Source organism: Diabrotica undecimpunctata, chromosome 6 (assembly GCF_040954645.1).
Source record: "Diabrotica undecimpunctata isolate CICGRU chromosome 6, icDiaUnde3, whole genome shotgun sequence".
NCBI lineage: Eukaryota > Metazoa > Arthropoda > Insecta > Coleoptera > Chrysomelidae > Diabrotica > Diabrotica undecimpunctata.
Genome location: NC_092808.1, coordinates 76986861 through 77058949, shown reverse-complemented (window position 1 = coordinate 77058949; position 72089 = coordinate 76986861). Strand labels below are relative to the sequence as shown.

At 33.4% G+C, this 72089-nt stretch overlaps 1 protein-coding gene across 3 annotated transcripts; it reads left to right on the top strand.

Moving 5' to 3' along the window:
* The first annotated feature begins 15742 nt into the window (after window positions 1-15742).
* On the top strand, window positions 15743-57643 carry LOC140442691 (uncharacterized). 3 transcript variants are annotated; one of them, XM_072533680.1, is made up of 4 exons: window positions 15743-15969; window positions 21940-22238; window positions 49918-50036; window positions 56873-56886. In XM_072533680.1, exons 1-3 carry the CDS (start codon window positions 15919-15921, stop codon window positions 49985-49987), a joined length of 420 nt encoding a protein of 139 aa, XP_072389781.1. In that variant the 5' UTR covers window positions 15743-15918; the 3' UTR covers window positions 49988-50036; window positions 56873-56886. The 3 variants fall into 3 exon arrangements, with proteins under 3 accessions (XP_072389781.1, XP_072389780.1, XP_072389782.1); XM_072533679.1 differs by lacking the exons at window positions 49918-50036; window positions 56873-56886 and adding an exon at window positions 57181-57643; XM_072533681.1 differs by lacking the exon at window positions 49918-50036 and having other exon boundaries at window positions 56873-57029.
* Window positions 57644-72089: the final 14446 nt, after the last annotated feature.

The following is a 72089-nucleotide window of genomic DNA, read 5'->3' as shown; positions in this document are numbered from 1 at the left end:
TTACGAAAATAATATAAAACTACTATTTTATATTTAATTAAGTTTTAACACTACCCAACAACACATGGACTTGTCAAGGTTAATGATAACCAGCAGACAAAAAAGGTTGGTGATCAAAAAAAACTATCAGTAAAAACTAGATAAAAAAAATAAGTATAAAAAAGTAAGTAAGATAGAAAATAGATATTTTTACTGAAATTTAATAAATTTACTACTCAAAATAGGAAGAAAAATGTTAAAGATACTAATAGCAAGAAAATATAAAAGTATTGTTTCAACTAAATACAAGAATGTATGCATTACTCAGAGTATATTACGTTAGTGCGCCAATTTGTAACGTTAGGCACCAATTTGTAACGTTCCAACGAACATTCATTGGGTGCCAATTTGTAATCCTTCGAGGCTCAATTTGTAACATCCCAACGTTGAGCTGCTGTTGTCAACTTGTAACCGCAAACCTTAGTTTGCTGCTACAATCCGACTAACATCACTAACAACGTTGGAGTGACAAATCGTTTCCCGTTGGGACCAATTTTTAACGTCATAACCCCTAATGTATCAATTGCAAAATTGCTACATTAGACGTTATACGAAACACTCCCTGGCTAGCTCACTCAGGACGTGAATATGGCCTACTCTGGAGCAACACACGCAAACAAGTAAAAAGAAGAAACAATACACAGTTAAATTAACATATGTTTATTAAAATATTAAACAAAAAGGGCAGAAAAATACATGTTTAAATATTATATTGAATTTAAATAAAAATTATTTGATTTCTTGCTACAGTGTTACATTACAGTAAGGAAAAATGCTTGTCACCAAATCCTAGGTTTTATCCTGGTCTTTTCTGCTATGGTTGTTAGCAAGCCATGTTGTTAGTTGTGGATTTTCTTGCCCTGGAGTCAACTCTCCTATTGGAATGATAGTGCCATTCTCAGGCCGGTTGGTCTTCTGGATGTTAATATAAATTGACCCGCACCTGAGAAATGTATCCCGGAGGTTGACTAAAATGAAGAAAAACACACCTTGCTTCAAAAAATGGTGAAACCAAAATGAGAGACCTTGCTTGGGGGATGAATAGGTGACTAATCAAATTTAACAAAATTTTATCATTATTCACCCAAGCAAGTCGAGAAACAATTCTTATTTATGTAGCAAATAAGTAAAAGTAAGGATATATAATCTTTTAAAGCAAATGGTAATTAATTTTTACTACTTAATTATTCTAATATTAATTACAAAGCGGATTCGGTAAAAATGACAAGATATATTTATTGAAAAGCTAGATAATTTAGAATTTAGAAACATTTCTATATAGAAATGGTAGTTTGTCAAAAGTTAATTATTATTAAAATCAAAAGATATTATTAAGGATTTAAGTTCAATATTTAAAACTGTAAAAATATTCGTAAAACTTTTACATACTATGTTTATTAAAGAAACTATATATTTCTTATCGCTAATTTTTTATTATAAGAAATAAAAAAAATCACAAGAAATATCCACAAAAATATGTACCTACTTACATACGATAATCATAAATAATGAGAATTTTCAAAGTTAAAATTATAAAAGATTTTTATACAACAGGTAGAATCAGGAAACCGATAAAATATATATTAAACTCTTACCTCCTAATTCAGGAGACGACACAACAATTGGTTATTATACTTTTACAAAAGTCATGAAGAAAATCGACCTTTTTAGAAATAAAAGCCATTATATCGACTTTTGTATCGAACGGGAAGGGGGAAATGTCAACAAAAAGGAGTCTTTGTCACTAGCATTAAACTAAACAGAGAATAAAGATGGCACCTCTCGTTCCAAAGTAACAGAAATAGAGAAGAAAATAAAATTCATTCTTTAGAAACTTAAGTAAAAGATAAAAATGATGATTATTAAGAAAATAGGAAAGGTAGATACTGAAATATATATATATAAAGAAGATAGATTTGGACGCCTACTGGTTTTCATACCAAATACCAGTAAAAATTAAAAGAGAATAATGAATCAATTAAGTAACGACATAATTCTGATACAATCTATATCTGAGAAAATATATAGAAAAATAAGAGATACAATGGAGGATATAGAAGAATTTGAATTATGACAGAAGATATGGAAATTGGAGAATAGAATTAACGAAATATATTAACATAAGAAAGAAAGCAGGCAATGTAGCAGTTATAACGCTACATATGTTGTAAATTATATCCACTAAGAGAATAGTATTGCTTCGTCTGCATAGCAGATTATTTTAAGTTGTTTTTCTCCCATTTGGTATTCTTTTTTAGTTCTTGCTTTTTCTAATATTTCATCCATAATGAGGTTGAAAAATAGAGGACTCAGGGAATCTTCCTGTCTTATCCCATTGCCAGCTTCAATAGGTCGGTTAGTTCTTGTTCTACTTTTACTTTTATTGTGTTGTTTTGGTAGATGTTAAATCATCTCGTATATACTTTTTTGTTTTATACATATTTTATATAGATAGATTATTTTTGTCAATTATTACGCTAATCAGACAGTGTCTTAGAAAAATACTTTTCCCATATTTTAAATAATTATTCAGTTAATTACCCATACCACAGTATATTGCTTTATTATTTTTAAGCAATATACTGTGTCCGTACCCATAACCCAATATTTGTATTTAATTTATTGATTTATTGACCATCATCAAAAACAACTATTAGTAATTCACATAAAAAATATATTACGCGGAAGATTAGCACAACTTATAAGTTTCAGAAATCCATTATCGTAACTTAAAATCAAGCATCTTCTTAATTCTCATTTTGGGCACACTAGACACCTATCTTCTTTGATACAAGATTTACAGAGAGTCAAACAGCTCCTGAATGAATCGGCTCTTACATTCCTTAATCATGTCCAATTGAATCAATGGCGCTCAATACCTTATTGATAGGCTTTGATCCAAAGATCGCTCATATTATCCATGCTTGTAATTCAAAAGAACTTCTTGAAGCTTAGGTCTGCATCAGACAAGAGTTACAATTATCCTATTTTAAAATACAGAAAACCAATTGACCCATTACTCCAAAAACCCAAATAAAACTGTAGCGACAAGCTAATTACGAATAGGTAATTAAATTTTTGTATTCAAAAATTAAATACAACAATCTCACATTAAAATTTACATTTTCGCAATTGGTTATACACATAAGAAATAGAAATGAAATAAAAATTGAAATGTGTTCCTCAATATATATGTATTTATTTAAGTACTATAGATATGCTGGACACATTTTGCGTACGTTTCATTTATGGGAAACGAAATATAATATAGCGATCAGCCCGATAATAAAAGTTTTTATCTTCTGGCTTTTAAAAACAAAGAACGTGTGTTCTGTTTTTAGTTTTAGTAATTATTGAGATACAAGTTGCATTGGTCCGCGTTACATGCAATCCCTTCGAGAATTAATTACGCTTTACGATAATAAATATTATTAACACTTTTTTCTACGTTTTATTCGATTCTATTATTTTTTATTTTTGTTTCCGTGGTAAATAAGTTTATCACAGATGCATACAGACAACCACGGAACATTGGTGACTCCGTGAACGTTTAAAAATAATAGTGTTGATAATATACTTTGGCTGGTTAAAACAGTGAAGCTGAATCAGTGAAAATGCAATATAGTGCCAATAATAGTGCTACAGGAGTGGATCGCGTATCAGTGAAAATCACACCGTTCTGGGCCATCGATCCCGAAATATGGTTCCTGTAAGTAGAAAACCAATTTCCACTAGCAAACATTACAAGTGACGCAACAAAATTCAATTATATAGTTGCTAATCTAGAAACGACATACATATCCGAAGTGAGAGACATCATTGTATCACCAATAGCTACAGACAGATATGTAAATTTAACAACATAATTAATTAAGAGATTCAGTGCATCACAACAACAAAAAATTAAAAGACTACTCGAGCATGAAGAATAAGGCGATCGAAGACCTTCTCAATTCTTACGACATTTACAGTCTTTAGCAGGCACAACGGTACCAGATAATATGATAAGATCTCTGTGATTAGGTAGACTGCCATCCTCTACACAGACTATTTTAGCTACCCAATCAAACGCTGATTTAGCCAGAGTTGCCGAGCTAGCAGATACAGTTTTCGAAGTCGTAGCTCCTAGAACACAAATTTCGGAAGCGGCCACTGCTCTTAAAAGCACCATCCGAAAATTAACAGCCGAATTAGCTAAAATGAAAATTCAGCTAGCTAACATCGCAACTGCTCAACCACAAACTAATACATACCGTTGTAACCGCAGCACCTCAAGACGAAGACCATACTATAGAAACAGAAGCCACAGCAGGAAACATAATAGTGACATATGTTGGTATCACTACCGTTTTGGTAAGAGTGCTCAAAAGAGCACACCTCCATGCAAGCACCAGGTAAACACCACGGGCAATCAGTAAGTGCGGCATCCGATTTAAGCCCAAAGTCTCGCCGCCTTTTCGTAAAAGACTTTGAAACTAAAAAACAATTTTTAATCGACACCGGGGCAGATTTGTACGTGTTTCCCAGAAAATATGTACGGGGCGCGCGCGAAAAGACTACATATGAACTATACGCGTCCAACGACAGTGTGATAGCAACATATGGTTATGTTAACTTGACATTAAATATCGGATTAAGGCGTGCTTAATAGACAGTTCTACAACTCTTCGAACGAAGGGACCCGTTAAAGATTGTTTCGATAGCAGCGTAAAGACAATCGCGGAAGTATTGCAATACCATATGCTGTTAGCTCAGTTTACGAAAATCACGCGACCCGCCGGTATTCTGAAAGACATTCAACATCAAACCAAGCACCATATCGATACAACACCAGATCCACCCGTTTTTTCTAAGCCTCAACGATTAGCACCTGACAAATTGCAATGGGCTAAAACAGAATTCGAAAATCTTCTGCGACTAGGCATCATAAGACCATCAAAAAGTAACTGATCTACACCACTACATATGGTCATGAAGAAAGATGAGGAATGGAGACCCTGTGGAGATTATCTACGTCTAAACTTAAGCACTATTCAAGATCGATATCCAATTCCACACATCGAAAACTTTGGTCAGTCGCTAGCTGGTAAGATCATTTTCTCTACAATAGATTTAGTTAGAGCATACAACCAGATACCAGTAGCCACCAAAGATATACCAAAAACTTCCGTTACCAGACCATTTGGATTGTACGAATATGTATATACGCCTTTTGGTTTATGAAACGCAGGACAGACCTTTCAATGTTTTATAGATGAAATTTTACGTGGTCTTGATTTCGCCTACGCCTACATCGACGACATTGTCATTGCATCAGAATCCGAAGAGTAGCATATATCGCATTTAGAAGAAATTTTCAAAAGACTTAAGCAGTTTGGCGTTGTGAGTCATCCAGCAAAGTGTCAGTTCGGCAAAAACGAGACTACATTTTTGGCATATAGAGTATCAGCAGCAGGACTCAAACCTTCCGTAAGAAAAATTAGCAGCTGTACAAAATTTCAGTCATCATAAAACAGTGAAAGACCTGCGTAGATTTCTAGGTATGTTGAACTTCTACCGAAGGTTCATACATAATGCAGCTGAGCTTCAAGCACCACTACATGATGCTCTAAAAGACAATGTCAAAGGAAAAGTACCAATTGAATGGACACCACAGCGGATCCAAGCCTTTGAGGACTGCAAAAGTAGTTTAGCTAACGCTACTTTACTGAGCCACCCTGTAAACGATGTTTATATCTTCATCACTTGTAATGCTTCCGATTTTTATGCTGGAGCTTTATTAGAACAAAAAATAGATACAGGTATGAAACCTTTAGCTTTCTTTTCCAAAAAATTCTCACCTTGTGAAAAGAAATATAGTGCATAGAGAATTATTGGCTATATATTTAGCTATAAAACATTTTAGACATATGATCGAAGGCAAAGACGTAACCGTATAGACTGATCACATACCAATCATTTTCGCCTTTACACAGGAGCTAGACAAATGCAGTCCAAGACAATTTCGATATTTAGATTTTATAGGACAGTTTTGCACCAAGAGTCAGCACATCTCTGGATGCTTTCAAGTCGATAGCATCAAGAAAGATATTGACATCATGGACTTAGCTCTCGCACAAGAAACAAATCCAGAACTAAAAACGTACTTAAGAGAGAAAACATCGTTGCAATTAAAGAAAATACAGTTTCCGGAACAAAACGTTAGTTTGTACTGTGACGTACCAACAACTAAAGCCAGACCATTTGTACCGAAACCACTCTGAATGGCAATTTTTAGCACCATCATAATCTAGCACATCATGGAATCAACAGTTCTGTGAAGATGATCATTCAGCGATATGTTTGGCCTTCAATCAAGTCAGATGTGAGAAAATGGACTCGAGCGTGTCTACAGTGCCAAAAATTAAAAATATCGTGCCACATTGTTTCACCGACTGGAAGTTTCCTACCACCTTCCAGCAGATTCGAATATGTTCACATAGACATTATAGTGATGCCGATTTCTGAAGGAAACAGACACTGTTTAACATGTGTCGACCGTTTCACGCATTGTCCGGAAGCTTTCCTAATGCCCAATCAAGAAGCAGATAGCTCGTTTTGGAACTCCCAAGCGTATCACAACGGATCAAGGTCGACAATTTGAATCACATCTCTTTAAATTAATCTGCAAATTAGCTGGAACTACCCAGTTAAAAACAATTGCCTATTACCCAAAAGCAAATGGCATGGTGGAAAGATTTCATCGACAATTAAAAGCAGCAATTCGATATCATGAATAGATTCGATGGACCGAAATCCTACCTTTAGTGTTACTGGGCATACGAGCAGCGTGGAGAGAAGATTTAGGTACTTCAGCCGCCGAACTCGTTTATGGAGAACCATTGTGTTTGCCTGGTGAGTTATTCTTTTCGTCGCAAACAAACACCGACGGCAGTTCTCACATTTATTTAAAGACACTTCGAAACCATTTCGAAAATCTCCGTTCTAAGCAACCATCGCAACATGGGTCCAGAAGCACTTTTATTTTCAAAGAGATGAAAACCACCACTCACGTGTTTGTCCGCCCTGACACAATTAAAAACGGTTTAGACAACCCATATCACGGACCTTTTCCAGTAGTTAAACGAGGGAACAAAACATTTGTCGTTCGTGTAAACGGAAAAGAAGTAACAATTTCCATCGATAGATTGAAACCTGCGTATGAGGTCAACGTAAATAAAGAACCAGAGAAAATCACAGTATCCAGAGAAACAAACACCTACAACAAGTTTGAGAACAGCAGACCTAAGAGACAAATGAGATTTACGGGAAGTTATCAAGCAAGTATGTGTTAAATCATTTTTTTCAGTTAAATTATTTTTTTCAGTGTAACATTTTTTTCAGCGTAATTTTTTTTTCTCGTGTAAACATTGTCATTTCTGATATACTTATTCAATTTCCATTTTAACTATGTATGTATTATCCATATTTCTCGAAGGGGGGTGATGTAGCGGCAAGCTAATTACAAATAATTAAATTTTTGTATTCAAAAATTAAATAAAACAATCTCATATTAAAATTTACATTTTCGCAATTGGTTATACACATAAGAGATAGAAATGAAATAAAAATTGAAATGTGGTTCTCAATATATTTATTTAAGTACTACCGATAAGCTGAACATTTTAATTATACATTTTGAGTACGTTGCATTTATGGGAAACGAAATAGATAACGACCAGCCCGATAATAAAAGTTTTTATCTTCCGGCTTTTAAAAACAAAGAACGTGAGTTCTGTGTTGAGCTATTAGTTTTAGCAATCATTGAGACACAAGTTGCATCGGTCCGCATTACATACAATCCCTTCGAGAATTAATTACGCTTTACGATAATAAATATTATTATAACTTTTTTCTACGTTTTATTCGATTCTTTTGTTTTTTATTTTTATTTCCGTGGTAAATAAGTTTATCAAACACGCGCATCCACACAACCACGAAGCAAAACAATCGACCTATCAGAAAACCAGTCTTTCAACCACCTATCCACTCAATCAATGAATGTCGTTCTCGGCAAAATTCCCAAAATAACTCGCAGCGTTTCAACAACTCCCATAATTTTAACAATTCTTGAACTTTTAATAGCCATCAAAACTTCAATAACGCTCAAAACAATGGCTTTGAGAGATCAGCTTTTAGTCCAAATAATAATTACCAAAACAATAGACGAAATGAGCAACAAAGGCCTCAATTCACACCAAATCAAAATAACCCACAAGTACGCGCTTCTGTAATCCATAAGAATCCTAATTTTTTAAACGATAAGCACAGAGCTCATATCGTTAACTGTGAGGCTGACTATGTTAATGACTATAACAGCTCCAAATGAAAGCTACCAATACAAAGATTTCTCTGATAATAATTATTCACCTCCTGATTATTACCATTCATTCGATCAATCAACCGATTTAATTGATAGCCAAGACTATTAGGATTTTCTCACAGTCCCGAAATAGAACCAGCCACCAGACAATGCCAGTTCAATGAACAAATCTTTGTCTCAAATAGAGAATCAGATTCAAACTCTGAATTTGGACGATATGAAACCATCTCTGAACTTTCCAGAACAGAATTTTCTATGAGTCCTCTTTTTGCTGTGGACTCTAAAAACCTGTATTATATAAAAAACGCATCAAATACGTTTAAATTACTTATCGACACCGATGCTGGTATCTCTGTCTTTAAAAAAATACCGCGAAAAATTCTAAACCACATTTTTCCGAAAAAATTACCATACAGGATATTACAGACCAAAAGATTTTTGTCACTAAATCAACTTTGGCCTCGTTTCAAGTGGGAAACCCCCATAAGGTGTTTATCCATAATTTAGATATCGATTTCGATGAAATCTTAAGGTCGGTACACATATACGAGCCAAACGGTATGCATACGGTATGCGAACGCTATATTCGTTAATGTGTAGGGCAGAAAAACCGCTTGCGTACTGTTTCATCGTGACTCGTCGCGAACCAAATTGTTGCGGTTTATTCCACGACTTCAAAGGAAGCTCGTCTTTCAGTTTGGACGGCGCTTACTAGACGCAACGAACATTTTTATTGTCTCATCAAATCGACATTGTGTGAATGACGTGTTCCTTCCTAGAGAGACGTGAGAAAACAGTAAACTGATTATTGTACATACTTTTATTTTTGTGAAACAAGCAAAAACAGAAACATAAATCAGTACCGAAATTATAAATAAAATGAATCATTTCGCACATGTGTGTTCGTTGTTGGTTTGTCGCTTTCCATGGATCGAGATAAGTATGCGATCAGTACGATGTAGAATATTTTTCAAGGATCTGTACGCGACGGTACGTATACCGTTTGGCTCGCATATGTGTACCCACCTTTAAGGTCGGTACACATATACGAGCCAAACGGTATGCATGCGGTATGCGAACGCTATATTCGGTAATGTGTACGGCAGAAAAAACCGCTTGCGTACTGTTTCATCGTGACTCGTCGCGAACCAAATTGTTGCGGTTTATTTCACGACTTCAAAGGAAGCTCGTCTTTCAGTTTGGACGGCGCTTACTAGATGCAGTGAACATTTTTATTGTGTCATCAAATCGACATTGTGTGAATGACGTGTTCCTTCCCAGAGAGACGTGAGAAAACAGTAAACTGATTATTGTACATATTTTTATTTTTGTTAAACAAGCAAAAACAGGAACATAAATCAGTACCCAAATTATAAATAAAATGAATCATTTCGCACATGTGTTTTCGTTGTTGGTTTGTCGCTTTCCATGGATCGAGATAAGTATGCGATCAGTACGATGTAGAATATTTTTCAAGGATCTGTACGCGTACGGTACGTATACCGTTTGGCTCGCATATGTGTACCCACCTATAGACCTAGATTTTTTAGAACATTACGAATGTACAATAGACCTTAAAAACAGATAACTAATCACAAACTTTAAAACAATACCTATCTGCAAAGTAGAAACTAATTCGCGTAACCAAAACTCTCTAATCAAATTAAAATAGATCCCAGATTCAAGCAAATATTCAATTTAACATGTCAACTGTCGAATATAGATGCAATTTTGCACAAAAAAAGATAAAATCCATATCTTTAAAGCGTTAATACACGTAAATGAAAAAGGAGAATTTTTGACATCCATGGCGTTGTAGTTAATGCAAACGCAATCCCCAAAATTATCAATTTTTCCGATATCGTAATTGAACCCTATTCGAACTATTCTATCCTAAATTTGCAGTCAAAAGATAACTTGGTAAATTTTTGTTTTAATAAAATTGACCGAACCAATAAAATCAAATCTCGACTTCGAACAGAATATCTTACCGAGGAAGAACAAGAACTAGTTCTAGTTTCTAGAACTAGAACAAATATTTGCTTAAATTATGAAGACATATTTTACTTAGAGGGAGACAACCTCACTTTCATCAGTGAGATCAAACATCAAATTGAGACCAATAACGCCAAACTCATTTTTACGAAGTCATACAGATATCCTCAGGTCGATAAAGAGGAAGTAAAATCTCAATTTAATAAGATGGTAAACCAAGGCGTCATCCGGAACTCTACTTCTTCTTGGTCATCTCCTGTTTGAATCGTTCCCAAAAAATGGACTCTTCTTGAGAACAAAAAATGGCGAGTAGAAATTGACTACCACAAGCTCAATTAAGGTAGCATTGACCATAAATACCCTCTTCCTAATATCTCCGATCTCTTAGACCAGCTTGGAAAGTGTTAATATTGTACAACTCTCGATCTTGCCTACGGGTTTCATCAGATCAAGATCGATCCCAAAGACATTCCTAAAACAGCCTTCTCTGTCGACAATGGATGAAGACGTGAAACGGACACTATGAATTTACTCGTATGTGATCGATATCATTATGTATATTACAAACGTCTTACTGAAGTCTCCAAACGTCTTCGAAAGGCTAATCTTAAAATCCAGCCTGATAAATGTGAATTTCTCAGGAAGGAGGTGGCGTATCTCGGACATCTCATTACCCAAGATGGTGTCAAGCCTCTAACCCTTCAAAAGATTGTATCCAAAGATTTCCTCAACCGAGAACACCAAAAGACATAAAATCTTTCCTAGGTCTAGTCGGTTACCATCGTCGTTTTATTCCAAATTTTGCCAAACTCTCCAAACTTCTCACTAGACTACTCCAAAAAGACGTTGCTTTTATTTTGATCCAGATCGCAGGCAAGCTTTACAAGATTTAAAAAACGCTTTAATTTCTGACCCGATTCTGACTCACCCAAACTTTGAGGAACAATTTCTCCATCACAGATGCAAGTGCATTCGCCATCGACGCTATATTATCTCAAAGCCCCATTGGAAAAGGTCTACCTATAGCCTATGCTTCACGTACCCTGTGTAATGCTAAAACACAATATTCGACCATTAAGCAAGAGCTCCTTGCCATCGTATGGGCTGTAAAACATTTCCGACCATATCTGTTCGGTAGAAAATTCACTCGAGTAACTGACGACCGTCCACTTACCTGGTTAATTTCCATAAAAGACCCTGAAAGCAGACTAGCTAGATGGCACCTCAATCTTGAGGAGTGCAATTATAAAATCATTCATAAATCGGGAAAAACCAACAAAAATGCAGACATTACACCTCTTCCAACTCTACTTTTAACCGAGACATCTCCCTCCCAACCTTATTGAGATTGACAGGGGGATGCTCCAGTGATTTCGGTGACTCCGCTATCCTGCTTCTCTTGTCCCTTACCTGGGACTAGCCCGAACTATTTCTTGAGTCGTCTAAATCGAATGGCTCTGGAGAACTTTCTGACCCAGAACTCGGCCTAATCTCTCCTTTCATCTTCTTCACTCTGACCCATACCATGCCAACGGAAGTTTTGCAGGTCTCATCCGCAGCACCCCTACCGCATACATGCTTGGATCGGGGGACTGTGCGCCGTTTTGCCAAGATGCCATTTTTCCCGAGGGCTCCGTTCCAGACCATCTAACGCTAGACCCTTCATCCCATAGATACGGGTCGCATAACACCTGAAGACACTTTTTCATGAGGTTTACTCCTTCCAGTGGTAGTCGCATGCATGCATGCCGGTAAGAATGAGTGCAACTAAATAACCGACACAGCCGCTTTTCCCATGACGGTATATATCAGAGCAGCTGGAATTGGCTGCTCTTGTCTGGGGTAGATGACCTTGGGTGGAAACAGGGCGTACCAACTCCGGTCCGCAGCCACACTTACCTCCTTCATCCTCACACGGGGATGTATTGCTTGCTTGGAGTCAGTGTTTAGTCTTGAGTCGACAGAAGAACTCCTTTTTCGTTTCTTTTTTATATTAGAGGGGCTAGAGGAACTAGAAACTGTTTTTTTGGGAAGAAATATGGTTTATTCTGTTGCAGAGTTTATATATTCTAGATAATACAGATAAGCATGGCCTCTTCTGTGAAAGTTGAGAAGTTGAACATAGTTTATCTGACTTTTCAGATATTGTATTATTTTCGCAATTTTCTTGGAAGAATGAAAGATAAGGTAAATTTGTTTGGGGGGGGGGGGGACACGTTTCAGAATAAGAGGGAAATTGTGTATTCTATTGCTGTGGCGTTGATTCTGTAGGAAGAGTTAGCTCATAAAAAAGAGTATAATTTTAAGATGATAAGTTGTCAGATGAAGTATTGAGACAATTAGAAACAACATGTCCTGATTGTTTGCACAAGAAACGTTCCATCTTGTTTATAGACAGAAATATTCTATTATTATTGCCTTTAAAAAATTAACAAGAAGGTGTGAAGCTCGAAATTATTAGAGGAAGGATACTTGGAATGACTGATTTAAGGAAGGGCACGGGAGAGGGTATTTGAAACCAACACTCCTTACTGCATTTTCGGCCAGTTCATGGGGAATGTAAGGAAAATGTTCAAAATTATTATTTTTTTTTGTGGAAAGACAAGTTTTCCAATTAGTAGAGTAAGGGGTTCAATTTAAACAGTGTGGTTAGGGTGTAGATTTTGCAGCGGTTACGTATGATCGAGGTGTAGTTGCTAGAATGTTGTTTGTAGCACTTTAAAGGGTCATGATTAAACCATAAACTGTAGGAGTATGGTTTACATTTGTAGTGTTCATGTAAATACAGAGAGAAACTTCGTTTTATATCTCTTATTTAACTGGTTTTGCTATCAGAATTGTATTAAAAGCCATTGAATTGGATAGCTAGCAAGAACCAGCAGACTGGTAAAACCAATATCTGGTATGCAATTTGTATAAACTAAAAATAATTTTTATGATTATAATAATAATATAATTAAATCAACACGTACAAAATTTGTTCAGAAATCACTTTTCGAACTTACACTAATAAATCTAAATTAAGCACTAATTACTACGATAAGGCAACCTGGATTTTAATTGTACTTGACAACACTTATGCTTTCTACATGATGGTTGTCCTACCGATTATATTAGGATTGTTCGTATGGTTCGTACTTTTTTAGCAAATAATTGTCGTATGCGATGAATCGAAAAAGACGCTCCAGTAGCTTTAACAGCAAGGTCTCCTGATTTTAATCCTTGCTATTTTTATGTGTGGAGATACCTTAAATCAATGGTTTGTTCACAACCACTAGAAACGCGAGATAAGCATTGAAAAAGAATTTAGGATGCCTGCGACGTATTTAGAAACAATAGAAAAATATGTGCAAGAATTTGGTAATCTTTACGTAAGCGAACAAAATTATCATTTGTCATTTTGGTGTAATTTTTTATGGTTAAAGTGAATGTTTCATTTACAATTCTGAGAAAATATACCTGGTCAAACATATGGCAAAATGTATATTTGGGGCAAGAGTACTAATAGGAATAGGATTAAAGTACTGCAAAAAACAAGTAAGAATCAACCAAGAGCCATAACAGGTTTCCTTATTGGCCATGCGCCAGTCAAGGGACCCCTGCATATAATGGCCATGTTGCATGGAGACTTAAGCTGCAGACTCTGTAGCACACTTAATCTAAAATGGTTAACCATATCTTGCATAATTCGAGGCATCAGATCGCAAAGTGATTCCAAAAACATATAATACCTACCCACTAGACTTATTCAAGCTAATACAGGGTTCCAAAATCCTGGAGTGAATCATAAAGAAATGGAATATGTAGGTATAATAAGTCAACTGACTGCAATACCACTGGTTTATAAAAAACCATGGTACCATGGATAGAAGATGGTAAAACCATGGTATAGAAGACCATGAAACCATGGGTGGGTGGGTGAGTAAAAAAAAACATTTAAAATTTTACCTAATAAAAATTTTATTTCTATCAAGTCAAGTTAAAATTGGGAAATAGTCTTTGTTTAACAGCTTGACATCAATACAATTGATATTTTGTTTATTTTCAATGGTAATTTTTTTATACAAAAATTTAAATTTGATAAATTTTAAAATGATGAAGTTTTGAATGACAAAATAGTTGTGAATAAAAATCTAAAATACTCTTAAACGAGCAGCTTATGACTACAGGTAAAAAACCGTATTAAGGCCAAACCATTGAATACATTTCACTCACACTCTAACTTAAAAGACTACCGTTTTGAAAATATCTGAATTAAAAAAATGTCAAACCGTCATCTTTAAATAGATATAGCTTACTAGTCCTGTTTATCATGGACAGTTGATTTACGTCAAATTGACTTAAAATGAAATCCAGAATTAGTAGCTTTCTTTTGTGAAAAGCGTTTGTGGACACCCTATATTGTCCAGGCGAAGAGTTCTTCAGAGCTCAGGACTAGTTATATCAGATCTTATTCCTTTTTTATTTCCTTATTACTGGTATGTCATCTTTATCATTGTATGTGCTGAATAAATTAAGGGTGACGTCCAACTAAATTGTTTTGCTCTTTCACAATATCTTATTTCGCTCTATTTTTTATCCACGTTTTATATTTTTCAGAAACCACTACCACTCTCGCCGCCAAAACTGAGAGCCGTTCACAGGTGGTTTCCTTCAGTTCATAATTCTAGCTAAAACATTCTAACACCCTCATAACACCCTGATAACTTAGAAAACAACACTAACAAAATACACAACACAGCTGACGCAGTCGTTGCTCTGTCACACTAACGAAAACATTTAAGTAAATGTCATCATCGTGTTATAGCGCGTATTCTTGGTTACCTAAGTCGAAGAATAATGTGTACTCGAGAGTACCGTCACGAATTTATTGATAAATATGAAATATTATACTTAGCCACTTATTTTAAATTATGTGGGACCTTAGAGTTCCGTCGGGAAACAAAGGGTTAAAAGACGCTCAGATCGTGATAGGTTACACAAAATGGCGAGCAATACGTCCAGCTCATAACAACTATCAGCCACGGAGGAATTGTAGATTTAAAATGTTTTTTAAATATTTCCTTATAATATAATATTATAACAAGTATAATGTAATATTAATTTATCTTCTCTGAATGGATTAAATAGGTATCCACTGTCATCATAATTTTTAACAATGCCACTATTAGCACCAAATAATATAATTCATAATAACTAATAAAAATATTCAGCAATTGCAAGGCGTCTAGTAAGTAGGTACATCGTTAAAAATATCTAATTACATAAATATCGTTAGGAAATTCCGAAATGTGTTTATTACTTCCACAGCTCACTGAAGCCAGTTGTAAACTATAATGATGTAAACTATAGTGAAGTTATCGGTTAATCATGATTGTATAAATAAATAGCGGATATATTCACGTTCACGCATTTTAAAAAAGTTTGTGGAATGGTAATAAGGGTGGCAGTCATCCAAAAAATTAAATAATTCTTTCTGAGTAATATCCAAAGAGTAGAAATTTATCTCAAAATCTACGAATATGAAAGAAATCTTAGTGATTGTTGTTTTACTTGTTTTATTTACCATAGCGGTGAGTTTTGCATGTTTGTTTATTTATAACCTTGAAACTTGTAGGTGAATTCTGACAACAAATCTGCTAATATTGTAATACATTGTTTTGTTTTATAAATTACACAGTGGCACCCTACTTATTTAAATAATTTATAGTTCTTCGATTATTAAAATGTTTACAAAAATTTGGTATTTATTATACATATGAGGTACTCTAAAAAACAATATTTTCACTTTTCTAGTTTATATTATTAGGTACATTTATTATAGCTTAACTCATTATTTTTCAAACGTTATTGTTTTACCTTTACCCACATACATAACTGATCAGATTTGATGAAAAATTGAAGGATGTTAGAAGATCATTGCATTAATACCTATTGTTATCGACTGACAACTTTACCACGGTATTCTGATATATATATATATATATATATATATATATATATATATATATATATATATATATATATATATATATATATATATATATATATATATATATATAAATATATAACTGTTTTGGATGGGTTGGAGTCAATAATAGGGCTATTGGTTAACTATTTTTTTAATCTCGAGCTTTCAATTGTGTTTACAATTATTATCAAGAGCTAAAAAAGACAAAATACATACAAGGTTGAACTAAAAAGAAAAAACAATTTTTGTTAACTTACCAAATAAAAATTAGTTTGGTAAGTAAAAAATCACTGCTTACATGTTCAAAATATTTTATATAAAAATGTTTTGATCTAACAAATGTTTCTCCGAAAATTTCTATAATTTTGAAAACATTTTTTTTAATATAAAAATAATTGAATTTATAAATAAGTTCAAATAGCAACCAATTACAAATAGCCTCAATGTCATAAATGCCAACATAAAATTTTTATTTTTGACAATTATATTGCCAAAAGTAAAACTTCGTTTAAACATTCTTTTTTGTTTAGTAACAAAAAGAAGAAGATTTATTCACCCTTGACAGATGTCTGAAAGAATGTGATAGATATATGGAGAATTGAATATGACATTTTACAATTTTTATATATAAATCATAAAGAAAGAATATAATTATATATTTTACTTAAATTTTGAATCTCAGATCTTTTGTTTAAACTCTTATCATTTTTGCTAATACAAACCATTTCCAAAAAAGTCCTTTTAAATTTATCACTTTCACTACATAAAATTTTAATGTTATCAAAATCCATAATATGGTCTTTATCGATTACATGTTCTGCCAAAGCACAAGATGGTTTTTTAATTCTGCAATCACTTTTGTGAGAAATAATGCGATTTGAAAGATTTCTTCCGGTCTCACCAACATATTCAGCCTCACACTGAGTACAACTAATGCTGTATACTAAATTCGTTTTTTCAAATTTGTCTATAGGATATTTAGTTTTAGAATATAAAGATGAAATAGTTTTGATGTTCTTTGTTGCTATTTTTATATTGTCAATAACCTTTAGTGTTTGTATTAATTTAGGTGTTAATGATGGTATAAAAGGTAGTGAATGATAATAGATGTTCTGATTGTTAGATACAATGTTTTGAGATTGAGCAAAAAATGGTGTTAAATTATTTATATTACCAATATTAGAAAAAAGCATCCTATGTAGCATATCTGGAGGATAAGAGTTTTCAATTAGAATATTTTTTAATAACTGAAGATCTTCCTGTAGATAATCTGGATGAGAAAGTTTTAAAACACGTTCTTTTAATCCTGTTATAAGGTTCATTTTCATCTTATTTGGATGGTGAGAGTAATAGCTTATAAATCTATTACTACATATGGGTTTTCTGAACCATTTGGTTTTCAACATATTGTCTGTATTTCTTACAATTCTCATGTCAAGGAATGGTAGAGAATTATCTACCTCTTCCTCAACTGTGAATTGTATATGCTGATTATGACTGTTGAAAATGTTGACTGTTTCATGAATTTTGTGTTTAGGAAGTGCCAAAACTAAATCATCTACATATCTCTTAATAAAAGGAATGAAAAAAGTGCAATTACTGATACAATCACTGATAACATCATCCATGACATAGCTACTTAGAATGGGTGAAAGACTAGATCCCATAGGACTACCAAAAATTTGTTTATAAAATACACCATTAAATATAAAAATATTAGAATCAAAAACAAAGTTGATAAGTGTTTTGAAATGTAATAAGTCAATATTAGTGTGTTGTGAAATCTCATTCCAATGTTTTTCAACACTACTTATGATTAAATCTAAAGGCAAATTAGTAAAAAGAGATGTTACATCAAAACTAACTAAAACATAATTTTGTGGTAATTGGAAATTATTAATGAAAGAACTAAAATCAAATGAATCTTTAATGTAAAAATTGTTGTTTAAATTATAAGCATTAGTTAAGATGTCAGTGAGGAGCTGTGCTATTGGTCCATTAGGAGGGCATAAAGATGAAACAATTGGTCTCATAGATAAAGTTGGTTTATGTATTTTTGGCAGAGCATAGAACCGTGGAGCAATAGAATTATAAATTTTGAGTTCTTTTGCTTTTTTATTTATAGTGATTGTATCAGTAATTGCACTTTTTTCATTCCTTTTATTAAGAGATATGTAGATGATTTAGTTTTGGCACTTCCTAAACACAAAATTCATGAAACAGTCAACATTTTCAACAGTCATAATCAGCATATACAATTCACAGTTGAGGAAGAGGTAGATAATTCTCTACCATTCCTTGACATGAGAATTGTAAGAAATACAGACAATATGTTGAAAACCAAATGGTTCAGAAAACCCATATGTAGTAATAGATTTATAAGCTATTACTCTCACCATCCAAATAAGATGAAAATGAACCTTATAACAGGATTAAAAGAACGTGTTTTAAAACTTTCTCATCCAGATTATCTACAGGAAGATCTTCAGTTATTAAAAAATATTCTAATTGAAAACTCTTATCCTCCAGATATGCTACATAGGATGCTTTTTTCTAATATTGGTAATATAAATAATTTAACACCATTTTTTGCTCAATCTCAAAACATTGTATCTAACAATCAGAACATCTATTATCATTCACTACCTTTTATACCATCATTAACACCTAAATTAATACAAACACTAAAGGTTATTGACAATATAAAAATAGCAACAAAGAACATCAAAACTATTTCATCTTTATATTCTAAAACTAAATATCCTATAGACAAATTTGAAAAAACGAATTTAGTATACAGCATTAGTTGTACTCAGTGTGAGGCTGAATATGTTGGTGAGACCGGAAGAAATCTTTCAAATCGCATTATTTCTCACAAAAGTGATTGCAGAATTAAAAAACCATCTTGTGCTTTGGCAGAACATGTAATCGATAAAGACCATATTATGGATTTTGATAACATTAAAATTTTATGTAGTGAAAGTAATAAATTTAAAAGGACTTTTTTGGAAATGGTTTGTATTAGCAAAAATGATAAGAGTTTAAACAAAAGATCTGAGATTCAAAATTTAAGTAAAATATATAATTATATTCTTTCTTTATGATTTATATATAAAAATTGTAAAATGTCATATTCAATTCTCCATATATCTATCACATTCTTTCAGACATCTGTCAAGGGTGAATAAATCTTCTTCTTTTTGTTACTAAACAAAAAAGAATGTTTAAACGAAGTTTTACTTTTGGCAATATAATTGTCAAAAATAAAAATTTTATGTTGGCATTTATGACATTGAGGCTATTTGTAATTGGTTGCTATTTGAACTTATTTATAAATTCAATTATTTTTATATTAAAAAAAATGTTTTCAAAATTATAGAAATTTTCGGAGAAACATTTGTTAGATCAAAACATTTTTATATAAAATATTTTGAACATGTAAGCAGTGATTTTTTACTTACCAAACTAATTTTTATTTGGTAAGTTAACAAAAATTGTTTTTTCTTTTTAGTTCAACCTTGTATGTATTTTGTCTTTTTTAGCTCTTGATAATAATTGTAAACACAATTGAAAGCTCGAGATTAAAAAAATAGTTAACCAATAGCCCTATTATTGACTCCAACCCATCCAAAACAGTTATATATTTGTTCCAAACGAGTCACAAGTACTTCTTTTTTCTTATATATATATATATATATATAGATATATATATATATATATATATATATATATATATATATACATACATATATATATATATATATATATATATATATATATATACAATGTGAGTGAGATTAAAATCTCACTGAAATGAGGATATCGGTCAAGGAGAAATAAAAAATGAAAAAACTATTTCAATTTTTTAATAGAAAACGTTTCGTACAGTATTTCTGCACTTGTTCAGTTCTAATGATTGCAAAGTCATATATAGATGTCAAACAATGTCAAATGCATATGTTGAGGTGTTACAAAATACATTTAATAAAAACAATAAAAGCTACAGTTAAAAAAATACATTCAGAGTTTTTTAAAATTTATACAAACATTAAAAAGTCACAAAAATGTCACAATGTGTTAACAAGAACAGTATAATATAATACAATAATTCTATTCTATCGCTGATATACAATTATCGAAACATGAAGCGAGGAGAAAAAGTAACTTGTTTTAATCGAGCTTAGTGAAACAATTTGAAAAAAAAAATATTTTTATTGAAAAAAACATGGAAAATTAACTTTATTGTTAGAGACACCAAAGTAATTAAAAAAAGAGCCTATTTTGAAGATAGGGATCTACTACTCCGAAGAGCAAAACAAAAAATAATATGGCTTGGGAAACAGTCTTTGTGCGAAAAATCAACTAGATAACAAAGATATGTTTACAGGACAGAATAGAAAAGTCAATTTATTTATAAATCTAATTAAAAAGAAGGTTGGATATAAAAAGTATCAATAACCATTGTTGAGGAACCATGTGGTTCCTTTTGGAAAGGATTTTACATCGAATATGATGTATGAAAATTGCTAAAGTTCATTTTCTAAAACTTCTAAAACATCCATCGTCCCTAAATAAGAGAACCGACATCGACAACTTGAGCCAGATATATCACTCTCTCATCATACAAAACAAATAAATAAATAAAAAAAAACCCTTACAAGACAGTAACTTCATTCCTATTCTTCTTTTCATTTTTTTTGTATGTTTGTTTTTTAAAGAAAAAGAAAAAAATAAATCCTTTTTTAAAAAAGCTGTGTTTCCGTTCCGCTCGCCAATTCCCTCAAGAATCGTACCTCTTCCCTGCATTCCAACGAAACACATATATATATATATATATATATATATATATATATATATATATATATATATATATATATATATATATATATATATATATATATATATTTCGGTGACCTATTCCTTTTGGCTGGATTTTCCATTTTAATTGCATCTATTCTATTAATCGAATACCTAAGTGTATTAATATTTTTTTATAGTAGGGGAGCAGATTATTTTTTAAATTTGAGGGTCTGTAATCGAGTTTGGAGGTAGTATTCTTCCACTAGCGATACTGTAGAATAAATATTTTTCTCTTCATTCTAGCACTAAGACGGTTGTATTCTGTTTTAAAGTTTGGGGCTCTGTTGGTCTTATATTGACGTAAAAGCCGTTTTTTGTATTTAATTTTGACAAGGAGGTATTGAGGGAGTACCAGAGAGATGTAGATTAGTTGTTTAGTTTCGATAAAGCTTGTGATAAGCTCACGTAGAAGACCTTTAGTTTGAATGACACTAGTGTCGATATTTTCTATTGTATCGAGATCTCCTAACTTAGGGAGATGTTCGGAGGTGTAGTTTTTGTATCGGTTTTAATCTGAGTGACGATAATCTCTTATTGTTTTGGGTGAGTTTGGAGTTTAAGAAAATAATATATTTAAGTTGGCCAAAATTATAAGGTGGTCGCATAAATGCGAAGTTTTATCATTTGAATTGGCCATCAGTCAAATATTCTTCATTTAACAGATAAACATGTTTTTGTTTACCTAAGTAACTTAAGCAACTGTTTATTTTAGAAAAGCATCAGAGACGAAAATGGTTGCATAGATAATATATGTTACAAAGATGACACTTATCCCCATAAGGAAATAGAACTCAGGTGGAAAAGCGACTCGAATAAATTAGCCAAAACCTTCGGGGACCTCGAAAATGCATCATGTAAAAGTGACTTGGACCAAATAGCCTCTTGCAAACTTTGTCCGACTAGTATAAGGTCGAAGATGCAGATTTTAAGTATTATTGAAGATAACAATAATAAGCTTTATATTACTCGTACTTTAAAATACAATCCAGAAATTAGAGTCGAAGTTTGTGGGTAAGTTTAAACTTTCTTATATAGTTTGACTTACATTCAATACGTTATTGGTTTTTAACATTTTATTTTTAATAAATTTATAATCATTATAGATTAATTAATAATAACATTAGTATTAATAATTATTAATATGTATATATATATATACATATATCTATATATTTATGTATATATATATATATATATATATATATATATATATAAACATATATATATATATATATATATATATATATATATATATATATATATATATATATATATATATATATACACAGTAATTAGGCAGCACCGGTTCGGGGCCAAAATCGGTCATTTTCCCATGTAAATCTCCATAAGAAAATCTAAGGTCCATTCTGCTCATTTTTGGCTCATTTCGTGGTGGGGTAAAACGACTTATCGGATCGTGACTAATGAGGTATTGTTGGAACCGTACGCGCAACGGGTTTCGTGTAGCTATGGGTAACACTGTTTTGGCTACGGGGTGGTGGCGGTTGGGCGAGAGGGGCCGGGCGAGGGGTACGGGGGGGACGGGGGTACTCGAGGTGTCGTTGATACATGAAAATAGCGTTAATTCTTCTTCTTTCGTGAAAAATCGTCCAAACGTGAACATAGCGTGAATTCTTTTTCTTTTCGTATCGTTCAAACTTGAAAATAGCGTCAATTTTTTTAAAGTGTAACAGGAGTTGTTGGAAAAAGGGGGCGTTGGCTCGGCGGATCGCGACGTATGAGGTGTCAAACGAACTGGAAGGGGACGGGGAACACGTAGAGAGAAAAAACAAAGATGACGGCATAGTCAAAACGACACTATAACGTATCGCCGGGTCTATTGGTCCGATTGCAACGTATGAGGCGTCAAACGAAAGGTAAGAGAATAATGAATACGTCAAGATGAAAACAAGAAACAAAATCAATGCCAAAACGACACTATATCGTATCTCCGGGTCTATTGATCCGATTGCAACGTATCAGGCGTCAAATAAAAGAGGAGGGGGTAATGAATACATGAAGATGAAAAACAAGCAACAAAATCAATGCCAAAACGGCACTATAACGTATCTCAGGGTCTATTAGCCCGATTACTACGTATGAGGTATCAAATAAATATAACGTACAGCAGCGGCTATCGCCAGAAATGAAAAGAATAGGAATGTACAACATCGTGACGTGCGAGGTATCGTTGGAAAGGGGAGGAGGTAACGAATACGTTAAAGCAAAAAAAAAAACAAAGATGGCGTCATTGCCAAAAGGATACTAAGCTTAATGTCTAAATGAATCAACGTTCAACAATGTGCAAGGTATCGATAGAAAGGGAAGGAGGTAACAAATACGTTGAAGCAAAAAAAAAACAAAGATGGCGGCATTGCCAAAAGGACACTAAGCTTGTAGCGTCTAAACGGCTCAACGTATAACAATGTGTAAGGTATCGATGAAAAGGGGAGGGGCAAACGAATACGTTGACATGGAAATAAAAATGACGTCATTGTCAAAAGGACACTAAGCTTGTAAAGCCTAAACAGCTCAACGTACAACAACGTGCAAGGTATCGATGGAATTGGGAGGTGGTAACGAATATGTTAAGACAAAAAATCAAACGCAAAGACTGTTGTAAAAACAACATTTTATATTAATTTCAGTTTATTTTTCGTTTCCACAAATGTTGAATTTTATCTTATGTGACAGACTGTATTTGACAGACTGTCAAAAGTGTGGTGAAAAAGTGCATTTAGTTTTCTCTATAGTCGCGCGCCCCTAAAACGCCGGTATAAAAATGAACAATTTATTAAAGCGAACTCTTTATTTAGTAATAGTGCCTTTGTAAATATTTTCTCGTTATTAAATGTGTAGTATCGATTAATTACGCTTATTTTTCTCTAAGTACAAACCCCTATAAAACCAAACACATACTGAACCATCGCCGTGAAGTCTGCTTATCTATATCGAAGGAAACTCTTGTACAGTCCATGGTCCTAAAATATTTGGTACTGTACACGCACGGGGAAAGGAATTTAATAAGCTTTCTCCCGAACAATTGTTGGAGATCAATCAAAGTTCCAACATTATTTTTGGTCCTTCGAGCCGGATTTTGTGTTTGGTGATCGCGTTGTTTGTACTTTACTTTTAGGTTTGCATATTTATATAAATGTGATTAAAAGACCCTCGAAAAGACTAATGTGTCGCGATAAACTCTAAAACAAAAGGACAGAAGTGAATTTTATCTGGTGTTTGTGCCTGTTGCTGTAAACTACTGGACAAATTGGGTGAGATTTTTCCATATTATAATTTCGCTTATGCACAAAGTGAACCGCTTTTCAAAAAGACTATCTCTTTAAAAAATTTATTAGTAGACATTTGTAGACATTTACCGCGTGTGCGAAAAATTTAATTGAAAAGTAAACTCTCAGTGTAATTTAAGACATTTATCGCGTTTTAATAAACTATAAACTCTCTCGCCGTGTGCTACACATGTTATTATATGATATAAACATTATTGACTCTATTCTCGTTGTGTGCTCTACAGGTTATTATAATATAAACATTATTGACTCTATTTTCGCTGTGTGATACAGATATTAGTATATAATATAAACATTAATTTCTCTAAAGAATTCGGTGTTTGCACGGCCTTAGGCATTTGTTTTTGGAGTAGTACCTTTTGTTAAAGTCAAAATGGAAGATCTCAAGAAGAAGAGAAAACCACTGAAGGCCAAGATTACCAGAATAGCGAACTGGTTACTAGAAAACGCAGATGCAGAAACTGACGGTCTCCAGTTTCAACTCAGACACACCGAATTGAAAACATGTTATCTGAAATATGAAGACGTGATAGATCAGATTGAAGAAATCGATGAAACCGATTCTGAAACAGAAGACAGGGTACTGATGGAGGAAAAATACTTTTCTACACTAGCTGGACTGCAGCATAAGATGGAAGCTTTAAAGTTACCCTCCCACTCGCTCATCTCAAACGATACTCCACCAACTGTAGCCACTGCTAAGGTTAGGTTGCCGGAAATTACGATGCAGGTATTCTCAGGAAACTTCGCCGATTGGAACGCGTTTTATCAGCTATTTGAAACGCTAATAATCAATAATGTAGAGCTAAACAATGTGCAAAAATTTATATATCTGAAATCTTTCTTAAAAAATGAACCTTTACATTTGATAAAAAATATAGAAGTTGTATAAGAAAATTTCCGGATCGCTTTGGACACGCTTAAGAATAGATACGAAAATAAATCGCGTGTGATTAGTTTACACATCCAAAAATTGTTAAAGGCTTCATCTTTAGCTAAAAGTAACGCAAAATCATTACGAGAATTTTTAACTCTTTGTAAACAAACTTTACTTGCTCTTAAAAATATGTCTGTACCTATCGAACATTGGGATTTACTATTGATCGAAGTATTTTTACAAAAATTAGATTTCGCGACGCATAGGTCATTTGAGTATGAAATAGATTCAAAGGCTTTACCTACTCTCTCACAGTTTTTTAGTTTTCTCGAGAAAAAATGTGATATACAAGAAAAATTAAACGTTTCTGATAATGATAAAAAATTTAATAAACCTCAATTAAAAACATCTTTGTTTTCATCAGTTAATTTACAAACAAACTCGTTTTCGGATACTAATTGTATATGTTGTAAAAGTAATTCTCATAAAATTTATCAGTGTAATGATTTTAAATGTCTCTCTTTACAGGAAAGATTTAATTTTGTAAAAGGTAAGAAACTTTGTTGGAATTGTTTGGGTAATAAACATTTTTCTCAAGATTGCAACTCTTCACGCTCATGTAGTATATGTAAGAAAAGACATCACTCGCTCTTGCATAGTACCTCTGAAAATGTCTCTTCCTCTAGGAATACGAATAGGCAATATTTCTCTATTGATCGCAACGCTCAAGCTCCCAAACATTCTCAAGGCTCTTCCAGTCGTGTTGCTTACACATCTACTCCGCCCTCTTATAATGCTCATGCCCAAAACGAAGCTTCTACCAGTTCGTTCAAACCTCCTTTAGAAGTACAAAATACTGCAGATTCTCATACAGCCACTTCTCTCTCTGCTTTATCAGTTAAAACTGATGTATTGTTGGCTACCGCTTTAGTGACAGTGTATTCTAAAGATGGCAGACCTATCACCCCTTATTTTAAACAGTTACAGATATCAACCATATCCGAAAACACCTCAATGTCAAATCAAATTATTAACATAGAATTTTTTCCCTATAATGTGAAGGATAGAAGTTTCAAAACTTCTTTTGCTGTACTTGACAGTATAACCTGTAGGCTTCCTAAAGCTACCCTAGATAGAAGCAAAATAAATGTTCCACCTAATCTCACTCTCGCAGATCCCTCGTACTCTGTTCCCGGTAAAATTGATTTGCTTCTAGCTGGCGACATCTATAGCGAATTATTGACTGATGGATTCATTCGTTTAGGAAAGAATCTTCCCATTCTTCAGAATACCCACTTAGGTTATGTTATTTTTGGTACTATTCCCCCTCATGTCGTTCATCGGAGTTCAAACTTGGCTATTTCTCAGTCAAATGTTTCTCTCTTTGTTCAGTCCGAATCCGAAGAGAATAATTTAGATAAATTGATACAACAATTTTTCGAAATTGAAGAAGTTCCCCACGTTAGTAAATTAACCCCCGATGAGGAATTGGCTGAACAAATATTTAATAAAACCACTCGTATTTTACCTTCGGGTCGTTTTCAAGTAAACCTACCACCTGTCTGCGAAAATGCGCATAAAAAATTAGGTGAATCTTTTAAAGTAGCTTTAAAGAGATTTATTAATTTAGAAAATAGGCCCTTAAAAAATGAAAATACATACGCTCAATATAAGTCGTTCATTAGTGAATATCTTTTTCTCGAACATGCTAGAATAGTCCCTCTCTCTCTTACTAATGAAAATTTAGAAAATAAATATTTTCTCCCGCATCACTGTGTAGTAAAGGAAGAATTCTTAACAAAAAAACTTAGGGTTGTTTTCGATGGTTCAATGAAAAGCTCTAGTAGTTACTCGTTAAATGATATCCTACTCAAAGGTCCCACTCTTCAACCGGAACTTTTTGATATTTTGCTACGCTTTCGATTATATTCCTTTGTTTTCACAACTGATATACAAAAGATGTACAGACAGGTTAAAATCAATCCTGATCAAACCTTTCTGTTAAACATACTTTGGCGTGACTCCCCGGAAAAAGATATTGAGTGCCTGGAATTGCAAACAGTTACATATGGAACTAAAAGCGCCAGTTTTCAGAGTACTCGCTGTTTAATGGAACTGGCAAATACTCATCAAACTGAATATCCCCTGGCCAGTGACGCTCTTCAAAATAATTGTTATATTGATGACATTCTCTACGGTGCTAATGATGAGCAAACTCTCCTCAAAGCTCACAAGGAATTAACTAGTTTACTTGGAACAGCATGTATTTCTCTACATAAATGGTGTTCTAACTCGGACTCGTTTCTAAAAAACATTTCTTCTCTTTCTTCAAACTCTTCTTATGTCATAGCTCCAGATAATTGCTCTAATAAGGTTTTAGGTTTATGCTAGAATCCTGTTCTTGACACGTTTTCAATCTCTCTTCCAGATTTCACCCTAAAGAACTCATACACTAAGAGAGAAGTACTGTCAATGATTGCCCAAATATTTGATCCTCAAAGTCTTATTAATCCCTTTACAGTTGTCGCTAAGCTTATAATGCAAAAGATTTGGATTTCCAAAATCAGTTGGAACGATACCATTGACGCAGATACGTTACATGAATGGCTAAGTTTTATTAGCAGTCTCTCTCATTTTAAGGACTTAAGTATACCTAGATGTCTCTTTTTAAGTCAAGAAATCACTGGTGTTGAGATTCACTCATTCTCAGATGCAAGTTTAAAGGCTTATGGAGCTTGTATCTACTTACGTGTGACCTATAAATCAGAACATTTGTCTTGTTCCCTTCTAGCATCTAAGAGTCGCGTTGCTCCGTTAAAACCCTTGACCCTTCCAAGATTGGAACTCATGGGTGCTCTATTGTGTAGTAAACTCACAGCAAAGATTGCTAATATTGTTAAAGAAAAGTTATCTCAATTAGACTCTATAAATATGTGGTCGGATTCAGAAATTGTTCTCGCTTGGCTTCGTTCACATCCTTCTCGTTGGACCCAATTTGTAGCAAATAGGGTTGCACAAATTTTAGATAATTCTCCTAATGCTCACTGGAGGCACGTACGATCCAAAGAGAATCCTGCCGACATACTCTCCCGAGAAATGCTACCCTCTGAATTAATAAATTCGTCCTTATGGTTTCATGGTCCTCTATTTTTAAATCAACTTCGGTTGGATTTATTGAAATACAGCCCAAAGGGGTATACTTCCAAGTTGCCTGAAGAAAGGAAAATCATTCTCCATGCTCGAAATGATCAAATAGATTTCTTCACCTCACTTTCGGATAGGTTCTCCAATTTTTCAAAGTTTGTAAGAACTTTAGCCTATATGTTTAGATTTGCTAATAATGCTAAACCGCTTTCTCGCAAGTTAACTAATACCCTTGAAGTCAGCGAACTTCAAAACGCTGAACTTAAGATTATTAATATGCTTCAGTATTCCAACTTCTCGAGTGAGATTTCTGAGCTTAAGAAAAGTAAAACTCTATCTAATAAGTGTCTTTTACCCCTAAATCCCTTTTTGGATGAGAATGAAATGCTCCGGGTGGGAGGTCGCCTCAGAAACTCAGACGTTACCTTTGATCAAAGATACCCTCTTCTCCTCCCCTCAAAAAATCGTGTAGTTCGTCTCATCCTCCACAGAGAACATGTCAGACTCTGTCACTCAGGTCCTCAAAATACTTTGTCACAAATTCGTCTCAAATATTGGCCTTTAAATGGACTACGAGAAGTCAAGAAGGTCACTCACCAATGTAAGGTTTGTTTTAAGTTTCGTGCCAAACCCGCTACCCAGATCATGGCAGATCTACCAAAAGAACGTTTAAACTCCTCTCGAGTGTTCGCTCACGTCGGATTAGATTTTGGCGGCCCCTTTCAGATAAAGTCTTCCAACCTTCGTAAGGCTCCTTTATTAAAATCGTATATTGCTCTTTTCGTTTGCTTGTCGACTCGAGCTGTTCATATTGAAGTCGTTTCCGGCCTCTCTACGGAGACGTTTCTTCTCGCTCTAAAACGCTTTATTAGCCGTAGAGGCCTCCCTCAAACAATATTCAGTGACAACGCCACGAACTTTCTTGGTGCTCGCAACCAGCTGTTTGAACTCTATAAGTTTTTCAAGGAAAAGGAAAGCTCTCGTTCTATTAAGGAATTTTTGGCCTCATCTCATATTCGCTGGAAAACTATAGTTCCTCGAGCCCCTCACCATGGGGGTATTTGGGAAAGTGCTATAAAGAGCGCAAAGCATCATATGCGTAGGCTCCTTGGCAATGTTAAGCTTACGTTCGAAGAATTCACTACAGTTCTCGGTCAAATTGAAGCTGTGCTCAACTCCCGGCCTCTTTGCTTCCTTTCAAATGACCCCTCCGATTTTACGTATCTTACTCCTGGACACTTCTTGATTGGACAATCTCTTACGTCCTTTCCTGAAAAAGATGTGATCCACATTCCTGAAAACAGATTGAATTTATGGCAACATTTGTCCAAACTCCAACAAGTGTTTTGGAAAAAATGGTCTATCGACTATTTGAATAGACTTCAAAATCGCCCTAAATGGTTTCTCCCTCATAAAAACCTAGAACCTAACGATCTCGTGTTGCTGATTGAAGACAACACTCCTCCTCTTCATTGGGTACTAGCAAGAGTTATTGAGGTCTTTCCCGGAAAAGATGGGAGAGTAAGAATTGCCTCGGTGAAAACTAAAGATGGAGTCTTCAAGCGCTCTATTACAAAATTGTGTCCTCTACCCAATGATGATTTAATTTAAGTTAGTATAAGATGATAATTGTAATGTATTTTTTCTTCCGCATGCTTTCTTGGCATAATATAATCTGTTTATTTGTGTTAAAGCCAGCGCTTCAACGGGGGCGAGTATGTTGTAAAAACAACATTTTATATTAATTTCAGTTTATTTTTCGTTTCCACAAATGTTGAATTTTATCTTATGTGACAGACTGTATTTGACAGACTGTCAAAAGTGCGGTGAAAAAGTGCATTTAGTTTTCTCTATAGTCGCGCGCCCCTAAAACGCCGGTATAAAAATGAACAATTTATTAAAGCGAACTCTTTATTTAGTAATAGTGCCTTTGTAAATATTTTCTCGTTATTAAATGTGTAGTATCGATTAATTACGCTTATTTTTCTCTAAGTACAAACCCCTATAAAACCAAACACATACTGAACCATCGCCGTGAAGTCTGCTTATCTATATCGAAGGAAACTCTTGTACAGTCCATGGTCCTAAAATATTTGGTACTGTACACGCACGGGGAAAGGAATTTAATAAGCTTTCTCCCGAAAAATTGTTGGAGATCAATCAAAGTTCCAACAAAGACAATGCCAAAACGGCACTATATCGTTTCTCTGTTGTTATTAGTCAGATTACTACGTGTAACACGTTAAATAAAAGAGGAGGGGATATCCAATACTTTTACACAAAAACAAACACAAGACATTGCCAAAAACGCACTACACCATATCTTCGTTTCTATTAGTCCGATCTTCGCGAATGAGGGCTCGTTAGAAAGAGGAGAAGATATCAAAATATGTTATCATAAAAACAAAGACAAAGACATTGTCAAAATGGCACTATATCGGATCTTTGTTGCTATTGATCGAATTTTAGCATAATAGACGTTGAAGGAATGGAGAGTAGTCACTGAGGCTAACAGAGAAACAAACATGACAACATTGTGAAAACGAGGCTAAATCATATCTTTGTTGCTATTGGACCTAATTAGAAGGGGATTCCACGTACATTACAGTTCATCGAAACAATCAACCAATGGTGGTATAGGAACATCCACAAGTAAACGCCTGAATGGTGACATGTCAACGCCCAATGATGACATGTAAACGCCCCAAACCGTGGTGTTACGTATTCTCGTATCACCATCTCGTATCAAAGAGATTCCACCCCGAGGCGCGCAGTCGTGTGGGATAAAAGTCGACCTGATAGAGGTTACATAATTGAATTAAATTCAGTATGTATCAAGCCTTCTAAGAAGTAAGATGGATAAATCAAGTTGTTCAGAGGTCCGAACGCAGTCAGAAAAATAAAACGCTTAAATTTAGATGACATACTTATTGATCAATGGATGACAAACACAGAAATTACCTGCTATATCTTTTATATCAGCGAAGAACCAGTACCGTTTGATCTATTATCAAAATGCGCCTTTGATCCACTCAGACAGCGTGATGTACCAAGAGTATTAGATTACGTATATACATTACCTCATCATCGAAAAAGAGGATACGCATGCAAACTTATAGAACATGTAAAGAAAAATAACCAATTCACAGCATTTTGCTCCAACAAAGAATCGGAACGGTTGTTTGGTAAATGTAAATGTGTTAATCATGGAATAACGAATTATACTGTAATGTTTAGATATCCATAATAAAATCGAAATAAACATATAAACAACATATCGTGCTTTATTTCTTCCACACTTATTTCAGTCTACCACACTGTACTCTGTAATAACGGAATAGGTAATAGAATATAGAAAAACGTGATATTCTCAAAGGACATACGATGGGTATATCGCATCAGAATGACTAGAAAATAATTCACAGGTAACCTATCGATGTTTAGCAATTTTAAACTTCGGACAACAACATGTAACGTACCCTAACTGTAAACGAACTGTAACAGATATCTAACGCGATCGAACATATAGCAGACGTATACCTGACACTATCTAACGCATATGAGATATATAGCAGACGCGTTTTAACTCATATCAGACGTATAACAGTTGTATAATAGACTCAAGATAGGACAGAACAATCGCTAAAGAAAATCTGTCAAAAAAAAAAAACGAAATTTGTCAGAGTAAGAAATGAAAGAATCGTAAGAAATTATGTGCGTTAATCACAGAATAACGAAGGAAATCGCAACTACACTGGTATGGACACGTCCACAAAATGGACGACAACAAAATAACAAAAAAGTATTATATTGGACACAACAGGAAAGACGGAAATGTAGGTCATCAACTACTATACATAAATAAATAAATCTCATCTAAGCAGTCATTACAAGTATCCTCCGAATAGTAACTACTATACACAACTCACAAATACGATTATTGGTATGCGATAACGTTTTATTGCATAATATATTTTATCTACAACAATTACTATTTTACAACGATATTCAGATATAATCCAATTATAACGAGGACTAAAAACGAATTTACCATTCTTCCAGTATGTTCAAACAACTAACGTATATTACTCGACATAGAAATGAGTTGGATGATCACAAACCGACAAGGACCTAAACGTTCTCTACAAGCCACATCTGAACGACCACTACTATACACAAATCTCCACTGAACGTACAATTCGACAAGAGTCTCCGCTGAACACTCACTAATACACACAGATCTCATCTGAACGTATAATTAGTCAAGAGTCTTATCTACATATCCACTACTATACATAAATCTCCAAGATGACTATTTTTCGATTTGATGCATATTATATTTTATCTACAACAATTACCATTTTACAATGATATTCAGACATAATCCAATTATGACGAAGACTAACCAACGAATGATTACCATCCATAAATTATGTTCAAACAAACTAACGTGCCGAAAGACCATTACAATATATCTTCGTTGTTATTTATCCGATTTTGACGTACAAGGCGTTAAATGAAAGGTGAAAGGAAAGCGTAAATATGTGCATACTATAGTTTATCTACGACGAGCAAGTAATTTATTGTTTTAAAGTGGATACTGAACATTGGTCTCTGTAAGAATATATGTTGGTCATAGATGGTTCTTCGATAGCCTATCAGGCAACAATTTCCCCTGATCATGTTTATACAACATACGGAATGCACTGTATATACCTAACCCTAGTTGACAGCGCACTTTGCAGATCCCGTCTCACGATCAACTAATAGTTTTAAGTACAACTCCCTTCGTGAAGGTACACAAGCGTGAATCCGTGCAGGAAAATGTCGACCATCCTTTTTATACTCCGTAAAGAACCATCAAATATTCAACGTTAATATATTTCAGGTGTATTAACAAAGAAAAATTAAATTAAATACATTTTTAGAGTATATATAAATATAGAGTATATATAGTTTTAGAGTATATACTTTGGATGTGAAAATTGAAAGTAAATATATTATGTTAGATAAAAGAAAAACTCAGCCATCGAGTAAAGATATGACTACCACAATACGCTACGGTAACTCTAAGACAGAAATGATGTACATGAAATGATAGAAAAACATGTATAAAATATCTGATATAGAACCATGTAAGACAGAAAGCATGGACAATAATGATGGAAAATGTTTAAAATATCTGACATAGAAACATGTAAGACAGAAAAGCTGTACATAAAATGATGGAAAATGTATAAAATATCTGACGTAGAAGCACGTAAGAAAGAAATGCTGTACATAAAAAAATGTATGAAATACCTGACATAGAAACACATAAGGCAGAAAGCATGGACAATAATGAATGAAAATGTATAAAATATATGACATAGAAATACGTAAGGCAGAAAGCATGGATAATAATGATAGAAAATGTATAAAATTGCATGTTTTAAATAATACATAAATTAATAAACAATATGAAAAAACCTGGAAAAAAATAATGGATAACAGATGTGGTATAAAACCAAAATTTTAAAATATTTTTTGTATGTCTCTATTTTTTTTAAACAACAATTACTTTATTATTTGTGAAATGCACTGTTCCATTTTAAAAACGAGAAAATTAAACAACATATTTACAAATAATATTGCATGTTTTAAATAATGCAGAAATAAAATACATACATAATGACAAACTTAGAATGATGGTGTATAAAATCAAATACAAGTCCTCTAAAATATATAAAATAGTACTTACTTTTTTAAATTGTTTTACTTGTAGCACAAATTTTTTTGTAACACAAAACGAACACGTTAGTACAAAGGTGAACTGTATACTGAGTATAACAGAATGGATTCGTTCATTAAATAGGCAGGCTGGTATGACGTAACTCGACTGGAAATTATCGAGAATTGCAAGCTGAAGCTTGTTTGTACACAAGTGCACCAGATATTGTCGACTGTGAAAACGCTGAATCGTGAGAGAATGTTAAAAAGGAATGTAATAATATCCGCTAAAGTTCTCGTTAGCAGTATTTCGCATCATATTACGTCCAGCCGTATATGTATACCTATATGACTAACAAGCTGATTCTTGAAAAAAATTGTTGCACGTATTTCCGACGACCGTGTGAGAAATGTTAAAAGGAAATGCACATCAGCTGGTTGGAATATTTATAAAGATTTATAAGTTTAATTATATAATATACGAAGTTACTCGCAAATTACTAGTAATATATAAATTCAAAAATCAATTATTTTATGGTATTAGACTATTCGTTGTGGATAAAATATATACGAGGTTGATTAAAAGTTACTCGTAAAATATAAATTGATAAAATTTAAAAGTTCTTAGAAACACGTAAAAAAAGAAATGTTGTACATAAAATGATAGAAAATGTATAAAATATCTAACATAGAAACACGTAAGAAAGAAATGCTGTACATAAAAATGTATGAAATATCTGACATAGAAACACGTAAGAGAGAAAGCATGGTCAATAATGATGGAAAATGTATAAAATATCGAATAAAAATTGAGAAGTACTGGAAAGGATGATAGAAAAAGTATAAAATATCTAACATAGAAACACGTAAGAATGAAAGCATGGACAATAATGATGTAAAATGTAGCAAATATCTGACATAGAAACATGTAAGAAAGAAATGCTGTACATAAAATGACAGAAAATGTGTAAAATATCTGACATACAATCACGTAGGGCAGAATGCATGGACAATAATGATAGAAAATGTATAAAATATAACTGCTGCACATAAAATGATAGAAAAAAATCTGACATAGAAACACGTAAGGCAGAAAGCATCGGCAATAATGATAAAAAAATATATATAAAATATCTGACATAAAAAGCATGGACAATATTAATGGAAAATGTATAAAATATCTGACGTACAAACATGTAAGACAGAAAAGCTATACATAAAATGATAGAAAAATGTATAAAATATCTGACATAGAAACACGTAAGAATGAAAGCATGGACAATATTGATGTAAAATGTATAAAATATCCGACATAGGAACACGTAAGAAAGAAAATGTCTAAAATATATGGCATAGAAACACTTAAGGCAGAAAGCATGGGTAATAATGAACGATTTACATGTAAAATATGCTGAATAGAGAATAATTATATGTCAAAACCAGCAGAGTCTAACATATTATTCAATTGCCAAAAATGAGCATAGATGTAAACAACAACAAAATCTTTATTATCCCCATCACAAACATCGCTAACACTGAATATTACCAACAGGCGAAGGTCTACTCGGATGGTGTTACGATGAAAAAAGGAGTGTGTAAAAGTAAATCGACGTCGGCATATTGTAATGTTACTCTAGAGTTCAAATGCGACAAAAAAAAATGGTTACTGCTGTAATACAGATGCTAGGATATAAATAAAAGTAATGTTTAAAGTATTTGTTTTTTTTTTGTTTATAACTCAGTTGTTGAAATGACCTATTGTAAATACGAAGAAAATGTTCTAATAGAATACCTGCGGGAACACTTAACAACAATATTTTTAACAAAATATGGTGTGTACAAAAATATTATTCAGCAAAAGAGTGAGAATTTTAAACGTAATACGAGAAAATTAAACATATTGACAAATAATATTGCATGTTTTAAATAATGCTGAAATAAATTAACAATATGACAAACTTAGAATGATGGTGTAAAAAATCAAATTCGAGCCCTCTAAAATATATAAAATAGTACTCACTTTTTAATTTGTATTTGTAGCACAAACACCAAACGAACACGCTATCACAAAGGTAATATATTGAGGCTGGTATGACGTAACTCGACTGGAAATTACCGAGAATTGCATGCCGAAGCTTGTTACACGTGTACCGGATATTATATTGCGAACTTCTCGATGTGGGAACGAAAATAGCGATTGGAATCCGGTGACGTCAGATAGCAAACAACAGATTTTCTTTATTATATAATATTTCAAGGAATTATTATGATATATGAAAACTTTTATTAGTAATTATACCGGGGGTAATTAAAAATTATGAAGTAAAACTAATTTTAGCGTTATTAATGAATATATAGTAAGATACGAGATATATGACACTACTAATATTATTATATATGCTGTAATATACATGTTAATATATTGATATGAAGAGGGCCTCTGACTAAGCATTTAATAAACAAACCGCCGAATCCATACATACGACACATCCAAGGAAAGTACGATGATATTATGAATATGTTGAGATATAAAAATAGATATGGAGACGGCTAAAAGAGCGCTACATACTATATTGATTATTCATGAAAGTATAGCGACATATGTGACATCATATAATACAATGGACGGCAATAAACACACTATAAGGTAAATTGGTATTTATTGACCTAAAGAAGGCGTCTGAACCAGTAAAAAACAAAGAACCAGTCGAATCCTAACATGTGACATCAAATGAAAGAGGAAAATTTAACGAATATGCTAAGATATGTTGAGCGATGGTTAATTTATTAGGTTAGGTGGTGCCGCGAAGCGACACCACCTAACCTAATAAATTATATAATACCTATAATACCTATTTATGTATAGTCGCGAAGCGACCCGACCTAACCTAATAAATTAACCATCGCTCAACCATCGCTAACTTTACTCAAGAGACGAAATGACGCTTTACTCCCATGTTATCCATATGTAAGGTTTGACGTGTTGACTTTAAAACGTGACGTTTTTGACGTGATTCGTGAAGTTTTGACGTGACGCGTGATGTCTTCACGTAAAAATGTGCCGTTTATACATGATATGTGGCGGATGACATTTTGATGTTAAAACGTGACGTTTGGACGCAAAAGTGACGTTTTGACGTGACGCGTGACACGAGTTAACCTAATAAATTACCTATCGAAACTCTGTCTAAGTTTAATTACGTTGACATTTGACGGGGGCGTGACGTGGTAAAAGCGATGAAAAAACTGTCGCTTTTCATCGTTTTACGCACTTGTTGGTCGATGAAACGATGAAAAGTGATCGCTTTTCGTCGCTTTTTCAACGCTTAATTATCACTTTATTTTATACTCAGTCATAGGTCTTCTTCGAGTCAATAAATTAAAATTTGTCTTATAGGATAAATCTATTACCATCAGTAGTACCCTATTATATAGCGTATTTCACTATAATTTTATTATTATTAAAAATGGTGTATCGTGCCCTTTTATTAGTGGTCTATTTTTGTTTTTCTATCCTAATATATTTGTTAGCTCTTCCCCTTTCATTTGATGTGTCACATGTTAGGTTTCGACTGGATGTTTGTTTTAGTGTGTCAGACGCCTTCTTTAGGTCAATAAATGTAAATTGATATTATAGTGTGTCTATTATCGTCCATAGCATCATATTGTATGACGTATGTCACTATAAGTTCATTAATAGCAAAGATAATGTATAGAGCCTTTTTAGTATTTAATATGTTTTGTTTTTCTATCTTAGTAAATTCTTAAAATCTTCTCCTTTCATTTGATGTGTCACATGTTAGGATTCGACTGGCTGTTTGTTTTTTACTGCGTCAGACGCCTTCCTTAGGTCAATAAATACAAATTTACTTTATAGTGTTTCTATTATCGTACATAGTATCATATGATGTCACATATGTCACTATACTGTCATTAATATCAAAGATAGTGTATAGTGCCTATTTTAGTATTCATTATGTTTTGTTTTTCTATCTTAGCATATTCGTTAAATTTTCCTCTTTCATTTGATGTGTCACATGTTAGGATTCGACTGGTTCTTTGTTTTTTACTGGTTCAGACGCCTTCTTTAGGTCAATAAATACCAATTTACCTTATAGTGTGTCTATTGCCGTCCGTTGTATTATATGATGTCACATATGTCGCTATACTTTCATGAATAATCAATATAGTATGTAGCGCTCTTTTAGCAGTCTCCATATCTATTTTTATAGCTCAACATATTCATAATATCATCGTACTTTCCTTGGATGTGTCGTATGTATGGATTCGGCGGTTTGTTTATTAAATGCTTAGTCAGAGGCCTTCTTCATATCAATATATTAACATGTATATTACAGCATATATAATAATATTAGTAGTGTCATATATCTCGTTTCTTACTATATATTCATTAATAACGCTAAAATTAGTTTTACTTCATAATTTTTAATTACCCCCGGTATAATTACTAATAAAAGTTTTCATATATCATAATAATTCCTTGAAATATTATATAATAAAGAAAATCTGTTGTTTGCCATCTGACGTCACCGGATGTAATTGAATTCCAATCGCTATTTTCGTTCCCACATCGAGAAGTTCGCAATATAATATCCGGTGCACGTGTAACAAGCTTCGGCTTGCAATTCTCGGTAATTTCCAGTCGAGTTACGTCATACCAGCCTGCCTATTTAATGAACGAATACATTTTTATACTTGCAGTGTGCAGTTAACCTTTGTGATAGCGTGTTCGTTTGGTGTTTGTGCTACAAATACAAATTAAAAAGTGAGTACTATTTTATATATGTTAGAGGGCTCGAATTTGTTTTTTTACACCATTATTCTAAGTTTGTCATATTGTTAATTTATTTCAGCATTATTTAAAACATGCAATATTATTTGTCAATATGTTTAATTTTCTCGTATTACGTTTAAAATTCTCACTCTTTTGCTGAATAATATTTTTGTACACACCATATTTTGTTAAAAATATTGTTGTTAAGTGTTCCCGCAGGTATTCTATTAGAACATTTTCTTCGTATTTACAATAGGTCATTTCAACAACTGAGTTATAAACAAAAAAAAAACAAATACTTTAAACATTACTTTTATTTATATCCTAGCATCTGTATTACAGCAGTAACCATTTTTTTTTTGTCGTATTTGAACTCTAGAGTAACATTACAATATGCCGACGTCGATTAACTTTTACACACTCCTTTTTTCATCGTAACACCATCCGAGTAGACCTTCGCCTGTTCGTAATATTCAGTGTTAGCGATGTTTGTGATGGGGATAATAAAGATTTTGTTGTTGTTTACATCTATGCTCATTGTTGGCAATTGAATAATATGTTAGACTCTGCTGGTTTCGACATATAATTATTCTCTATTCAGCATATTTTACATGTAAATCGTTCATTATTACCCATGCTTTCTGCCTTAAGTGTTTCTATGCCATATATTTTAGACATTTTCTTTCTTACGTGTTCCTATGTCGGATATTTTATACATTTTACATCAATATTTTCCATGCTTTCATTCTTACGTGTTTCTATGTCAGATATTTTATACATTTTTCTATTATTTTATGTATAGCTTTTCTGTCTTACATGTTTGTACGTCAGATATTTTATACATTTTCCATTAATATTGTCCATGCTTTCTGCCTTACGTGTTTTTATGTCAGATATTTTATATATATTTTTTTTATCATTATTGCCGATGCTTTCTGCCTTACGTGTTTCTATGTCAGATTTTTTTCTATCATTTTATGTGCAGCAGTTATATTTTATACATTTTCTATCATTATTGTCCATGCATTCTGCCCTACGTGATTGTATGTCAGAGATTTTACACATTTTCTGTCATTTTATGTACAGCATTTCTTTCTTACATGTTCCTATGTCAGATATTTGCTACATTTTACATCATTATTGTCCATGCTTTCATTCTTACGTGTTTCTATGTTAGATATTTTATACTTTTTTATCATCCTTTCCAGTACTTCTCAATTTTTATTCGATATTTTATACATTTTCCATCATTATTGACCATGCTTTCTCTCTTACGTGTTTCTATGTCAGATATTTCATACATTTTTATGTACAGCATTTCTTTCTTACGTGTTTCTATGTTAGATATTTTATACATTTTCTATCATTTTATGTACATTTCTTTTTTTACGTGTTTCTAAGAACTTTTAAATTTTCTCAATTTATATTTTACGAGTAACTTTTAATCAACCTCGTATATATTTAATCCACAACGAATAGTCTAATACCATAAAATAATTTATTTTTCAATTTATATATTACTAGTAATTTGCGAGTAACTTCGTATATTATATAATTAAACTTATAAATCTTTATAAATATTCCAACCAGCTGATGTGCATTCCTTTTAACATTTCTCACACGGTCGTCGGAAATACGTGCAACAATTTTTTCAAGAATCAGCTTGTTAGTCATATAGGTATACATATACGGTTGGACGTAATATGATGCGAAATACTGCTAACGAGAACTTTAGCGGATATTATTACATTCCTTTTTAACATTCTCTCACGATTCAGCGTTTTCACAGTCGACAATATCTGGTGCACTTGTGTACAAACAAGCTTCAGCTTGCAATTCTCGATAATTTCCAGTCGAGTTACGTCATACCAGCCTGCCTATTTAATGAACGAATCCATTCTGTTATACTCAGTATACAGTTCACCTTTGTAATAACGTGTTCGTTTTGTGTTACAAAAAAATTTGTGCTACAAGTAAAACAATTTAAAAAAGTAAGTACTATTTTATATATTTTAGAGGGCTTGATTTTATACACCATCATTCTAAGTTTGTCATTATGTATGTAATTTATTTCTGCATTATTTAAAACATGCAATATTATTTGTAAATATGTTGTTTAATTTTCTCGTTTTTAAAATGGAACAGTGCATTTCACAAATAATAAAGTAATTGTTGATTAAAAAAAATAGAGACATACAAAAAATATTTTAAAATTTTGGTTTTATACCAGGTATTTCATACATTTTTTTATGTACAGCATTTCTTTCTTACGTGTTTCTACGTCAGATATTTTATACATTTTCCATTTTATGTACAGCTACTCTGTCTTACATGTTTCTATGTCAGATATTTTAAACATTTTCCATCATTATTGTCCATGCTTTCTGTCTTACATGGTTCTATATCAGATATTTTATACATGTTTTTCTATCATTTCATGTACATCATTTCTGTCTTAGAGTTACCGTAGCGTATTGTGGTAGTCATATCTTTACTCGATGGCTGAGTTTTTCTTTTATCTAACATAATATATTTACTTTCAATTTTCACATCCAAAGTATATACTCTAAAACTATATATACTCTATATTTATAAATACTCTAAAAATGTATTTCATTTAATTTTTCTTTGTTAATACACCTGAAATATATTAACGTTGAATATTTGATGGTCCTTTACGGAGTATAAAAAGGATGGTCGACATTTTCCTGCACGGATTCACGCTTGTGTACCTTCACGAAGGGAGTTGTACTTAAAACTATTAGTTGATCGTGAGACGGGACCTGCAAAGTGCGCTGTCAACTTGGGTTAGGTATATACAGTGCAGTCCGTATGTTGTATAAACATGATCAGGGGAAATTGTTGCCTGATGGCTATCGAAGAACCGTCTATGGCCAACATATATTCTTACAGAGACCAATGTTCAGTATCCACTTTAAAACAATAAATTACTTGCTCGTCGTAGATAAACTATAGTATGCACATATTTACGCTTTCCTTTCACCTTTCATTTAACGCCTTGTACGTCAAAATCGGATAAATAACAACGAAGATACATTGTAATGGTCTTTCGGCACGTTAGTTTGTTTGAACATAATTTATGGATGGTAATCATTCGTTGGTTAGTCTTCGTCATAATTGGATTATGTCTGAATATCATTGTAAAATGGTAATTGTTGTAGATAAAATATAATATGCATCAAATCGAAAAATAGTCATCTTGGAGATTTATGTATAGTAGTGGATATGTAGATAAGACTCTTGACTAATTATACGTTCAGATGAGATCTGTGTGTATTAGTGAGTGTTCAGCGGAGACTCTTGTCGAATTGTACGTTCAGTGGAGATTTGTGTATAGTAGTGGTCGTTCAGATGTGGCTTGTAGAGAACGTTTAGGTCCTTGTCGGTTTGTGATCATCCAACTCATTTCTATGTCGAGTAATATACGTTAGTTGTTTGAACATACTGGAAGAATGGTAAATTCGTTTTTAGTCCTCGTTATAATTGGATTATATCTGAATATCGTTGTAAAATAGTAATTGTTGTAGATACAATATACTATGCAATAAAACGTTATCGCATACCAATAATCGTATTTGTGAGTTGTGTATAGTAGTTACTATTCGGAGGATACTTGTAATGACTGCTTAAATGAGATTTATTTATTTATGTATAGTAGTTGATGACCTACATTTCCGTCTTTCCTGTTGTGTCCAATATAATATTTTTTTGTTATTTTGTTGTCCTCCATTTTGTAGACGTGTCCATACCAGTGTAGTTGCGATGTCCTTCGTTATTCTGTGATTAACGCACACAATTTCTTACGATTCTTTCATTTCTTACTCTGACAAATTTCGTTTTTTTTTCCGACAGATTTTCTTTAGCGATTGTTCTGTCCTATCTTGAGTCTAGTATACCACTGTTATACGTCTGATATGAGTTAGAACGCGTCTGCTATATATCTCATATGCGTTAGATATTGTCAGGTATACGTCTGCTATATGTTCGATCGCGTTAGATATCTGTTACAGTTCGTTTACAGTTAGGGTACGTTACATGTTGTTGTCCGAAGTTTAAAATTGCTAAACATAAACTATGCAAAAATTGCATAAACGATAGGTTACCTGTGAATTATTTTCTAGTCATTCTGATGCGATATACCCATCGTATGTCCTTTGAGAATATCACGTTTTTCTATGTTCTATTACCTATTCTGTTATTACAGAGTACAGTGTGGTAGACTGAAATAAGTGTGGAAGAAATAAAGCACGATATGTTTTTTATATGTTTATTTCGATTTTATTATGGATATCTAAACCTTACAGTATAATTCGTTATTCCATGATTAACACATTTACATTTACCAAACAACCGTTTCGATTCTTTGTTGGATCAAAATGCTGTGAATTGGTTATTTTTCTATACATGTTCTATAAGTTTGCATGCGTATCCTCTTTTTCGATGATGAGGTAATGTATATACGTAATCTAATACTCTTGGTACATCACGCTGTCTGAGTGGATCAAAGGCGCATTTTGATAATAGAACAAACGGTACTGGTTCTTCGCTGATATAAAAGATATAGCAGGTAATTTCTGTGTTTGTCATCCATTGATCAATAAGTATGTCATCTAAATTTAAGCGTTTTATTTTTCTGACTGCGTTCGGACCTCTGAACAACTTGATTTATCCATCTTACTTCTTAGAAGGCTTGATACATACTGAATTTTATTTAATCATGTAACCTCTATCAGGTCGACTTTTATCCCACACGACTGCGCGCCTCGGGGTGGAATCTCTTTGATACGAGATGGTGATACGAGAATACGTAACACCACGGTTTGGGGCGTTTACATGTCATTATTGGGCGTTGATATGTCACCATTCAGGCGTTTACTTGTGGATGTTCCTATACCACCATTGGTCGATTGTTTCGATGAACTGTAATGTACGTGGAATCCCCTTCTAAATAGGTCCAATAGCAACAAAGATATGATTTAGCGTCGTTTTCACAGTGTTGTCATGTTTGTTTCTCTGTTAGCCTCAGTGACTACTCTCCATTCCTTCAACGTCTATTATGCTAAAATTCGATCAATAGCAACAAAGATCCGATATAGTGCCATTTTGACAATGTCTTTGTCTTTGTTTTTACGATAACATATTTTGATATCTTCTCCTCTTTCTAACGAGCCCTCATTCGCGAAGATCGGACTAATAGAAACGAAGATATGGTGTAGTGCCTTTTTGGCAATGTCTTGTGTTTGTTTTTGTGTAAAAGTATTGGATATCCCCTCCTCTTTTATTTAACGTGTTACACGTAGTAATCTGACTAATAACAACAGAGAAACGATATAGTGCCGTTTTGGCATTGTCTTTGCGTTTGCTTTTTTGTCTTAACATATTCGTTACCACCTCCCAATTCCATCGATACCTTGCACGTTGTTGTACGTTGAGCTGTTTAGGCTTTACAAGCTTAGTGTCCTTTTGACAATGACGTCATTTTTATTTCCGTGTCAAGGTATTCGTTTGCCCCTCAACTTTTCATCGATACCTTACACATTGTTATACGTTGAGCCGTTTAGACGCTACAAGCTTAGTGTCCTTTTGGCAATGCCGCCATCTTTGTTTTTTTTTGCTTCAACGTATTCGTTACCTCCTTCCCTTTTCATCGATACCTTGCACATTGTTGAACGTTGATTCATTTAGACATTACAAGCTTAGTATCCTTTTGGCAATGACGCCATCTTTGTTTTTTTTTGCTTTAACGTATTCGTTACCTCCTCCCCTTTCCAACGATACCTCGCACGTCACAATGCTGTACATTCCTATTCTTTTGATTTCTGGCGATAGCCGCTGCTGTACGTTATATTTATTTGATACCTCATACGTAGTAATCGGGCTAATAGACCCTGAGATACGTTATAGTGCCGTTTTGGCATTGATTTTGTTGCTTGTTTTTCATCTTCATGTATTCATTACCCCCTCCTCTTTCATTTGACGCCTGATACGTTGCAATCGGATCAATAGACCCGGAGATACGATATAGTGTCGTTTTGGCATTGATTTTGTTTCTTGTTTTCATCTTGACGTATTCATTATTCTCTTACCTTTCGTTTGACGCCTCATACGTTGCAATCGGACCAATAGACCCGGCGATACGTTATAGTGTCGTTTTGACTATGCCGCCATCTTTGTTTTTTCTCTCTACGTGTTCCCCGTCCCCTTCCGGTTCGTTTGACACGTCATACGTCGCGATCCGCCGAGCCAACGCCCCCTTTTTCCAACAACTCCTGTTACACTTTAAAAAAATTGACGCTATTTTCAAGTTTGAACGATACGAAAAGAAGAAGAATTCACGCTATGTGCACGTTTGGACGATTTTTCACTAAAGAACGCTATTTTCATGTATCGACGACAGCTCGAGTACCCCCGTCCCCCCCGCAAACTGCCACAATTAGGACCACTCTTGGGACAAAAACCGTTCAACATACTAGACATAGACGTCTTTCATTGTAACAAAAATCTTTATCTGACAATTGTAAAGGATTGAACAAAGTGAGTTATTAGTAGCACTGTAGCACCTTGTGTGCGAAAAGAAAAAAGACAACACATTTTAGACAAACATAACGAAAACACCGAAGAGAAACTCGAAATCGATCTTTCACATTTGTATATATCTAAGAAAAAACACAAACCGAAATTACAAGCCTCTTACTCCACAATACATCCCAACAAACAAGAAAAGACGAAAATAATAGAAAAAATAGATAAACAAAATAAAACTAGCACTCACCTTAATTTTGTAAAAAGAACTATAAAACATGTAGATAAAACCATTTCAAACAAAATCTCCTTTTAGAATAACCCTATACCTGGGACATCCACTCAAGGTACTGGAAGTTCTAAATAATATATACTAAGCCGAAGACATAGGTGAATCTTATGGAATTACTCACTACCACAGACACTTTCTACACATTGACCTAGAAAAACTAAAAGAAATTCTTAACATCAGCCCAATAAACTATTTTAAAGACAAACTTAAAAGGGACCACTTTCATCACTATACACTCAATACAAACACCAACAACAATGCGCAGAAGACGACCTACATAAGACATGTAAAAGAACACAAAAAGAGGACTTTTCAACTTTCTAGATACAACTAAAAATATGTTACAGGAAACCCAGACGACTCAGAGTTAGACCTTCTAAAAACTCATATTACCACCGTAGAAATGAAACAAAACGAGATCATAAAAACACTTAATAATCAGATTTCGTATGAGCAAGCCAGCGATACGAGATACGAGAAACTCTTTCCACATTGGTCCTGCAGTTCTTTTAATATCACCGCTCCAGCGCATTTGTGGTCTTTCTCGGGTCTTTTGGCTTCATATGGCTGCCAATTCCCGATTTCTTTATTCCATCGGCCACCTTAAGACGCTCGTTATGTCCAGCCCATTTTCATTTCAGTTTAGCTGCCTGTGCGACAGCATATTTTACTTTTGTTCTATTAAGAATGTTTTCATTGGTTTTATGGTCTTTAAGTAAGATACCCAGCATCTATCATTCCATAGATCTTTGAGCTTTCCTGATCTCCATGTTTATTTTAGCGAATTTCCAGGTTTGAGCTTCATATGTAAGTACAGGTAGGATACAGGAAATAAACACTTTGGTTTGCAGTCTTTGGGCATATTTTTATTTTTAAGTACGTATGAGAGTTTTCCGAATGCTGACCATCCCATTTTTACATCTGCTTATTTCGGTAGTCTAATTTTCTTTGCTTATCTTGAAATTTTAAACCAGATATGTATATTCATCTGCGTATTTTATCTCTGTCCCTTGGATGATTATCATATGTTTGTCATCTTCGTTTGACATTTATTAGTTTAGTTTTGCTGAAATTCATTTTCAGTCCTTTTTTTAGGAATTCTGTGTGTAGCTCCTCTATCATGGTAGTCAGTGCATTCCACATGTCAGCTATTAGTATTACATCATCTGCTTATCTAAGATGGTTCAAGTATCTTCCGATAATAGGGATTCCCTTATTTTCCCAGTCTATTGACTTAAAAATATCTTGGTTGGTTTTCACTGGTCTTGTTTCGATTCCATTACCCAACGTCACTATCATTTCAGGTTGTTCGTAAATAATATGTATTAATATTCTGTACCTGGAGTCGATCCGCTTGTTGACTAATGCTTCTTCTATTTCCCACAGTTCTACGCTATCAAAAGCTTTTTCTTAATCTATAAAGGCTACAATGGGAGATTGTATTCGTTAGTCTTTTCTATTAGGATTTTCAAAGTATATAGTATATATAGATATATACAGTCACAAGTGCTGTACCGTTTTCTAAATCCGGCTTGTTCTACTGGTTGATATCCGTCAAGTTTAATTGTTAACCTGTTTGTAATAATCTTTGTGAAGGTTCTGTAACGTTATGAAAGAAGTGAAATTGGTCGATAATGTTTTAGGCCTGTGGTGTCTCCCTTTTTGTGTATTAGCAGTATTCCATTGTTCGGGTATGTTGCCTTTGACTAGACATTGATTAAATAGTGTTTTTAGATATGTGATGGCTTCTTCTCGGCCTTTCTTCAGCATTTCTGCTAGGATTCCATCGCTTCTAGGAGCTTTATTCCTTTTTATTTCTTTTAGTGCTCTTTCTATTTCTTTGTTGTTTATGTCGGGCATCACTGCTGAGTTGACATTTTGTTATCTGCCTTTTCAAGTTCTGCTTTATGGAATTAGGAGTATCGTTTCTAGAACGATACAGATCGGCGTAGAACTTTTCAACAGAGTTTGCTATATCAGATTTACTTTTTTCTAATTGTCCTTGTTTACTTTTATTGGTTATTATGTTTTTCTTTCCTAGTTTTGGTTTGGTGCATTTAAGACTTCGATTTTTCTCTATGACTTGTTCTTTGCGATCTTCTTGATGATTTTTAATGTCTTCTTTTATCTGGTTTCTTATTACTCGAATAACTACCTTAAATTCTGCAGTGTCTCTTTTGTTTTGTCTCAGAAGATCTTTTCTTTGTTTCAGCATGTTTTGTGATTCTAGAGAAACTCTTAATAAACCTAAATAAAAATAATGCATTGCTTACATCCACAATTACCAGACTGTCAGCTGACTTTGACGGATATGTTGCACTACAGAATGAAATGTTTAACGTTCAAAACATACATGAATTTTTGATGAACACCCATATGAACTAGCCGAACTATCCATAACATTAGTTTGTGTCACACAGCGAACCATGCTTATAATAATTAAAATTCCTGTTCTCTACAAACAATCCCACAACACATTTAAAATGTATCCTATCTCAAATGCAGACCATATAATGATTCTTCCAACAGCACATTATCATACCAATAATAAATTGTTCGAGAACTGCACGAGACAAGCTGAGAAAATTATATGCACAAAACCAATAAGGTCCAAATGTACGATACCAAATGTCAAGAACTGTACTAAAAGTATAGTAAAAGAAAATTTCCTCCAAGAAACCAACAATGCAATACTATTGGGAATAGTAGTAGAACAAATAAATATTAGAGAACAAACGACCAAATCTAGCTGCATCCTTACCACAAATAAATCCATTATCATAAATGGCATTAAATTGAACAAAAAGTCAAATCAAGAAATCCACGTACCAGACGTCATACCCATGAAAGATATAGCAAACCACGAAATAAAAATCGAAAAACTGAGAATCCCAGAAACGCGTGGGCAAATCCAATATATTAAGACGACCGCTCCTTTACTACAATTTTCTACTGGATTGGACATCACTGCAATAATATTTATCTTATTTGTATCAGTAATACTAACAATATTCCTATTGAAAAAAAGAATACATGTTTTCAAAATCCTTTTCGGACCTAAGTTAGAGATGACACAAATCCAAATTTTAAAGGAACTACTAGCCGAAATATAAAAAACTTCGACGATGAAGTTACATCCAAAAGACGGAGGAGCAATGTAGTCATAAGCACCCAGACTAACAGCCATGGAACGTTAGGTACCTTAAACTAGCGGGGACAAATGAGCGGAATCCAATTTAACCTACGTAATATTTTTTCACCCATTTTTCACTAATTTATTACCACCATAATAATTTTTCACCACCAAACCAACCTTAAGGGGAGCGATTCCGCTGGCTTAAAGTTTAAGCTAGCAGAATTCAGAAAAAAAACTTTTTGCCGATGGTATATTTTTTTACCCATTTTTCACTAATTTATTACCACAATAATAATTTTTCACCACCAAACCACCCTTAAGGGGAGCGATTTTGCTGGCTTACGGTTAAAACTATTACAATTCCAAAAATAATATTTATGATATACCACAGTGCTCTGCTAGATTTTTATGAATTTATTACCACACTAGTAATTATTCACCCCTCAACTACTCCTTATGATCCTCTTTAAGTCAATAATTCTGTTGGGTTAATATTTAAGGTGATAAAAAATCTATTTTTACAATTTTACTGTACTCCTCTTGTAACTAAAAGTATAAATTGCTTGCCAGGTTTTTACTGAATTTTATCCACCCTCATAATTTTTGACCCTTAAGCCACAGTTAATGGGAAACAAGCTTGGCATTCACGATAGCTAAATGCAAAATATTTTTGGAAATACAAAAGTGCTCTGCTAGATTTTTAATATATTTTTACCAGCCTAGTCATTGTTTTCGTAACTACCCTAATTAAAAACAGTCTGAAATGTTACTCTGTGCTAACTAATATTTATTTTTTAAATGTTTAAATATTGAAAATATAAAAATACATACTTTATTAGAAAAATTATAAATTTTAACTGTTTTAAAAAATTGACTCTGATTATAGTAGTGAGTACATGGCTAAGAGAAATCGAATCGTGAGCCCCTTTTATGAATATAAAATAACTGAAATCTAGTTTTAGTAAATACAATGGAATTTTTATATTTCACAGAATAAATTAACAGGTAAGAAATATTCAAATTGAAATAATTTTATTATGTCTATTACATTAATTACCTAATTTTAAAGGAGGGTCAGTACACCTTGCACACCTGTTGTTAAAAGATTAAAAGATTTGTATTTCTTGGGTACATCATAGACCTGAGCGAAGTGTACCGCCAATCAAGGAGTGGAGGCTGCAGTCTTAATCGGATTTTTAGATTTTAGATTGAACCGCCCTCTTCACTATTATTTAACTTCGGTAATAAATTGGAAATAAAGCGCCTATTTACTGTCCCTGAGTGTGTTTTATGCTGAGTACAACAGTTTTTGAGTAATTTTAAATAGTAAACACTAGTGCACATTCATCTATGCACGATCACGTCTATAGTTGATTTTTATCTTTTGAAATGTGAAAACGTGCATTTTTTTTTAATACCAGACGCGAAAGTACTACTTTAAGCCCCCAAAATTAGAACGTAAATGAGGAATTTATGCCCAGTGTGTTAGGTGAAAAATATGAAGATAGCAAAAAATAGTAAAAGGTTGAAGTAAAAGTACAATACATAAAAATATTAAAAATACCTTTTATAATTTTGTTTTGTCAGTTTAAAATTCAACCTAGCAGAATTATTGGCTTCTTATAGAGGGGTAAACAATTGTCTTCTTCTTCCTCTTTATAAGCAATTCTGCTTATTCATTGGCGGATTAATACCTCTATGAAAGGTTGTCACTCCATCTTTTGCGCGGTCGTCCGATACTTCTTCTGCCGATTGGTGACGTATCTCTCGCTATTTTGACGGCACGGGTCTCCTCCATTCTGCTTATGTGGTTATTCCATTTTCTGTCCATTCATTTATACACAGTACGTTGCATTTTTTTCTAATATCTTCACTTCTCTTTCGATCTCTCAGCGTATTTTCTGTAATACTTCTCAGTACTCTCATCTCTGCCGTTTTCAGTAGCCTTTGCGTTGTGGCTGTGTCAGGACTTGTTTCTGAGGCGTATGTTATTATTGGTCTTACATTGGCTTTATAAATTCTTGACTTCATCTCAGTGTCAATGTGTCTGTTTCGGCATATCGTGTTATTAAGGCATCCTGCCAGTCCATTTGCTTTTTGTACTTGATCTCTCACTTCTTTGTCTAGGTCTCCATAGCTAGACAGTGTAATTCCCAGGTATTTTATTTCCATTACTTGTTCAATACTGATGCCATCTATTTCTATTTTACATCTGGTTGGTTCTTTGCTGACTACTATTGTTTTAGTTTTCTGAGAAGAGATAGTCATACTAAATTCATTTGCTCTTATCTTAAATATGTGGACCAGTCTTTGCAGATTATCTTCATCTTGGGTTATCAATATTGCGTCGTCTGCGTAACAGAGTATTTTGATTTTTTTGTTTTCCATTCTGTATTCCCTTCCTTTGTTAACGGTTTTGATGATTTTATCCATGACTAAATTGAAGAGCATGGGGCTCAATAAATTCTCTTGTCTTATTCCGCACCCTATTTCTATAGGTTCTGTAAGTTGTCCACCTATTCTGACTTCCATTTTGTTATTTTGATAGACGTTATCGATAATTTTTATAATATTTAGGAGAACTTCTCTAATATACGGAAGATGGATTATATCTTTGAGTCTTACTCTGTCAAACTCTTTCTTTAGGTCAATCATACACAGAAATGCTGGTATATTATACTCTAGTGATTTCTCAACAATTTGCTTTATAACGAATATTGCATCTGTACACGATCTTCCACTACGAAAACCCTGTTGTTCATCTACTAAACTTTGGCTTTGATTTATTAGCACTTGTAAAATTTTAGTTGTAAGTTTTAGCGTAGTATTTAACAAGTTTATACCTCAGTAGTTTTCTGGCTATTTTTTATCTTCTTTTTTAAATAGTAGAATTCGTTGGCTCGTTCTCCATTCTTCCGGTATTTTATTGTATTTTATAATTTTATTAATTAATGTTGTTAATTGTTCTGTCATTGTTGCTCCACAATATTTCAGTAACTCGTTTGGTATCCCGTCTGTAAACAATTCTGAAGGTGGTAAATGAATTGCAAAAGCTTTGTAGCATACTTAAAAATTACTTTTTTTATTTTAACCTAAGCTACAACGGGTTAGTTGACAGTCGAAAGATTAGTAAAAATCGAGCAAAATCATGTGATATTTCAAAATTTTTATTTGAACTTAGATACCAATTATTAAGAAATTATGGCCAAACACGAGCCGAAATTCATCTACAGTAGAGATTGTAGGAGAAAGAGAAAATGGCAGTGTGTTTCAGTGTAATGAACTCAATGAAGACTTGTGGAAGTTAAATATTTTAAAAGATGAAGCTTCAGCACCACACAAATTAAAACTGTTAATAAATGGTGAGTTATTGATTGATTTCGAGGTAGATACTGGGGCATGTAATCAGTAATACCTGCAGATAGTTATAAAATAATGTTTGGTAATCAGGTAAAATTAAGTCCAGTAAGTTATAAGTTAAATGTAGTTTCAGGGTAAGGTATTAAAGCTATTGGCGAATGTAATGTCAAGGTTGAATTGACTAAAAAAAATTTCATATTGCCACTAACAGGTATAGAATCTACAAAACAGTTTACACATAGCTATGGACTCACTATGGGTTAAGTCCAAATAAAATTATTTTCAAAGTTAAACCTAGAACCAGAATTGACCTTTTAAAACTCAGAACGGAAGGGAAAGTTATGTTCAACAAAAATGTTGACTATGTAAAACCAGATATCTTTACTACAGGTGAAAAAGTGTTAGTGGGTAAATTAGGTCCATATGTTCAGGAAAAATGGGTAGAAGGGGTTATTGTGAGATGTGCAAGTGCAACTACCTATTTTGTAAAGGTAGATGATAAAATGATGTATAGACATGTAAATAATTTAAGAAAATTAACTAACATACATGTAAACTTGGATGTTGAAAAATGTACTGAGTATTTACAGTATCACATATAAATGTAGGCAATAATCTGGTTATTATAGCTAAAATTCCTAAATTCGGATGAACAAGATAAGGGAAATATGATACAAGTAAAATCTCCCATCCAAACAGAGGCACACCCTAGTAATAGCCTGTCACAATCAGTTAGTGGTGATGCCTTAGTAAACTCACCTGGAAATGAATGGTCTCTGAGACGTAGTTTCAGGATAGGCAAAAAACCTATCAGATTAAATCTTTAGTTTAGGATCGGAGTAAATCATTAATTTTATAGTTTTTGTTAGTAGGGAAATAAATAATATATATTTGTTTAGTGTTAAGTTAGTTATAGTTGGAGACGATTGGTAACACGGGGATTATAACAATTGGCAGGACTGACAGTGTCAATTTTGTTGAGGGGTTATCTAAGCTAGTGCGTGACCAAACATTGTATCGACTATATAAGGTTAATTGTAGCATTGTATTGGTAATATGTTAAATATAATTGCTTAACCGAACCCACAACGTTTATTTATCATTTCATCCAGTAGGTAGTATACATATTATTTCGTACTTGTTTTTTAAACATATTTAACACGTGTTGATAAAGTTCGAGATTGTAGTTTTCATGGAGGGCCAGTAGAGTTTATGTATCAGGTACTTGTAAGTTTGTACTATTCCAATATGATTATCGGTGTGGTACTTTTTGACACATTCTATCTGTTGTATTTCGTCTTCGACATCTTGTAGTAGTTTTTTGCAAAATATTGTTTTGACTAAGAGCGTCTGCTACTTCATTTTTTTTTCCTTTTTATATTAGACTTCAAATTGAAATTCTTCGATTTTAATTCTTCGACGGTATAATCTCGAGCAAGGATCTTTGATTTTGTTAATCCAAACGAGTGGGTTGTGATCGGTTTCGAAAATTTTGGCCATACAGATATGGGCGGAAATGTTTACAAGAATCTACCATGACCAGCAATTCATTTTCTATTGTGGAGTAATTCTGCTCTGCAGTATTTAATGTACAATAGTAGTAGGCGATTGACTAGTTATTCTGGGATAACACAGATCTAATGGCTATGATAAATGCATCCCTAGTCAATACGAATGGTTTAGAAAAGTCGAGGTATTAAAGAATAGGGGAGTTGGTTAGTAACTGTTTACATTTTTGGAAACACTCCAAGAAATCTGGGTTAGTGGGATCAATGGTCGCGTTTTTTCGTATGCATCTCGTGAATAGAGAGGTGATCTTTGTTTTACCAAAACGTCTGTAGAAGCCAATCAGACCTAAAAAGAATCTTATTTCTTTCACAGTCTTATGTCGTGGGTATGTATGAATAGCTTTGATTTTACTGAAGTTCGGTTTTATACCTTCAGGAGTAACTATATGACTCAGAAGGGCAACTTATTTTGTCAGAAATTCGGATTTATATAATTGGACCATTAGGTTGTTTTCTCGAAATGTATTAAAAATTTGGGAGATGTGGACTACGTGATCTTGTAGGGATTTGGAAAAGACTGTAAGGTCGTCCATATAAACAAAACAGAATTTGTGTAGAAAAGGTCGTAAAGTGTTGTCCATTAATCTCTAGAAAGTGACAGGACTGTTTTTTAGTCCAAACGGCATTCGCAAGAATTTGAAGTGGCCGTGGGGTACTTAAAAGGCTGTTTTGTTAGAAGAATTTAAGTGAACTTCTATTTGGTGGAAGCCTTGATCGAGATCTAGGGTGGTGATCATCATGAGAAATTTCCGCATTCCTGAGGCATCAGGTTTATTGGGGACTATCCAGACAGATGCTGAGTAAGGTAAAATTGATGGTCGGATTATTTTGTTGTCTAATGGTTTGTTTACTTGTCGACTGATCTCCTCTTGCATAGATTTGGGGCGCCTGTAGCCTCTAACGTAAATATGTATTTCGTCCTTGGTATTTATTTCGTGTTTCACAGCTGATGTAAAAGGTAAGTTCTTTGAATCGTCGAAAAAAAAAAGTCTTTGTATTTTTTACAAAGTTTTAAGATCTTACTCCTTTCTTCTTCGTTTAAGTGCTCTGTTCTTATTGGTGGTTCGGGAAATTGGGTCGGACCAGACGAAATCTCGTAATTGTCTAGATTTTAGACGTATAATGCCTCTAATTGCATAGGTTTTTGTAGTGTAATGTTTTCTAAAAATCCGTCACTTACATTGTGGATTGAGTTAGGTATTTGTAAATTTTCAATTTTTGTGGCGTTGATAAAAACGTGTCCTTGTTTTATTCCAACTGGTATTTTATTTTATAAGGTATAAAAATTTATCTCAACGTTGTCAGTGGTCAAGTTTCCTACTTTAGTTTCATAATTGATTACAGCTTTAAAGCGTTCTAGCTCGGAGTTTCCTAAAAGAATATCGAAATCTTCGAAATCTATCGAACGGTAGTCAGGGATTAGTTTGGAGATTTCTTAGATCGATAATGGTGGTGGATGTTCTTCGATCGAGTCCTCGTGAAACTCCTAAGAAGTTTCTTTAATTAATTCTTTTTCATTTTTGGAGCGCTTCTTCAAGTGAATTTATTAAAACATGTGACAAATATTCACCATACGGTGCATTATTGTATGTGCACAATGATTTTAATGCTATATGTTTAACATAGGGTGTCCTAAAATTAACAGTTTCGACGTTGTCATTTAATCTCGAATGTCGTAATAAATCATTTAAATTTTTTGTAATTCTGTGGTGATATTGATCGTATGATTTATGATCTCTTTGGACAGTTGTTGAAAGCAAGGTGAATAGAACTATAGTGACTATCTTCTTCGAATCGTCTGTCTCCGTATTTAGCTACTTCAGATCAAGTTGTTTATTTGAATAATTAAGGAAATCCCGTGGTTCGCCTTTAATACGAGATATAATTTTTATATTTAAAATAAATTCCTGGGAAGGTGTCAGCTGTTGACCTACCAGGAAGGTGATTCAATTATCAACTGATTTTAGAAAGGTAGATAAAGTATAGTAAGTAAAGATATTCTCTGCTGGAAAATTCTGGCAGCCATAGGCGAGTGATTTCGGCATTTGAAAATGGCATTTTAAGTCCTCTGATTAAAATGGTAGGAATTTGTTGAAATGAATCGGCGTTGATACTGGCGTTAGAAATAATTTGAGGCGTCAATGTAAGATTTTCAAGTACAGTTTTGAGAGTTATATCAATAAAAGTGCTCATAAATCAAAAGTGGAATAAAAGGACAATGTACTTACAGTAGGATGATCTGTTGGAATGTCTAGCACATAATCTTTACTTTTCCAAAGTTCAGCGGATTTCTCGTCTAACAACTGGGTAGACCAAGGAAACTATTTATGCTTCTTGTACGAACTGTGCGCTGTTCGTAGATAATTTCATGCACTTTTGATTTAACTTTTAACTTTAAAAAATTATTTATTTTCAAAATTATACAAAGTTTTACCATTTGAAAAGGTATAATATAATTTTATTTAAACTAATTTCAAAATTGAACAAATTGATCGAAGAATGATAATCGAATAATTATAAAAATATTAAAAATGAGTTTGTTGTCCAGGTTTCGTTGGAATTTGCTGACTTTGGATTCCGATAGTTCAACGTCCAATGGCTGTTAATCTGGGTGCTTATGACTACATTTATATATATATATATATATATATATATATATATATATATATATGTATGTACACATACAATATTTTTATGTATATATATATACACTTGTGTATTTGGGCCTTAAAATTGGAGAACATAAATACATGCTTCTACAAAATATAATGCAAAGAAATATGATAAAACAAAGAAATCCGATACAGGGCGTTCTGGATTAGGAACTTATAGATGAGGGTAGTTTGGCTATACCATATAAACAATTTCTTTAGGTATAAACATAAAATATAATTTTTGTAATGTTGTTTATAGGCAATGACCGCAATACCAGTGAGAGGCAGAAGTTTACTCCGTCACTAAAATATCTCCATTTATAAAGTCTACCGCAGTTGCTGAAAAAATGCTAGTTAGTTAGTTTCAGACCACAGCCTATCAAAATTTTTATTTTAAACACTGTATGAGAACCATATTTATATCTTCTCCTATCAATAGATCCATTTTGTACTCACAAATAAATTTATTGTAAAGCTAATGTATAAGTGTTATTGACCAACAATATTTTACTTTATTTATTTTTTAAACGATAATGATTATATTAATTTAAATCTACAATTTTTTAGGAGTGGAGCAACTTGTAATCCAAATAATCTCCAAGACAATTATGTAACCTCGTGTAAACAACAGATGTCGACGATAAGTCTTATAACTTATAACACAACATCCAAAAATTTTCAGGCCTATCCAGTTAATTATCCAAGTAGTTGTGATTGTATTTTAAATGTCTCGGAAGAATCAGCAACATGATCATAGTAGATATATCTCATGAATAGTCGTGTGTTTTTGAGTAAATCAGTCATATTTATTACAAATATATAGCGCGCAATATATACTATAATATAAGTATATTATATACTGCGCAAGCTTGTATAGAGGATGAACATTAAAAAAAATACTTTTTCATGATCTAACTATTGAGACGTGAAAAAGTTCCGGAACAAATCATTATATAAGAAAGAAAACGTTGTACCACCTTAAGAAATAGGTTTTAAAATTTCCCTTGTTATAAAAAAATGTGAAATTTTACTCACAAATCTTTTTTTTTTCCTTCTCTGTAATTCATAGAAGCAAACAGGTTAAGGTTCAAGCTAGCAGAATTCGAAAAAAAAAACTTTTTGTTTATGACATATTTTTTCACCCATTTTTAACTAATTGATTACCACCCTAATAATTTTTCACCACCAAATCACCCTTAGTGGGAGCGATTCTGCTGGCTTAAGGTTCAAGCTAGCAGAATTCAGAATAAAAACTTTTTGCCGATGGCATATTTTTTTACCCATTTTTCACTAATTTATTACCACTCTAATAATTTTTCACCACCAAACCACCCTTAACACTAGAAGCACCAGAGCGGTCATTTTGACCGCTTTTCATTTTTGACACTCTGTATTACCTATCCATAAATGTTTTGGAAACTTGATAATTTATGACTTTTCCTAGATCTATTTGAAGATTATAATTTCTCTTTTACAGGTACTTAGCGTAATTAATTTTTAAGATATGGTAACGTATACCTAGAACTACCATATAGCAGTCATTTTGACTGCTTTCTATTTTCGACCCTCATTATTCTAGAGTATTACTCATTCATATTTATTTTACAAAATTTGTGATTTGGGACTTTATTATTTACTTGAGGATTATAATTACTCTTTTACAGGTACTTGGTATAATTACATTTTGAATATATTTATGTTAATGTCTACCTAGAAAAATGCGATCCTAATGACGAGGTAGTCTAATTTTTGTTCTACTTTTCTGGGAAGTTTTTACTTATTTTATGTATAAAATACATCGAAAATATTTGTTATTATGTAGTTTGAGTATACTCTTTGCAATTGCATGTTAAATCTGTATTTTGATTAATTTTACATTGTGATTTACATTTCTGCTGTTATCATGTCTCGCCGATATTTGACTCAGCAGGAGCTATTAGAGTGTCTACAGAATTTGTCAGAAGATGAATCTATAGCAGAGTTATCTGATAAAGATGTATCCGATAATGAAGTTGACAAGTATGTGCCTAATACAGTTGATCAAGGACATTTATCGGGCAGTGATTCTGAAAGTGAAGTTGAGATTGAGGTGATGCCCAGTACTTCTGCTTCAACTTCGAATGTAGACTTCAATACATCTTCAGAAATGATTACCAACCAGGTAAGAGGAATTCGCAGAAGCAATTTAGAGAATTCTTTCATAGATACCATAGGATGGGAGTTACTTGACAACAATGCTAGTATACCAGGTAAGCAACTATATTATATTAGTAGCTTCTATTTATGTATTCACTTAGGTGTATAATATTTTTGAGCATATTCTTCTTGATGTCACGAGAATTGGCGATAATCATGGCAATATTTACCTTATCTGCAGGATGGTCTTCTTCCTGGACCCCGTTTTCCAAATATTTTTCCTTGCAGGATGGCTTATAGAAGGGCGCATCTAGATTCATTTCGTACAATATTTTCGAAATATTGTAACTTTCAAGATTTGATAGTGGTCCACGGGATTTGAAGTGTTCTCCAATTTAGCCACAGCTCGAATGCTTCCAATTTTCTGCATATATCTTCGTCAAGGTCAACTATTCAACGCCATAAAAAAGAACAGAGAAGACGTAGCATCGCAGCATCCTTACTTTTATACCAAGAGAGAGGTTATGGCTCTTGAAGAAGGCCCCCATCTGGTTGAAGGTGGATCTAGCTTTTCCGATGTGCGCTCTTATTTCTTGGTTGTTGTTCCATTCTTTATTTATTACGGTGCCATTTATTTAAATAAATAAATAAATGAGTATATACCTGCATACTAATTTATCTCGTTCATTTTAGGAAGGCGTACCAGTCAAAATGTTCTAAAGGAAGCTGCTGGACCAACCCCTCATGCTAAGAGAAGCATTATTAGAGATTCTGCAGCTAGTGCATGGCGGCTGTTGATTGATGAATGCATACTCCGTAACATAAAATCATGTACTGTTGCTGAAGGTAGAAGAAAACTTAAAGATGAAAATTGGCAAATTTCTATTGAAGAAATCGAAGCATTTATATCCTTACTGTATGCTAAGGGAGCTTATATGGCACGAAATGTTAGCATAAAGATGCTGTGGTCTGGTACATGTTGTCCAAAATTTTTTCAAGAGACGATGTCTAGAAACAAATTTACACAAATAATGAGTTTTATCCGTTTTGATATGAGAAATATCAGGTCTGAGCGATTATCAACAGATAAATTTGCACTTACGTCGGGAATATGGAACCCATTTCTAGAGAATTGTATTTTATGTTATACAGCTGGCGAAAATATAACTATCGACGAACAGCTTTTTTCCACGAAGGCAAGATGCCGCTTTACCCAGTATATGGCGAATAAACCCGATAAGTTTGGAATTAAATTCTGACTTGCAGCTGATGTCGAGTCCAAATATTTGTTGAACGGATTTCCTTACCTAGGGAAAGATGAACAACGACCAGACAATCAACTTCTGGGGAACATGTTGTTAGCCGTCTAATGGAAGCATTTATAAATAAAGGAAGAAATGTCACGACGGATAATTTCTTTACGTCCATAAAGTTGGCAAAAGAATTACGAAAAAAGGCTACCAGCATTGTTAAAACATTCACCCGAACAAAAAAGGATATTCCACCGTCAGTAAAAAATGAAAAGATGGAATTGAACAAAACAAAAATTTTCAAACACGAAGACTTGACGCTAACGGCGTACCAGGGAAAAGTCAACAAAAATGTTCTAGTGCTGAGTTTTTTACACTCGAATGATATTAAAATGGGCACAGATAAAAAGAAAAAACCGGAAACCATCATCTTCTACAACCAGACAAAATACGGAGTAGACGTTATAGATCAGATGGCTAGACTGTATTCAACCAAATCTGCTTCAAGAAGATGGCCGTTGCAAGTTTTTTTTAATATTTTAGATATGGCAGGAATAAATGCTCGGGTTCTGTATAAGAAAGTTACGGGCAGTCAAATATCTAGGCAGGATTTCCTACTTCAGCAGAAGAATTGCAAGAAGATCACATGACTAAGGGCACTACAACATCAACGGATACAAATCCAAGAGGTACAAAAAAACCACCAAAATATAAACGTAAGCAGTGTCAAACAGGGAATTGCAACAAAAATAAAACATTTGAAATTTGTCATATATGTAAAAAATTTGTGTGTGGGTCATGTACAAGCAAAATTGAAAAATTTTGCTACTGCATAAATTGTACTTAAATAATTAAATAATTTATTTAAATATATTAAATATGTCTTTTATTATTAGTTATTAACTTAATATAGGTTTTTATCAAATAAAAAAGAATACAAAAACGGCTGGCAATAAAAAACTCTAATATCCGTCATTTTGACCGCCGGTGGTGCTTCTAGGTATGCACAAATGCTGGTGCTTCTAGTGTTAAGGGAAGCGATTTTCCTGGTTTACCATAAATAACCCAACAATTCTGTTGGGTTATTATTTAAGGTGATAAAAAATCTATTTTTAGAATTTTACTGTACTCTTCTTGTAACTACAAGTATCAATTGCTTGCCAGGTTTTTACGGAATTTTATCCACCCTCATAATTTTTGACCCCCTAAGCCACAGTTAATGGGAAACATTTAACAAGCTACGCATTTACTCTAGCTAAATGCGAAATATTTTTGGAAAAGTGCTGTGCTAGATTTGTACTATATTTTTACCATTCTAGTCATTGTTTTCTTAACTATCCTAATTAAAAACATTCTGAAATGTTACGCTGTGCTAACTAATATTTATTTTTTAAATGTTTAAATAATGAAAATATGAACACATTTTATTACAAAAATTATAAATTTTAACTATTTTAAAAAATTGACTCTGATTATAGCAGTGACTACATGGCTAAGAGATATCGAATCGTGAGTCCCTTTTATGAATATAGAATAACTAAAATCAAGTTGAGTTTTAGTAAATACAATGGAATTGTCATATGTAACAGAACAATTACCAGGTAAGAAATATTCAAATTGAAATAATTTTATTATGTCTATTACATTCATTACTTAATTGTAAAGGAGGGTCGGGACACATTGCGCACCTATTGTTAAAAGAATAAAAGATTTGTATTTATTGGGTACATCCATAGACCTGAGCGAAGTGTACCGCCAATCAAGAAGTGGGGGCTGCAGTCATAATCGGATTTTAGATTGATATCGCCCTCTTCACGATTATTTAACTTTGACAATTAATTACAAATATTGACCCTCTCTAGTCTCCCTGAGTGTGTTTTATGTTGAGTACAACAGTTTTTGAGTAATTTTTAATAGTAAACACCAATGCACATTCATCTACGCACGATCACGTCTATAGTTGATTTTTAACTTTTGAAATGTGAAAAGTGCATTTTTTCTAGCGGACGAAAAAGTACGACTTTACGCCCTCAAAATTAGAGCGTAAAGTGCGGAATTTATGCCCAGTGTGTTACTTGAAAAATATGAAGATAGCAAAAAGTAGTAAAAGGTTTAAGTAAAAGTACAATACAAAAGAATTATTAGAAATACCTTTTATATTTTTTTTTGTCAGTTCAAAATTCCACAGAATTATTGGCTTCTTGTCGAGGGGTAAACAATTATTGTGAAGGTGGTAAATAATTTCCAAAAGCTTTGTAGTACACAGAGGTAATTACACAAAAATTATTAAAAATCGAGCAGAATCATGTCGTATTTCAAATTTTTTTTCTATTAGCTAGCTTAATATTCAAGCTTCCGCTTAATAGCTTGATATTAACTTCCCACAAGGAGTAGTAAAGAAGTGAAAAATTAATACGGTGGTAATAAATTTGTAAAAACCTATCAAAACACTGTGGTACTTGAAAAATATTTTTTTTTAATGCTGCTGGCTCGTATATTTAACTAGCGGGAACGTTTCCAAATAAAATTGCTTTAGTGGTGGAAAATTATCAGGATGGTAAAAGTGTAGCAAAAACATACCAGAACACTTTTTTATTTCAATTATAAGTAAAGTGGAATATAAAAATATTTCGCCATAAATTTGTCGTGTTCATGTTGATGATGAAATATTGAACTTATTTCATAATGCCAACACTGACCAAGAAACAAATTCAAGATAACATCGCCAACATCAACGCGGCGAGCATGAGACTTTTGTGGGTCCTTTTATTCCACTCCTCTGCATTCCCTATGCATACGGTACACTATCAGTAAAAGAAATGAACTTCGGTATAAATGCTTTATTCTCTCATTTTATTAGTAACAATAAGGATCTACATTTTAGTATTCATTGAAGTTACTGTATACAAAATAATCTGTCCTTGTTGACAGGCAAGTACAAAATTCTATTAAAAAAAAACTTAGCTTGTGGTCTGCGGGCTTCTTCCGGTGCTGTCCTGGGTTATTTCCAGCTCAAGATCTTCTTCGTGAGGCTTCAGTTGGTAGTTTTCATTTGTTGTCTCTGGAACTGTTGTTTGTGAAACTGCTGGGTTTTTTTTTAAAAGGATGGATCCATCTGGAGAACTGCTATTACATATTATATTATATTTTCTTTATTTCTGGGAACTGGTACCTATTACATATTTCCTTTATTTTTGGGCAACCGCTACTATGTATTATTTCTGGGAACGAAACATCGTGATATCAGGGCCACGCCCTTCTCCTGGGTGCCCAAAAGAGAAATTGAGGTGTAGATAACCCGCAGCATAAATTTATGAAGGGCCCCCACCACCCAAGCCAATAAAATTCTAGTACCCCCTGTCAGCAGTACAAAAAATCCTACATGTGACTTCTGAACTAAAAGTTAGAACCCAAATGTTTTATTTTAAAACTCCCCATAATAACTATTAGAAACTACAATTTAATAAATAAATAAAAATAAATTAATTTAATCCCAAATATTTATAAATTAACAAATTTTAAATTAATACATGAAACTTGAAAATAATTATTATTTAACATAACTGCTGATATATGAATTAAATAGCATTCACGGAAAATAAATACCCCAAAAACATTTTCATTACCTTATTGATGCATAAAATTTACAATACAAATAAGTACAAATATAGGTCTGCAAATTCGAGTTAGCCAGTTAATAAAAATGTGAACAGAAAACTAAGCAATTAAATAAAAAACTTACCAACTAGGAACGCATTTTCGTTACACCTACTTGGCGACTGGAATCGATAGAAAATGACACTCAATGGGACCAGCGTGGTATTTATAACAGCAAAAGAAATTACCTGAAGGCCAGTATTAGCTGATAAGGAAGCAGAAATTTCTATTGAGACTGCCAAACTTTGAATGTTTTAAAATTACAAAAAATTAACGACTTGATAAATAATTTTGCTTCGAAATAAAATATCGTATAAGAATGACTATTTTACGGGAAATAATGTAGGGATTCAAAATGAAAATGGCAATAGTATTTTCTCAATAAATACTATTCGGGATAATGGAAATACCTTTTGAAATCCGAATCGGGTCTCACTATGTGCATTATAAAATTGAAAATGTATTATACCGGGCGGACACAAAATGTAGATGGACCAACTAACAAATATTTTCTAAAATGAAAATAAACACGGCTAAATGAGAGGACCTCTAATGCAATGTGGGTATTTGAAAATTGATTCTAAAAAGTAGCGGATTTGCACGCTACACACCCCCCATCTCGGAAAAAAAATTTACAAATATTGGAAATTTTTTTTAATAAAACAAATAAAGAAGATAAAGAAGACGAAGAAAATATGGAAAGAAGAAGAAAAAATAATTGAAATTAAAAGTGAAATTAACAGCCATGGAGGAAGAAAGAGAACAAAAACAAAACGGAATAATATATCGGAAGAAGATTCAAAATTCTTATATAACAGTATCCTCAGGAGATTGCAGAAAAAAAATAAACAAAAAGAAAAAAGATTAATCACCACTAACTAGATTTAAAAGGCATTACTCATTTGCAGCACTATCAAGTGAATGAGAAAAAAAAATGTAAATAGATTCACCAATAAATTATTAGTAAATACAAGAAAAAATATAGTATAGTATAAATTGCAATAATAAAAACCCAAAAACCCCAAAATATTAAATAAATATTCACTACATAAGTACATGTATTTATCAGTAACCTAACGTAATATAGCAATACCATACAATAAAAAAATATTTTCACCGTGCACTAAAGCAACACGACTCTAAAATGAAAATTTGACCATCAGCACAATGTAATGGAAAAATTCCTAGATAATATTTAAATAGGTAAGTGTTCTTCTTACTGTATTTAAAAAACAGGCCGTCCATAGACTAAAGCCTCAGGGAAACATAAATGATACATCCAGTATCCATTTATGCGATAGAGTAGCATTCTTGCTCACTCTCAAGTGTAAATTAATGTTCCTAACAAGGATACATCAAGTTAAAGTGTCTAACGACCACTTCTTATAATAAAGACTGTCACAATCGTCACAAGTCTAAGGATTCTCTACAGATATCCTAAAATTTACTCATTCTAACTGAACTGGTAAAGGTAAGCATATATATATAAAAACTGATACCCATTATAATACCAGTACAGAATAGTGCATGAAATTTATAAATTTACCACTTATTTCTAAGCAAGTCAAAAATTGAGATAACTAACACTAAACACGTGAGAGAACAAAAACAATAACGAATTTAACAAATTAACGATTTAGAAAACCTCGCTTTGAAATCTATGTCTTGATGAATATGTTTTGTTGTTTAAGAAAATTATAGTCTTGGTGTCCAGATGGAAAGCAAACAAAGTGGATAAAGCTCATAAATATAAGAGACAAAACCAGTATCAACAAGAAGCCAGGCGCCAGCATTTAGATGAAAATGAAAAAGTAGTAAGCAAGATTACAAGTATACAAAAAATTCGCAAGAAAAAAAATAAAGCATATTAATTCCTGAAAGGAGTGATCGTGATTACACAAGAAGAAAACTATAGCATAATGCACTGAAAATCCAAAAGAATAATACGCAAGAGGGTGTATGGTTTTAGCAAAAACCAACAAAAATGACTCCAAAACGCCATGAAATTACACTCAGAGATCTCAATCGAGTATAGCATAATAACATTTGAGTTTCAGACAGAAAGAGGGATATAATTTTACGCAAAAATACATCACAGGCCTAAGCACAGTGAGAAAAAATATATAGTGGACAAATCAACCACTAAAAATAAAGCGAGTTAAACGTAACCGCTAAAAAAATGTAAAATATATAATAAAATGGCCAAAAATGAAAAAAAACTAAAGCATAATAGCATGGAAGCTATACATACATGTACTAAGCAAAGCTATTCAAGTGTAAACTGAACATCAAAGTACTAAGCGAAAACTACAAGAACAAGCAACTACGAGAACAAATCAAACTAAATACAAATTTATAATTTCAAGCAAGATTGATGAAATCAAAAAAGCAAAGAGTAACTGGCAAAATGTTAATCCGCACAAAAAATTAAGTTACTGAACTATCATCATCAGAGTTGGTAACATCTAACTTGATATCTCTCACATGAAAGTTTCCAAGATCTACACCATTAACATCTTTAAGGTTGTAGACTAATGGAGAAATAACTTTATTGATAATACATGGTACTAATTTCGGAGCTAACTTAGCTGAGAAATTATCAACAGCTTTCGACTGAACAAAATTCTTTTTCCAAACCCTATCACCAACATGAAATTGTACATCCCTTTTCCGGAGATTGTAACGTTTAGAATTTGCAACATGAGCCTGACGTAACCTTTTCTGGACCATTGCAAAGAGAGGGGATAACTCGTCGGCAGGCCTAGGAGTAAATAACTCGTTGTTAATTTTTAACGCATTATTCGCTCTTTCCTCAATGATGCCAAAAAAGGATCCGTCAGTTGGGATGTTTCTGGCGAAGGTCAGAAAAGAAGGAGAAAACTTTGTAACTTCGTGTTTGGCAAGACGGATTGCCTGGGCTATTTTGAAGATTTCTTTATCCTATTCTTTATGATCATCATGAATAAAAGAACGAATAGCTGTAACAATGGTTTTATTTACCCTTTCAGTAGGATTTATCTCAGGAAAGTATCTAGCGTTATACCATATCTTTTGAACATTATATTTGGACATGAGGTCTTTAAAGTCTTTGGAAATAAATTGTGGACCATTGTCAACTGCAAAAATCTGAGGGACGCCAAAAATGAGAAAAACTTGGTTTTCTATGAACTTGACAATACCCTTAGATGTTGCTGAAGACATGGAATGTACAAATATAAACTTGGTAAACCAATCTACAACCACTAGAAGGTAACGGTTACCATTTTTTGACCTTGGGTATGGTCCTAACAAGTCAGCAGACAAAAATTGAAACGGGAAATTAATATCTCGATATTTTCCAATCTTCCCTGCAGGCGATAGATTAGAAGACTTTGAACGGCAACATATTTTGCATTTAGAAATATACCTAATGACATGCCAAATGCCTAAGTGTGCAGCTGTAGGCTCATCATGATACATTCTGAGAATCTTGTCTGTGAGATGTGGGAACAAAAATTTTCCATTCCGGAGAAGCGTCTGAGAACTTAGAGTTTGAAAAAATATGTTTGTAAATAACATTACCTTGCACTTTAAACGAAGGATACAAGTCGGGATTACTAATAATTTTATTTAATAATGAACTATACCAAGCATCTGCTTTTAAGTTATTTAAATTAAGAATTGCAATATTTGAATACGTTTCAGGAATCCTTGATAATGAATCAGCCACTACATTTAATGATCCACTGCGATGAACCACATCGAACTTATGTGACGACAATTTCATAACCCACCTAGCCAATCGTGGAGAGGGGTTTTTCATTGTAAAAAGCCACTGTAGAGAACTGTGGTCTAAAATCACAGTAAATTCAGTACCTTCGATATAACCTCCGAATTTTTCAATCGATAAAAGAATTGCAAGGAGTTCTTTTTCGGTAGTGCTGTACTTACGCTGACACTTGTTCAATGTTTTGCTAAAATAAGCAATTGGATGTTCAAATCCATCTTCTTTTTGAAAAAGCACGCCTCCAACACCTAAATTACTAGCATCACAAACTAGGAAAAATTTCTTGCTAAAGTCTGGGCTTGCAAGGATCGGAGCAGTGGTTAGAAGATCTTTAACCTTAGTAAAAGCTTCATCAGCTTGACTATTCCACGAAATGGGTTGACCTTTCTTTTTACCTTTTAAAAGATCTGAAATCGGAGCACAAACTGTACTAAAGTTGGGAAGAAAACGACGATAATAACCAATCAAACCAATGAGACGACGGATTTGAGTAGAAGTTTTTGGAACGGGATACTCGAGAATGGATTGGACTTTCTCTGGATCAGTTCGAAGACCATTTTCATCAACTATAAAGCCAAGAAATTTCAATGAGGATCTACAAAACTGGGATTTTTCAAAATTAATAGTCAAATTGGCAGACTTGAGTTGCCTAAAAAGGGACGAAAGAACCTCCATGTGGGTTTTGAAATCTGGAGTGACCACTATAATGTCATCAATGTAATAGAATACATAAGGATCCCATTTTGGACCTATAACATTGTCCATTAACCTACACATGGCTTGGGCACTATTGTTTAGACCAAAAGGGAGTACATTAAAACAGAATACCCGCGATTTGGAACAGCAAAAGCAGTCTTAATTTTAGAAGATTCATCTAAAGGGATTTGATAAAAAGCATGACGTAAATCAATTGAAGAAATGTACTTTGCATCTCTAACTTTAGAAATAATAGAGTCAATGAGAGGCATCGGATAGCTATCTGGAACTGTAACCGAATTCAACTTTCTACCATCAAAACAAATTCTATGCGTGTTGTCCTTTTTTTTAACAAGGCACAAAGGATTCAGCCAAGGAGTGGGAATATTTAAAGGTTGAACGACTTGAAGTTGTATCAACTCGTCTATACCAGCATTCAAGATTTTCATCATTGCCGGAGACAATGGGCATTGACGTTGTTTAATGGGTTTTGCATCACCTGTGTCAATATGATGTGTATAGAGACTGGTGCGCCCAATTGAATCCGTAGGGGCTATTTCTTTATAAATCTGCACCATAGAATCAAGCTGTGCTGATTGCAACGGAGAAAGACATCCTATCTATTATAGTATTTACTACACAAGTCGAAAGTTCAGATGAATTAAATGAAAATTTTGCAAAATCAATCTTAAGTTCAAATTTCGAAATAAAATCCATGCCTAAAATTAGCTTATGGGAAATAGAAGGGACAACTAAAAATTTTAAAGTGTGGACAGTACCTAACAAATTCACTGGTAACTCTACAAAACCAACTGTATTCTGAATACTACCATCAGCAGTAGTCAACTGAATGCAAATATCATAATTTAATTGCAAGTTAAATTTTTTAAGTAAATACAAACAAGGAAAACCAATAATAGAAGCATTGCTACCACTGTCTATCAGTGCTGAAATATTTTCATCATGGATAGCGACCGTAATGTAAGGACGGTTATCAGATTCATGGACATCCAATAATGGGTAAGCATGTATATGCTTTGAAAAATTTTCTGCGTCAGAAAACTGTAGCCCTAAAATTTCATTAGAATTTTTATTAACCATAGGAGCAATTGGAATTGGAGAAAAAGAAGAAGAAGACGAAGGGACAGAGGCATGAGAAATTGAGCCTTTTTTATTGAATATTGTTTCAGGATTTGAAAGAGGGCAAGAAGAAGAAGAAATAGAGGACGATGATGATGACTTTCCAAAGTTTATTTCACAAGTCGCGAGAGGAAAAGAAGAAGGAGAAGACGATGATGATGATGACTTGATAGGGTTCATTTTCAAAGACGAAAGAGGATGGGAAGAAGAAGAAAATTTAGAGGACCGACTATGGCTAAAGCAAATTGATTTTCCATTTGCAGAAAATCTATCACCATAAATATCGTCATAAAAATTATTTTCCATATTATTTCGAAATTGAGAAACCCTAGGCGAGTACTTATTTTTGGAAAGATGATAATTTCCACCATAAAAAGAATTTTGGGAAGTCAAATTATTAGAAAACCTACCAGAACGCTTAGTATTTCTATTGCTAAAGTTAACAATAGCACATTTACCTTGTGATTTTTCTGCATCGGGAAAATTAGAAAAAGTAGAATTCTCACAATCAGACATAAAATAACTTAAATTTGAACTACCAAACGAGTACGGCGTATAAATACTATTAGAAGTATAATTTTCATTAATATTATTTGACTTTTCACAGTTTGAAAAATTATGTTGCGCAACCTTACTACATATATCAGGGATTTGGCCATTAACGCAAAAGTTATTTTTATTTGAAAAATCATAATTGCAATTATTATTGCCTGACAAATCAGTACAAATATCATCGGAATTTTCCGGAATACCAAAATTAGCATGGGTCTTCAATTTCGGGACGTTCCTGGAGCGTCGATGTTTGCCCCAGGGCGCACGTTTTTTGAACATTTCGGGCAGCTATTAATGGAGACTTCGCTTCTACCACACCCAACACAAAACAAATTTTTGGGCCGTCTACACTGGTGGAATGTACGACCCTGTAACCTACAATTCCAGCATACTAACCTGGAATTTCTCGACTCTGTCGTTCTATTCTGCAAACCTGCATTTGCAGCTGGTTTTAATGTGATTGCTAACTCACCCTCAATTTTTCTACAAAGCGAAGCTAACTCCCCTACAGAGCGAACTTCATGCAAAACTAATGCTTTTACAAAATCAGGCAACAACCCCCGCCTAATTTCTGCCACCATCTCTTCCTCCGGAATTGGTCTGGGAAGACGATGAAACAATGACTTCAAATTTGAAATAAATTGCGAAACAGGCTCTCTAAACTGTTGCTTTGTCGACCGGATTTTGTCCCAAAGATTCCTCTCATAATCCACAGGGAGGTACGTCTCCTTCAAGGCACTGACTAAATCAGCCCATGATGTGAAAGACTGGCGTACAAAATGATTGTGCCACCAGGTAAACGCTGGACCCTCAAAAAGGTCTGATGACGACAAAAACAAATCCTGATCCGTGCAATTTCGCGAAATCTTTAATGTTTCCAATTTTTCGAGGAAACCAACTAGATTCTCCTTACCGGTAAACTTCTGTAGATCCCACTTGTAAACAGGAATTGATTTTGGGATTCCTACCTGTGGCAATCTAACAGGCGAAGCAATTGGTGTTGAGGCTGGTGCCTCTGCAATATCATCCTGCTGAGGTGTTATTTTCTCCTCTAATACCCCTTCCAACATTGACAACTTCGTCGTGAGTTCCTTTTTGTCCTTTTGCTCCTGCTCCGTATTTGTTTCCATACGTAGCAGACGGTTGGCAACATGACTTAGGCGATCAATAAGTGCCTTATACTGTGTCGACTTGCGGCTACCAATGAAACCTTCAACAATCTCAGCAATATTTTTGACAGACTCTGAAGTTTGTTTGAGATTTTCAGCAAAATCCATGTCCACGTTAATGGAAGAAGTGCTTCGATTTGAAGACTCCTGTGTTAGAAGACCACGTAATAGTTGTCTTCTCTCATCAACCGTTTTGGGAACATTTTGACTTCTAATTTCAATCTCGTAAGACAATTCACTGGCTTTAAGATGGTTCGGGTTAAAAGGCAAAGGCATTGTGGAAAATGTGTTGAAGAAAAACAATCAATCAGCAAAAGAAAATCCCACCTTAGCGGCAAAAAAAAAGCAACGACTAATTTAACCCTAATAATACATACACGTATGTTTATGATCAAGATATTAAAGTAAATGAATTACTGAGTTAATATCAATTATTAAAAATTAAAATACTTTAAATTTATGCAATTTAGTTATATCAGCAAGAGACAAATTACTGACTATGAATTAATACGTTATCAAGCAAAATAAAATTAGAGGTTATAAAACAGATATACCAAAATTCACCCAATACTAACAGTGCACCATATACCAAAGAAAACAGAGAGTAGAACCCAGGGCGCCAATTTTGTCGTGTTCATGTTGATGATGAAATATTGAACTTATTTCATAATGCCAACACTGACCAAGAAACAAATTCAAGATAACATCGCCAACATCAACGCGGCGAGCATGAGACTTTTGTGGGTCCTTTTATTCCACTCCTCTGCATTCCCTATGCATACGGTACACTATCAGTAAAAGAAATGAACTTCGGTATAAATGCTTTATTCTCTCATTTTATTAGTAACAATAAGGATCTACATTTTAGTATTCATTGAAGTTACTGTATACAAAATAATCTGTCCTTGTTGACAGGCAAGTACAAAATTCTATTAAAAAAAAACTTAGCTTGTGGTCTGCGGGCTTCTTCCGGTGCTGTCCTGGGTTATTTCCAGCTCAAGATCTTCTTCGTGAGGCTTCAGTTGGTAGTTTTCATTTGTTGTCTCTGGAACTGTTGTTTGTGAAACTGCTGGGTTTTTTTTTAAAAGGATGGATCCATCTGGAGAACTG

Coding starts and splice junctions, on each gene's coding strand:
- LOC140442691 (XM_072533679.1), top strand. CDS start 15,919: ATGAAAGAAATCTTAGTGATTGTTGTTTTACTTGTTTTATTTACCATA. Junction 15,970..21,939: donor TTGTTTTATTTACCATAGCG/GTGAGTTTTGCA, acceptor TGTTTATTTTAG/AAAAGCATCAGAGACGAAAA. Junction 22,239..57,180: donor ATTAGAGTCGAAGTTTGTGG/GTAAGTTTAAAC, acceptor ACAATTTTTTAG/GAGTGGAGCAACTTGTAATC.